Consider the following 72,089-nt stretch of genomic DNA (forward strand, 5'->3'; position numbering starts at 1 on the left):
CGATTTAATGTATTATTCATAGGAAAAATTCTTAAAAATATAATATTTTCTAATATTAAAAAGATATTATAAAGTATTAAAATATTAAAATAATTACTAGAAATTATAAAAGTATTATAAAAAAGTTTAGAAAATTATTAAAAAAAATTACCACTCTTATTTGTTTTCCCTTACAAACCACCCTCAATCCATCTTTATTAATTTCTCTCTCATCGCCTCTCCTCAACCCAAACTATTATGCACTCATCACTTACCTTCAACTACTAAGCACTAAATTCAACATCATTAAAACCATTCACTTGGCCCCACACAAGTTTGATCACCATCGCACTTCAAGTTAGGGATGACAAAATCCAAATCGTCAAATGAATTCTGAACCGATTCATTTTAAATAGAGTAAAATTTTCTTTTGAAAAATGGATGCGGGGTGGAAGTTTTCTTTTCGATAGTGGGTATGGAGTAGTTATGGTAATTGCTTGCCCCAACTCAATCGCTTCACTATACGAAATTACCATTTTATCCTTGTACATATAAACTATGTCACATCCCCAAAACCAGGTTAAAAGAAATTGGGAGAGTGGTTACGTCATTATTTTGAGTTAAAATTGTGAATATGTTGTCAAGTAAATTGATCTATTTCAGTGGATAAGTGATTTGGATGTATGTTTGAGGTCTTGTGTTCAAATTTATTTCTTTGAAGTTTTCACTATTTTTGTCCCTATTTCTATCTCTGCATATTTGGCTTAAATTTAATTTTTGCGCAAGTATAGATAAGAATGAGCTTATTGGTTTAATGGCAATATATCTTATCCTTTGGTTTTTGAAAATTTCCCTAAAAATATTCCTAGAATTTCTCCAGTTTTCAACCATCTCGTTCTCTCCATTTGCTTCTTTTCTTCTTTTTGTTCTTTGTTGGCTGTTAGAAAAACTCATCTTTGTTATTGTTTCTTTTATTTTCTTTTTTTTCCAGATATTTTCATTCTTGAACTTTCAAACCGACGTTAGCCTGTTATTGTTTTCTTGTGCTTTTGTTTGCTCTATTACGGTCGTTCTTCCTTGAGTTTTGTGAGGACTGTGTGTAATAGATTATGGAGTTGAAGTGTTTCGACTGTCGGTAAGTATGATATGTATGTACCTTTTCTCTATAGTAGTTTTGTGTATCTCTTCGTGTGCAAATAAGGTGATCTTAGTGGTTCAACAATTTGCATTTTAACTGGTTCTGTGAAATTGCTAGGAGAAGTGTGAAGTATTATTGTATTGGAATTGAGTTATTTTGGATTAATTGGTTGTGCGCTATTATCCTGTTTAGGTGAAGATTTGGAATCGATTAATCCGTTGGTGAATTAAGGAATCGCTTGGTTGTTGTTCTAGGTAAGGAATTGAATTTCTTAAGTTGATTTTTGTTTTGTTGAGGATTATCGTTAGTGGTTGTGGTCGAATTAGTGATTAATCTCGATGTTTTGTTGCTAAAATTGTTGGTTTTAATTGTCATTTTAGGTTCTGAAATCCTCGTTGTTGTGTGGTCAATCAGAAATAGCATCAGGTGTGTGATTCTAACCCAAAACGTTGTTTAGAACTCGAAAAATTTGCTAAAACAGAGGTTGTTTTTTAGATTGTTATTCATCACATAGCCGTATAGTTGGCATGTGAAGCACACAGTTGTGTGCAATTACACGAGCAAACCATGTAGGTTGTGTGAGCCTATTTTTCAAAAATTTTCACCTAGGCCCGTTTGACTTTGAAATTCATAATTAGACCTTTCGTAAGGTCCGTTTGGCTTAAATAAGACTTGAAATGTGACATCTATTGATATACGTCTGTATGTGGTATAGGTAAGTTGTGTGAAAAATATATGTACGATTTTGTGTTATGATAACTCTGAAAGCATGATTACGTATGAAAAGTACGCATGACATCTATTCATAAAATATATATGTATTAGTTTATTTATGCATGTGTATTGGGATGAGTTTGATTTGTATTGGATGAAGTATATTTTGGCAGTATTACTGCAATTTTGGTGGTCAAATCGCAATATCTGTCTGGCAGCTCAACTGCACCTTTATGAGTGACATACCACCATGATCCGGTCTGATTGGATGGATGGACTATTGTTGTCCTAATTGGTGTGATTGGTTGGACGGAGTTGGTGTGTAGTGGATAGGGGTAGGATCTATGACTGTATCTATATTTGAATCTATGTTTGCATTTGTATCTGAATTTGAATATGCATCTGTATTTGAACCTGAAAAATACATCTGATTCTATATATGATAATATGTCCAAATCTAGATCTAAAAACATATCTGTTATTAATGTGTATCTGATTTGTTGCTTGGGTTGTGTTGCACACTGAGCTTGTAAAGCTCACTCTTTGTTTGTTATCTTCTCAGGTAACCAATAAGTTTAGAACCGGACGGCGTGCGGGAGCTCGGATTAGTTTTCTATATAAGATGGTTCGAATTATTTTAATTAAGATTTCTGGACTTTTGAATTTTTGTACCGAGTTTTCGAATTTGGTTTTGTTTTTGGGTTTTTGATCTGTTTGTCAGTTTTTGGGTGATCTTAAACGTAAAACTGTAAAATCGTATGAATTTGATAAATTGGAATTTGGTTTTCAAAAATAAAAAAAACTCTAAAAATATCCGCTGCAAAATTAAGTATCAAACTAAATGCTTTTCCGAAAAATGAGTAAGTTCTGCACATGAGTTTTTCTAAATAGCAATGTACGAGTTTTGCCAAAAATTAATATTTTCAAATCACGTGATTACTAAAGTTAGAATGCAGTTTCTAAAAATTTCCGTTGTTTTTATAAGTAAATGTTTATGAGATCATGCTGTGAAATAGGTGTTTTCAAGTTTGAGAATTTCTTGAAACTCGTATGAGCTTAGTTAAATTAAGTTTTCAGATCACATAATTTCTAAGCTAGATTTTAGTTTTTCAAATGAGTTGATGTAACTTTTCCAGATCCGGCCATAATGGCTAGGCCAGGTTTGGAGTGTTACAAATTATTAAAAGTGTAAAAATGTAATAACATAATATAGAAAAAATCGATATATTTTATATTTAAATATTTAAATATTTTTTTGAAGAGTTATGTTTAAATATTTATTTGACTTTAAATATTTAAGATACATAGTAAAAATTAAATTGGAGCAAAGCAGGGTGGGGCGAAGCAGATGGTAGAGTAGAACGAGACAACTGTGAAGTGGTGGTAAATTTAGCAAGATTTGCCGACACTCCATTCCTTTACCATCCCTACTTCAAGCTCCCATTTACTTACTACCAAAACCAAATATTCTAGACTTGCATAATAGTAATTTTTTTAATGGATTTTTAATAATTTTGTGAAAAGTTAGCAATGTAAAAGTATCTTCAAAATTGATAAAATAAGTAAATATTAAGAACTAAAATTATTATTATACTAATCAAATCATGTATATTTGGAGGAAAATATTAATACTATGATTAATTGTCTTTAACTACTTATTTTTGAAATTAAAAAGATTAAATTATTTCAATTTTTTTGAGAGACCAAATTATTCAATATTTAAAATTAAAAGAGACTGAAGAGATAATTTTATCAAAAAAATAATTAAGTAATTGTCACATAATCATTTTTCATACAAATCTTCACATCAATTTCATATTATCTTTGTTGAAAATTTATAATTTAGATAATTGAGTATATTTCATAACTCAAAGGTTGAGTTGATGTTAGATTTTGTTTAGCAACTTAATTCATTTTTTAATTATTTTAAAAGGGATTTTTGACATTTAAGTGCTTTTTATAGAAATAAAATATATCTAGAAGTATATATGAGATAGAGAGAATTAACATATATATATTTTTGATAAAGAGGAGAGTGTGTTAGAGATTAAATTAAAAATTAATAAAAATTGATTTTTATTATATTAATTGTAATTAGTGTTTTTTAATAATATCATTATTAAGTTATGATCATATTTGTTTTTTTTACATAAGAAATAAAATTATTTATAAATAGGATGATAATGTTCTTCAACATATTTGAACTTATATTTTTTTACATTGGCAACAATACTCATACTAATCGAGTTAAGACTCAATATTATTAAAAAAAAAATAAAGAAAAAGAGTAAAAAAAAATGCTAGAAAAGAAAAACAGGGAAAAAGAGCATAAGATAAAAACCTGAATTAGAATCCACCCAGTCAGCAGGGTGTGAAAGTGAAGGGTAAAAGAGTGAAAGGGGTAGTTTAGGGAAGATGTAAAATAAACATTAAAAACAATAAATAAAAATAATAAGTAAATATGGATCTTTCTTTCTCCCAGATGAGTTTCCGTATCCTAACAATAAAACATCTTAAAATCTATCTTTGACCACCAAAAAAAGAAGTACCCTCTCTCTCTCTCTCTCTCTTATTTAATACATATTTCCTTACAGAAAAACCTGGAATAAAATAAATAAATAAATAAAAACTCTTAATTAATAATATCTATATGGTAAAATAGTAATAGTATATATAACATCATATTGTGTTTGTATCACATTTCAATGAATAACAAACACATACTGTTCCATTTCTTTCTTTCTTTTATCAATTCCATATATATAGATTGAGTGGTTGGATCCTCGCTTCATTTTTCACTCTTTTCCATCTTCCTCTTTGCCTTTGCCTTGTCACACGCAAACTCCAAGGGATCGGACCGCTGCCGATCTTCCATCCTACGGTTAGACCCTTTTCCTTCTTACGTCACTCTCTCTTTCTAACCCAACCGCCTTCTCTGCGCATTTCATTCTATTTCTTAATCTCAATCAATGCCGCTCTTTCTCTATTCGCTTTTTCCTGTTTTTTCCATTTCCTTATTATCTCTCTTTCTCCCATTTCTCTAATTTTCTCTGAATAATTGTTTCCATTAAGTGCTTTCTATCGTTTCCTTTTTTTTTTTATTCCCTTTTGAAGATAATATTTTATCTTTTTAATGCTGTTTTGATTACATGCAATAGAACTTTTTGAGATTTTTTTTTAACCAATTCAGTTACGGGTTAATTTTATTTATGTACAGTTTATTTGCTTGCTTAGCTTAATAATAAAGGATCCGTTACTTTTTATTCTTCAACTCTACTAATTTTGTTTTTTTCCCTTTTAGAATTTCCAGTCTTACACATCATGATTTTGAACCTGTTATTTATTTGTGTTAAACCCTACAGTAGCTCTATTTAATTTATTAGAAAAATTAAAAAAGGTCAAGCAACTATTGTTGATCAATGGCTTATTTATTTTTGAATTGGTTTATAAGTTTAATTATGAGTTGCATGTGACTCAAGTTATACTCTTGTTCCCAAGCATTTCTGTTTTCTATGTTTCCCGACTTAAGAGTTTGCTGATTCTGTATATTGAAAGTGATTAATTATTATTCTTTTCTCATTATCAGAATGGAATTGGCTTTTCTTCTTTTTTTTTCTGCAGTGCATATCGAATCCTTACTGGGTGCTATTCCATTTGGTCTTTTATTTATAGTCTGCTTAGATTTCTATATATTAATGCTTTAGTAGAGTTCTTATGAATGGTACTTACTTTTGCTTTCTAAAGTGTAAGAATTTGTGATGTGAAGCTGTTTGCTTAGTTATGGGTTCATCATTGTTTGCTTTCTAAGTTTTCTGAGACATAAATGCCTAGTTACAAACTGTTCTTTTTTAAAGAGATTTTGTTAAGGTTGAAATCTCTCTTGTGGGTTATGAACGTATGGTTTAATGATACAGAAATGTTTCAATTTTAGTTCCATGTGAGGAGTATTTAATGCTCCTTGGTAAATTCTCTTATCAAACCAAGTATTTTAGAGGCACCTTAAAGTTTGGATCCTTCTTTATCTTGTCCTGCTATTGATTTTTTTTTTTTTTTGCTTTTTGATGATTAAAATGACAATCAGCTTTGAATTCTGTAAGGCTAATAAAGCAACTATTTTGATAATTATTATGTGGTAGATAGATTGCAATGTAGAATAGCACATTTTTTTTTTTTGGAAAGTGGATTGTCACATCATATGAACTGGTGTTGCATATGAGTTTCAATCCTTGGCCAAGCTGTAGGGACCATAGCTTTGGAGATGGTTTACTGGTTTGCTTTCATCCTTAATAAGATTGTTTTTGACATCTTTCCTTTCACCAGTGTACAATTTGTTTTGCTTAATTGGTTTTGCATTTTACGCATTCCTGCCCAAACATGTGGGTTGTCTTTGGTCATTCTGGAAATTCAATGTCTCCATTAGAATGCTTGTAGCTTTTGTAGTTACCAAATCTTCCCCTGCAGTTATGACAAAAAAGCTGGTTGCGCTACCTCAAAAATGTTACCAAAATTTTCATTTGTATGAAGAGAGATCTATATGTGTCTTCACCTATGAAATTAATGTAAATGTTTTAGTTAACATGGAACTTACGTTGTAGCTGTATAGTCTCCCCTTGAAACTGCATGAGTTAATGGGAGGCAACAACCTTTTTGTATTTTTGAGAAACATTGCTCATTAAGAAATAGCTTGATATCTACTTTTGGGAAACACCCACTACAAGTTTCTAAAGAGAGAGAGAGACATATGTCCTTGATGATACTTGCTGAATGTTGAATTATATCTTGGTATCAGACCTAATGAAAATCCTTCCCAAAGTTTTTTTTTTCTTTTTCTTTTTTCTCTTAACCATACGAAAATAGAAATAAAAGTGTCTTTTGGTGGTATATATTCTATGATGATAAGAGTTCACCATCTCTTTTTTTAAAGGTTATTTTTTTGAAGATATTTTAAGGCATATTCTAGTTTGCACTCTTGTTTCTCATAAAGTTGGTTAATGATAGATATGGCAAATGAATTTATTATATTCATATTCATATTCATATATGCTGTCAACACTCTTTCTTTAGTATTGTCTGCGGTACTGCTCTTTTTGCATGTGTAACTTCTTTGGATTAGATTTTCTCTTACTGTTATTTGTAATGTTGTCATTTATTAAATTTCTCAAGCTCAATTCCCTGACTTCTATTGTTGCACTGCAGTGTCTTTTTGAAGCACTGAGAGCGTATGGAATCTAATGGTCATAGGAGGGTGAGGCGAAGGGAACATCTTGTCCGAGAAAATGGGGATACTGGTTTATCATATTCTATCGATGAACTGGATCCATGGACTGCATGGGCTTATAAACCTCGCACTATTTCATTATTATTCGTTGGTGCATGCTTTCTTATGTGAGTACACTGTTTAATATTTACTTCCTCTTAGCTTCAATTCAACCATAAAATTGTGCATTTCCCCCCTTGTTAGGTTAGCATACATATTTATGTTGTTAGCCATTTATCTTTCCTTGCATGCTCTTTCTGTCCGAGAACTTCTATATTTCTCTTTGCAATTATGCTCTTGTTTTTATTGCAAATGACTGTCAATCTTTTTTGGTTATCTTCAACTGTATGGTTGTCTGTGGGTCCTAATTGTGGAACTTGTTTCTGTTGCATGTACGTATAATCTGTAAAAGGTTTGCTAAGTAGAGCTTATTTCTTAGTTCCAATTAGTTTTTCTCCTAGTCTCCATCCCTACATATTCCTGAAGCTTTTATAGTGTCACCAACATGTCCACTGAATCAAGGTTTTGAGTGAGGGATGGGGTCTGTTTTCTCAAAAGGACACTGTTGGTCACAATGATGCTATAGTGTTGCAAGTTATTTTAATAATTTAAATCCCATGGCAACCTACATATTTGTTTTGCATCTATATTATTGAACAAATATTATGCAAATATAGTGGTTTCTGTTTTCTATTTCCATTTTGTCTAGTAAAGTATCTGAACTGTGAGGCAAACATTCTTTGTATTATCTATTTGGCTAAATGTAGCACCCTGAAATTATACATTTTACTTTCATTTAATATAAATGTAATTTCTTATGATAGTATTCTATAAATGTTTTTTCTAGGTGGAACTTGTACCATGTCCTTAAGTTGCACCCTATTTTTTAGTTCTTTTACTTATGATACATGGCAGAAAACCATAAAGAATATGAAAATTTTTCTTTGTTTTATTTAAAAGAATGAACCTCATTTTTTTTTTCTTTACTTCCAAATTCTCTCAATTCTTATATTACTATTTATTTATTGTCTGCATATATCTTCCAGTTGGGCAAGTGGAGCCCTTGATCCTGAGAGCAGTGAGTCTGGCGATCTTGTAACATCTGTAAAAAGGTTCCACCTTATTTCTGATGGCATTTTACTGTCATCTTTTTACTTGCTAACACATTTTGAGTTTTTGTTCACGTGATTGTTTCTGTAGGGGTGTATGGGCAATGATTGCAGTTTTTCTAGCTTATTGCTTGTTGCAGGCTCCTTCTACGTAAGTTAATAGTTTCATTTCTTCTGTAAAACTTGTTATGTTTAACTGTTTTTCGATGGATTCTCTATTTTTTTTTTGTCTCTCTAAAGATTTGCTTGCGCATTCTTGTTATCTAGTGGTATGAATAGATTATTTTTCTCCAGTAAGTCACCTTGGTCTCTGTAGAAATCACTTTTAAAAATTTGGGAGTCCAAATGCCTGTGAAATTGGATAGGCTCATCGCTTTATATGAAATAACATGGAGATGGAGTTAAGTATCAAAGGAGTCATCTCATTATCTTGGCTTTCAGTCCAATATTATATTTTCCTGTCTAGTTGGACCGTAAAAGCCTCAGTTATGTTTATCAGTATTTTATGATTATGCTGGCTGGAGAAGATGGTGAAAGACATCTATGAATTTCGTTTATGGATACTTATAAAGTTTAATCTGTGTTCCTTCTATTTTAGTTTTATTTATTTATTTTGGTTTTGTGTGTGAATCTCTGTTTTAATCTCTTGAGTTTGTTTTTAGTATCGTTAGAGGACTGCGGGTTTTATTTCTCTAGAAGACTAAAGATCATGATTTTAACCTCTTTGTAGGGTCCTTATTCGGCCACATCCTGCAATTTGGCGTTTAGTTCATGGGATGGCTGTTGTTTACCTTGTTGCACTCACATTTTTGCTTTTTCAGGTTAGTTTCCTTACGTTCAGATTTCCAACTTTATCTATACTGTTTGTCCATTGCAATGCTTATTCATTTATATTGTATGTGCATCTTTTTTGAGGAAATAGGTGCATATTTATATTCATCTATAGTAGCTTTTTTATGTGTTCTTGGCTGTACTGCACCTGGACTCTTTTAAATCTTATGACTCGTGATTGTTAGAGTAACTGCCACCCTAACACTCACGTCACAGTTTAAAGCTTTTGTCTTTTGATATTGTTAAGTGCTAACATGTCATCAGTTAAATAAACCACCACATACAACACACAAACTGTCATCCATAGTTGAATATATAATTGGTGATAGTTACTCTCGACTCTGTTTTCCAGAAGCGTGATGATGCTAGGCAGTTTATGAAGTTTCTCCATCCTGACCTTGGTGTTGGTACTGCTTTTGACTCGAAGTCTTCTAGTTTCATGCTTGTTCTGCTATTATTACTATATATTGAAGTTTCTTGATTATTGTTTGCATCTTCATGCAGAGCTTCCAGAAAGATCCTATGGTGCTGATTGTCGCATATATATTCCTGAAAACCCCACAAGCAGGTTTAAGAATGTTTATGTACGTATCTTCTTGCTCCACTTGGCTTTTGTATTTTATTCTACTTCTTTTACCTCTTTTTCTTTAGTTTTTTATTTTAGTTTTATGATTGAGCCTACTATATGTTTCTTGATGTAAATTATGTGAATATATATTATTTCGTACATCTAACTTTTGTTATGCATAAAAAAATATTTCTAGGAAACACTATTTGATGAATTTGTAGTAGCCCACATCTTTGGTTGGTGGGGCAAGGCCATTTTAATCCGCAATCAGCCACTTCTCTGGGTCCTCTCAATTGGATTTGAGTTGATGGAGGTTAGTTTTTTGAATGGACACACATTGTTTTTCCTTTTGTTCTCTCATTTCTCCTTGCACGTCCTTGCTGTCTGTTTTGCATCGATAAACTAACTACTATGATGGCATATACAGTTTACCTTCCGACACATGCTACCCAACTTTAATGAGTGCTGGTGGGACAGCATTATTCTTGATATTTTGACATGTAATTGGTTTGGTAAGATCCTGCATTGCTATATCTGTTCCCCTTTGTATTTTTTTGTTCTTTTGTTAATCTTTGTGCTGTAGGCTGTAGCTTACAGGACTGTCTGCTTTTAAATCATAGAAGTGCGCTCAAGCAACTGAATAATATATATAAGCTGATTGACCTGGTTTGGGAATTCTCTATTTTTAGTTCCATTTTATATCTATTCGAATGTTTGTTAGAAAGTTTGTACGTGATTTGATAAAATAAAATAATTTCTAGTTAGGAATCATATTTCTGCTTTGATATTTTAAAGTAGGAAATTTCCTCCATTTCAGACCAGTTCTGGGGTTCCCAGCCCCCATTATTTTGGTCATTATTTGGTTTTGGTTGTATGATGAAAATTTTGCTGCCATACTATTTGGTTTTTCTGGTTCTGCTGATTTTTCATGGATTTCTTGATGCTTCTATGACAAATTCATAAACTGGTTCACAAGGTTGCGATGTATTAACACTTTATCCATTACTGGAATAGTAGAACTGATGCACACCGACCACTTCGGTGAAAGAGGAAAGGCAGTATGTTTTTTCATGGTAAAAAGGTAGTTTTAACTGAACAGGAGGACACGTGATTAAAAAAGAACTTAAATCGGATCCTATTCATAGTACCTTAGGAAGGCAAAATGATTGAATAACTAGTATTATTATTTTTGGTGAGCCGTATAACTCTTATTTTAATTATGTTACTTTTTTCTTAGTTAGATTTTTATGTAATTTTAATATCCAAGTTTGTGTTACATAACTCTGTGACACAAAACTGTTACTCCTTGAATATAATAGTAGTATAAATGTGGGGTTGGTAACTCTTTTGTAGACCTTACTATGATAGTAGTTGTCTACTTCACTATATTATTGTGATCTCACGGGCTAAGTCTGCTCTGCTTTTTGTTTTATTAGTTGTTGCTGTGGAATTAATGAGTTAATGATTTTTCAGCCTATCTTGTCAACATATTTGATTTGATTTGCTTGTAGGTATATGGGCTGGAATGCATACTGTTAGGTACTTTGATGGGAAAACTTATGAGTGGGTTGGTATAAGTCGCCAGCCTAACATTATTGGCAAAGTATGTTCCTTGCTGTGTAATTACTTTTTTATAAATGTTAAAATTGCAACAATAACTGTGGAAATTATTTTATATGTATTTTCAACCTCCTGTTTCTCATATTTTTCACTTGACTTGGGTTAACCTTTTAAATGCCGCCTTGTTAGAATTTTTGAATCTTTCGTAGGGCAAATATAGTTCAAAATTTTCCAAGTAATGCAATGGTCATTGCTGTTTGCTGTTGTCAGGTTAAACGAACTTTAGGACAATTTACACCAGCACAGTGGGACAAAGATGAATGGCATCCGTTGCTTGGTCCAATGCGTTTCGTTCAAGTTCTGAGCCTTTGCATTGTATTTTTGACAGTAGAACTTAATACATTCTTTCTGAAGTTCTGTCTGTGGATTCCTCCTAGAAACCCTGTGATTGTGTATAGGTTGATCTTGTGGTGGCTAATAGCAATACCAACAATTCGTGAGTACAACTCGTACCTCCAAGACCGGTACTCTCCCTTTCTCTCCATTTGTTTTGGATGCAAATATATATTATGCCAGAAAAATGTTTGATAACCACAATGCAGAAATTTCTTGTCTCACTTGAACACTTGGTCCTTTTTTTCTTTTTCCTTCCTTCCAGGAAACCTGTGAAAAAAGTTGGAGCATTTTGTTGGCTTTCCCTTGCAATTTGCATTGTTGAGCTTCTCATTGGCATCAAGTTTGGACATGGTATGTCCGAAATCCCATACATAGTCTTTGGATTATGCTAATTGTTCCTAAGTTTTTATGGTATGTCCGAAATCTCATCAGGTTTATATCCAAAGGCGATGCCACAATGGTTGGTAATATTCTGGTTGTCCATTGGAGTGACACTGGTTTCATTCATTCTGATTTGGTCATGGAAACTGCAACGCAATTTTGGCAAAAAGAGAAGATAGTTTTGGGAAATGCAGTAATACTATTACACTATTCTTTGGTTGTTATTTACTACTATCGGTATTGTATTGAGGTTTGTAAATACCGTGTATCAATCACTTGATAAATTGTATTGTAAATGCTTATTCTTAGTCTTAGTCAATAGGCAGTAAATCACAGATTCAAGTGCTAGTTCCATGCTATTTTATTCTTTCATGTAACCCTGAATGGTCAACAGTTTCACCGATGTCAAAGTGCCAAAATTTTCCCAACTTCTCCCACTTCATAAAATGTTTCAGACTAAATAATACCCTCTTCATTATTTTTCCAAATTTTTAAAACCATTTTACTATGTAGCTTCCTGCCACTTTTAAAAATAATTTATAATTTTTATACAATTAATAAAATAAAAGTAAAAATAAGAAAACAGAGTGGGCAGACTTGGAAGGACGGTGTGGCTTTGAGTTCTAATTAAGGAGCTCTTTCTACATAATCCCACAACTTCGTTCACTCTTGTTTCCACCTAATTTTCCCTGAACTGAATACCATTGCTTGGCTCCTCAAGATGGTCTCACATCTGGGATATTGACCAAATTAAGCCTGGTGCCCTTTGCTTGATTAATTATTTCCCTCCTGGTATCTTTAATTAATAAATACTATTATTATTGTTATTATAATTGTAAGAGGATCCACAAGTGTTAAAGATCCGTACAAATCTTTCTATTCCACCTGGTCCGTCCTCTTACGATCTCTTCATTTTGAGTCTCCCCTGTGGTTTGGAGGAGATGTGTATATCCGCCGTACGTCAATGTGTTGATGTCCAGGGAGCCCAGGCGTCCATTTCCTCCCACCAACACCTTATTTGTAAGTAGATTCTGTTGCACTCCATTTGCGAAGCTTTCATCTTCATCTGGTTGGCAGAGTGATTGAACTACATCTGAACTCCCACATTCCCTTCTATATTCTAGTATAATACTAGATAGCTGATGACACTCCAAAAACTTGTCAGGGATTGTCTGCACCAATATATACAGTGATGAATATCAACTAGTTGATTTAAGGTAACTACAGTTAATATAAGATAGACTGTCTTTTACCTCCAGCATCCATCTTACATACTTCACATTATTTACATGCTGGTTCATGTCCAAATCACTCCTCTTTGGCTACAACATGATGAATATAGAGTTAGTCTCTCTCTGCTCACCTGTTGAAGCATAATTGTAAATTGTACCTTCAAGTCAGAGTTCACATGTTTTGCTTTATCATCCAACTTGACAATTTTGTCGGGAACAGCTTCGTTGATTGCTTGTTTCTGTATAAACCAAGGAGAAATTTCATCTCTCACTTCATCCGGCATCTTTGAGAGTCGCCGTGTTTGCTCGTTCATCATTACCCAAGTGCTGTTTCATCATGCATGCTTGCATGTTTTATTTATAAACACACAAATTAAGGAAGGGATGGTAACTTTGGCTGCAAACATACAAGTATAATACCTAGTGGCACGTGCGTAAGTGCTGCCGGTGGCTTGGCTCCTGATTACCCAGTCTCGCCTCATCCCATTCTTCCCTGATGCTCCAACCCACGTGTCGATTTCGATTACCTCTCCCCTGAGCCAAGTACAATTGTAGTGCTTATGTAAGTACTCTAGTCTGTAAAATGTTGGCCAGGGCAGGAAGAGCTAGATGGGGTATAATTTAATTGAGATTAATTATTATTTTATTATCATCAGAAACGCTTTAGTACGAGTGCATTATTTTATGATGAAAAGGCTGACCATATGGGATAGTGATCGACTTGGACGTGCATTCTTGAGACCACCCAAATGAGATTGTTCCTCATCATTCCATGTGTGGCCCCAAATCCGTTGCTTAGAAGTCCAGACATCCACACATGATTTAATGCTGTTTCCTACATAACAGTAGTATTTATTTCTGAATATTAAAAATTAATTAATTCCCAAGCCTTATAATGTGATTGAAAAGGAGTTTGGTTGAAAGAGCAAAGAAGCATATATATTTATATATATATGCATACAATTAGATTAATTAATCACCTGGAAAAGGTTGAGGAGGCTTTCCAATGTAGCAGTTTTATCAGGGCCAACTTCGTAAGAGCGGACGACTACCGTCTGTCTATACCCAACTCCCCTTTCAGTGATGAGGCCTTGACGGTATGGATCAACCAGCTGCTTCTGCCTCGGAATTCTCTGCCGAATCTTCTCTTCGCTTATGTGCCCGTTTTCAAGGAATTGGATAGCACTGAGTGAAGTGGAACCTTCTTTTACACCAACTTCATTCAATAATGTATGATGCTTAATGGGCCTCCTTGTACAACTACTCCCATTAACGTTGATATTCACTCTGTAATCTCCATGGTTTTGAATATTACCATTCGAACTGGAACAACTGATGGAAAAGGAGACTGGGCAAGAGAAAGTAAACATTGCTTATTTTTGTCTGCCCTAGGTGTAAAAAAAGTTTGGAACAGAGTAGGTGCCATTGAAATATTTTATAGCAATTTCTTGGCGGACCTTTTCAAGACAGATTCCCGGCATATAGAGAACAAAGCGTAAGGAGCTTTGTTATAGTAATTCTCAGTACAAAGAGAAGACACCCATTTGTCTTATTTTGTGTATGTCTGATGAGATGAGTTCCAACAAATTTAACACCCGCTGCATCATCCTAGGATCCATCACGAATGCTTGGAATGACATTCTTCTATTATATTTATGGTCTTTTCGAATAGGCCATATTTGTTGTTCTAAAATTTGTCAGGTTCCAATGAAGAATCTCATGTATATGCCATATTGCAAATTAGACGAAGAAACAAACAAGAAGTTGCACAAGCCTCTACTCTGATAGAGGTACACAAATTAAGGGGGTGTTCTTCACCATCCTATTGATACAATGTTAAGAGTCTTTCTTGGGAAGCATTAGATCCTGATTCTCAACAATTACCATTGTCTTCCCTAAGTTTGACACAGAAGAAAAACGTTGCCAATTGTATGTATGGAACTTGTGAGAATATTCGGTGTTGTACTCTTAATGATTTGTAAACCTCATTTAATGTGTAAATAAGATTTTCGGATTAAAATTTTTTTATGAACCGAAGAGAAATAAAGAGAGTAGAGAATAAATAACAAAGAAAAATGCGGAGCAAAAGAAAAAAAAAATATTTTATTGATTAATAGGGGAGTTTTATAATGCTTTTTCAAAGTCTATATTTATAGAAATAAGAAGTATAAATGAAATAAAATTACTTCTAATGACTATTAGAGTCCCAAGAATATCAAATTTATTTTGATTTTGATGGAGATCCTTTTACTAATAAAATATTCATTACATTCCCTCTTGGATCTCCATTGGTAGATAATGTTCCTCATTAATACTTTACTAAGATAAAACCTGTGGGGAAAAAATTCCTAATGGAGGAAAAGAGTACACATATCTATCTATGATATGTATAACATGTTACTTTATTAAAAACCTTACCAAGAAAATCCAATGACACAAGGTCAATTAAGGGAAAAATAGTACAACACCTATTTTCTCCCTCTATTGACAACATCATATGATATCTGTAACACCTCTAACTTGTATCCGTCACCGGAATAGGGTTACGGAGTATTAGCGGAAAAATAGAATATTAAACCATTCAAATCATATATTAATACAAACATAATCAAATTTCACTCAAATAGATTCATAATGTCCCTTAATCGAACCTTCAAGGCCCTAAAAATACTTTGAAAATAGTTTAGGACTAAATTAGAAACATTTGAAAATTTTTGAAAAAATTTGAAAAATTTAAACTGTAGGGGTCACATGGCTGAGACACACACTCGTGTCTCAGGCCGTGTGTACATTCGAAATAGGGACACACGGCCATGTCCCAGCCCGTGTAACTCACTGACTTGGGTCACACGGCCAAGCCACACGCCCGTGTGCCAAGTTGTGTACCCTTCGAAATGACCTCACATGCTTGTGTGCCAGGCTATGTGCTAGGTCCTGTAATAGCTTGACTTGTATGCATTGAACCTACAGGGGACACACGACCGTGTCGTATGGCCATGTGTCACATGTGGCTGAGACACACGTCCGTGTCTCAGGCCGTGGGGCCTCAAAATGAACCTTAAAATACAAGTTCACCATTTCAAGATTTCTTAGACCTCAAGAAACTCAAATACCAATTAAAATACCAATCCAAAATGACAATAATCAAGCCATAAACATGTCAAACCAACCTAAATAGTGTCTAACCAATGTACCCTCAATGGTACCACAAGTATATAACATTTTCACAACAAAATAAACATCAATTCAATTAATCAACTCTTTCAAACAATACCCAATCAATATACCTAACAAAGTTACCACAATCACTACAATTCAAATACATATATATATCACACATACTAGCATCACAGTTATACCTCATTCTCATACCAATATGCAAGTTGGTTATATATACAAAATATCATTCATAATATTTACATAAGCCAAACATTGACCAAAACCGCACAAAAGCCTATACATGCTATATAATCTGAATTAAATGTTTCAAAAACTATCGAGATAAACTGGATAGTGTGACTTGAGTGCCGATCCGATCGTCTAACCTTCCAAAAATCTACAATGACATTAAATAACACAAGTAAGCTTAATGAAGCTTAGTAAGTTCGACGAGTTAAACAAAAAACTTACAGAACTAACTATAATAAATCAAACAATAAAAATCATCCAAGAGAACTCATTGTCATTCATAATTTCAATCGATAAATGCATCCGTATTCAAATAAATACAAAAATAAATAACATGTCTTTCAAATTCATTAAATAAATTACCTTACTGAGATTTTCCATTGGAAGAATGACTTACGGGTAAGAGTACATCGTCAAAAGAAGCTTATAAGAGCTGGTCCTCCCGAATACGCCAACAGAAGCTCGAAAGCTGAATAGAAGCTCGTAAGAGTTGAACAGAAGCTTGTAAGAGCTAATCCACCTGAATTACACCAAATAGAAAGTATAACGCGAGAGTTCGCAACAAATGTTGAACCTCGGTTTACTTGGGTAAAATGCCGATATCTTCCTCCAATACCATCTCCACTCCAAACCTCCGTCATACACCAAATCACGACTGTACTCAAATCCCGCGTTCAATTCAAACTGAATATCCAATTTGATATTATAATTCAAACAATAATTCATTTCCAACAATAGAATATATCATAATATCAATCACCAATTATTAAAAATGTTAAATTTTAACCGTACGAACTTACCTGGACTGAATTGTAGTAATTGCAGAAGTTCAAGGACTATTCTGCTATTTTTCCTTTTCCACGAGTATTTACGGGATCTTGATCTAAAATATAAAATTACTCATTTATTAGCATATATTTCATTTCCAATCTATTTTACAATTAATACCCTTTTTTTTCAAATTTGCACAATTACTCCAAACTTTTACAATTTTTGCGATTTAATCTTTTAATTAGTTAATTCATCAAATTAACTAATTTTCTCAAATCAATAATTTATCCAAAAATTCTAGGCCCTCAAACAGCCCCTAAAAAACATCAAATTCACTATCCAACCCTAATATTTTGACATTTCTAGAATTTAATCCTAAAAATCAAAATTTAACAAAAATCACTTTACAAAATTATCACACAACACAAACAAAGCTCCAAATACATGACATTCACGGGCTAGCTGGACCTAGTTGCAATGATCTCAAAAACATATAAATTACAAGAAACGGTTAAAAAATTGAACTCACATGCAAGCTTCTATGCTCAATCGATTCTCCAAGCTACTTCTATGGTGTTTCGGTAATGGCATAAGAAGAAATGAAGAAGAAAAACTTATTTCTCCTAATTTGTTTTATTTAATTTCTATTTATTTACAATTATTCCATTAAAATCTCATTAATTTATCATTTTAATTTCTCTTGCCGTCCAACACTATCCATTAGGGACTAATTATTATATTGGTCCCTCCTTATGTAATTACTAAGCTATTTAATGATTTAATTGAACTAATTATTAACTTTTGCACATTTTTCAATTTAGTTCTTTTTCTTTAATTAGCTATCTAAACGTTAATATTTCTAAATCAAAATTTAATATGGATTTAATAACTCTATAAATATTATAAAAATAATAATTACGAGTTGACACGAAGAAAATTTGTGGTCCCGAAACTACTGTTCCGTCACTACTAAAAATCGGGCTGTTACAATATCTCAAATTTTACATATTTAATCTTAAATGCTAGCTTTTCAAATGGTCATTTGAATGTAATTTCTAAGCATTTATAGCATCGTTCTTTTGAAAGTGATGAGTGAGGAAATTTTTTGGAGAAATACATTTGATCTCTTGAGGAGTTTCAACAATAATCATAGTAAACTTTGATCACGATCCTTCTATAAAAATACAAATAGGTATTTTGAATTACTTTATAATCTTCCTTTAACTACTATTCACTGAGTCAAATTTACCACATATTGAACAAATTTCCAGGAATTTCTATATGCTTGTATCATTCTAAATCCTTCAAGGATTTTAATATAAATTTCCACTATATAGTGATTCATATAAAATGTTGTAACAACCATTAGAGGTATGTGAAATCTTTCATGAGCTGCTAGACTAAAATATCTAAAGGTTATTGCATTCACCACAAAAGAATATTATACCTTTGATAATCAATGCTAGAACTTAGTGAAAAACTTTATTTTCTTATTTCGTTTTCACAAAACTACGCCTTCATACCTTTAGACATTTGGACTACTGGTCTAAAATCTTTACGAATTTAATTATACTTGAATTGCATCTTTCCATTTTGGCCAATTTTGTAACACCCCTTACCCGTATTCAACGTCGGAATAGGGTACGAGGCATTATCAGACGTAAACACAAGCAAACATACAAAAACCAAATGTAAATTTCCATCCAAATTTAAAACTTTTCACATACATTTGTATCGTCCTTAAAACGAGCTTACGAGGCCCAAAATATACATTGGGAGTGGTTCGAGACCAAACCGAGAACTTTTGAAATTTTTACAATACCTAGAAAATTTTCATGCTTTGGAGGGTTACAAGCCCGTGTGGCTTGGGACACGCCAGTGTCCTCAGCTGTGCAACTCTCTGTTTATGACGCCATCAACAAAATAGGGTCATACGGCCAAGACACACGCCCGTGTGCTAGGCCGTGTGGGCGATTTAATTTTCATAAATTTTCCTAAAATAGGTGCAAACTTCACATGCCCCGGGCACAGGCCCATGTCCTTGGGCCATGTCTTTCACACGGCCGCTCATGTGGCCAATTCGAAGCTAAAATTTACAAAACAGGGGACACACGGCTAGATCACATGCCCATAGGGCAAGCCGTGTGTCACAAACAGCCTATACAAACGCCCATGTGTCTACCCGTATGGACAAAAATAAGGTTATTTACTAAGCCTTTTTGCCACCCTTACTTGCACCAACCTACACCATAACAAACCTCACCAATCCAAGTATATACACATAACCATTTCAGCCACTACCAAAACATCCACACATCAATTGCATGCTATTTTCTATCATCTACAACATCCCATACTTATCATCATATGTATATATACTTAACCAATATTAGCTAATACCAAATGACCATTTACAAAATGAATCAATTACCATTACAAGCCAACACATTTGGCCAAATCATTAATATGACACGTAATCAAAAAGACCAAGTCCCCTATACATCCCATACTTAAAATGTGAAATCATAAATACCCAAAGGATTAATTTGATAGTGTGATCGATGCTCCGACGACTTCCGATCCCCGAGCTAGTTTGGAGACACTATAAGAAAATGGAAAGGAAGGGGAGTAAGCATAAAACTTAACAAGTTCACATGCAATAATAAACAATATTAAGCAACATTTAGCGTGAATATCATACAATTTAACTTAACTAAAATCACATATTTATGATAATGGTTTCATAAGCATAACTTTATCATTCTTAATCTTGCCAAAAGCTCATCAATTAACAAGCACATTCTTATGAGTTTTTCATACATATCTGTACCAACTCGTGACTTAACATAATCTTTCTCGTTCTTGACATACTCGTTGAACACTTGGAATACTAAACGGATACATGGAAGGTCTTTGCACACATGTGCCACATATGTAGCCATAGCTACCTCATATTTCGTATCACATAAAGGCTTGCTCTCGAGATAATCACAGGCCTGCTCACACAAGCTGACGGTCAAGACATAACTACGAAGTGCTGCTCACACAAGCTGTCATGTATCCGTAACACATGCTGGACTACCCAGCCATTGGTACACGTACAAAACCAGCACCCGAACCACATAAATCACATATATCACAAGGGTTACTAGTGACATGTCACTCGTATCCTATTCTATTCCTGATGTTCATACGAGATTTTCTCTTTCTTATCAGAAGTTGTCGAATGTATTCATCGACTCAATTATACAATTTATACAACATTAATGCATTAAAAATATGATTATAATATTGCATTATTTACACATGAACTTACCTCGGTACAGAATACGACTAACTAATTCGATTTAGTCCACAACATTGTTCTTCCCCCTGTTTAGGTCCGGACTCCGTTTTTCTTGATCTATAATAGAAAATTTAGCTTATTTAATTATCAAATTATTCAAATCAGTCTAAAAACCATACTTTATAAAAATTACAATTTTGCCCTTAAACTTTCACATATTTACAAATTAGTCCTTAGGCCCTTAAAATGAAATGTACTCATTTTTTTTATTACTCAAGCCTAGCCAACCTACACACATGCTCATATCAGCCCACATTTCATCAAAATCATATTTTTACTACACATTTTACAACTTTTACAAATAGGTCATTTTTAGGTGTTTTCATGAAAAATCACTTAGTAAAAGTTGTTTTTCACACATCAAACTTCTATAATCTACCATGAAACATCAAAATACATGCATGTCACACATGGGTACATTTTTGAACATGAACCCTAGCTCAAAATAATGGTAGAAATAGCTAGATCGGTTGATGACAACTTCAAAAATGCAAAGAACATTAAAAAATGGGCTAGGATGCATTTACTATCAAGCTTTGAAAGTGAAGAAACCCTAACTATGGCTCCTTAGAAATTTTGACATCTACATGAGAAAGACGAGAAAATTTGCTCGATTTTTTCCTTTTTAATCTTTTATTAACCAAATGACCAAACTGCCATTTTTACTAAACTTTCAAATTTTATCCATGCATGCCCATTTTTGTCCATAAAATTATAAATTTGGAAAATTGCTATTTAAGGACCTCTAATTAATAATACAAAGCTATTTCATACTTAAAACTTCTAGAATCTCATATTTTGCAACTTTTGCAATTTAGTCCTAAAAGTTAAATTAGACACTTATTCTCAAAATTTCTTTATGAAACTTTCACACAATCCTGAAAACATGTCATGGACCTCAAAACAATCATAAAACAAATATTTTTACTTCAGATTTGTGGTTTCGAAACTACTATTCTGACTAGGCCCAAAATCGAGATGTTACAAATTTATTTCATGTCTATATTCTTGGCAAATTTACCCAAGATCCTTATTTTCTTTCATTAGTTCACCAATAATATTGCATGCAAAATCATTGTCGACAAGTTTTCATTTTGGATCCATTTTTTCTCTTACTGATATAACTTATCAAGATCTCTTTATTTTTATTATTTCCATCGTCAATTTCTAGTACCTAAATCACTTTTGGAGTTTTAATAATTGGTTATGTCTTGGATCTCTTCTGGAGTACATGCCTTTATTATATGACCATCTTGATTTATTATTTTCTTTTATAAGAATTTTCATCTTTAGAACTAATCGATCTACTATGTTTTAGGTATGCATTACTTTCAATTTCTAATAGATTGTCCTACTGAGACTTTGATTCAAATAAAAACATTAGCTAACATATAACATTTGGTTGTTCTCATTAGGTCAAAAACTACATCTGACAGTTAACTTGCAACAAAGTGAATTATCTTTTTTAGCTTCTGATTCAAATTACTTTCTATGGGGATATAAACAACGATAATTCATATTCAAAGTAATTATTTCATCTAGCTGTTATTTCTTTTCCCTAATGCTGAGAAAGCTATCAAATCAAAATAGTAGTTAACTTATGCTATAATTGAATCTCCAATTCGTTCAAACCATCTAACAATAGAAGGAGATTCATAATTAATATATATTCAAAACTTTCTTTGAATACTCATTTTGTGCATTATGGTGGAGCAATTTGTTGGAAGACTGAGTTTGGAAAATGCAAAACAAAATAAGTTTAAAAGAAAACCAGAGTTTTAAATAAATTTCCAAAAAGAAGAACTTGGTTTTATTATCCAAAGAAATAAACACTTAATCAAAATTGTACCTTTATGATTTGTCTAGGATAAACGTTTCGATCGAGTAGTCTTCTCCACTATCCTTAAGCTCACGTCTACCGGGCGTGGACTCTTTTCGAATTAGAATTTTTTTTCACAAAATTACATGTGGGGTAATTTTGTAATTTCTCTAAACTTCTAGGGTCAAGTTGTAAATGACAAAAAATATCTCTAGAAATTTTCTGAAATAATTTCTTCAAAGAATTTTTTCTCTATAACTTTTCTTGAATTCCAGTGTATAAGAATAATGACACATGCTCTCTTTATTTATAGAGTCTCGAAACCACTATTTTGACTAGGCCCAAAATCGAGATGTTACAAATTTATTTCATGTCTATATTCTTGGCAAATTTACCCAAGATCCTTATTTTCTTTCATTAGTTCACCAATAATATTGCATGCAAAATCATTGTCGACAAGTTTTCATTTTGGATCCATTTTTTCTCTTACTGATATAACTTATCAAGATCTCTTTATTTTCATTATTTCCATCGTCAATTTCTAGTACCTAAATCACTTTTGGAGTTTTAATAATTGGTTATATCTTGGATCTCTTCTGGAGCACATGCCTTTATTATATGACCATCTTGATTTATTATTTTCTTTTATAAGAATTTTCATCTTTGGAACTAATCGATCTACCATGTTTTAGGCATGCATTACTTTCAATTTCTAATAGATTGTCCTATTGAGACTTTGATTCAAATAAAAACATTAGCTAACATATAACATTTGGTTGTTCTCATTAGGTCAAAAACTACATCTGACAGTTAACTTGCAACAAAGTGAATTATCTTTTTTAGCTTTTGATTCAAATTACTTTCTATGGGGATATAAACAACGATAATTCATATCCAAAGTAATTATTTCATCTAGTTGTTATTTCTCTTCCCTAATGCTGAGAAAGGTATCAAATCAAAATAGTAATCAACTTATGCTATAATTGAATCTCCAGTTCGTTCAAACCATCTAACAATAGAAGGAGATTCATAATTAATATATATTCAAAACTTTCTTTGAATACTTATTTTGAGCATTATGGTGGAGCAACTTGTTGGAAGACTGGGTTTGGAAAATGCAAAACAAAATAAGTTTAAAAGAAAACCAGAGTTTTAAATAAATTTCCAAAAAGAAGAACTTGGTTTTATTATCCAAAGAAATAAACACTTAATCAAAATTGTACCTTTATGATTTGTCTAGGATAAACGTTTCGATCGAGTAGTCTTCTCCACTATCCTTAAGCTCACGTCTACCAGGCGTGGACTCTTTTCGAATTAGTATTTTTTTCACAAAATTACATGTGGGGTAATTTTGTAATTTCTCTAAACTTCTAGGGTCAAGTTGTAAATGACAAAAAATATCTCTAGAAATTTTCTGAAATAATTTCTTCAAAGAATTTTTTCTCTATAACTTTTCTTGAATTCCAGTGTATAAGAATAATGACCCATGCTCTCTTTATATATAAAGAGTTTAGAGAGAGTTCAACTAGGATTAGAATTAATCACATTAATATTAAATTAATAAAATATTATCTAAATAAATATTGAATTAAATTAAATATAATATATTAATATCTAGATAAATATTAAATTCAATTAAATATTAAATTCATTAAAAAAATATTATCTTTGGAAAAGTTAATTTGAATTCAAGTTACCTGATAGAGTCTCACCAAGAGTCTAATTTTTCCATTGCTCTACTACCGAAAAACCACCGCCTCTGACCATCCATCAGCTTCCAGGTCGCCTGTTTTGTAGTTGACGTTCCTGACAATGCCATTGTCGGTGTCATTCCTCCCTGACACCTCGAACCATCATTGTTTTACCTGAAAGAGCTTGGCTGGTTCGACTTCTGCCGGTTCAGTCTAGGCCAGTGACGACCTAACCAGTTTGGTCTAGCCACCTGTTGGACTGTCGGTCCAATTTCATACACAGGGCTCAGTTCAACCTGTAACACCTGAAACCCGACCTAGACATTATGGCCAAATCTAGATATGTTACGAAGAAAAATTTATAAAACCACTTCCTTAATATTTGCAAATCATCATAAATCATTGTTAATTAGTGAGTCCGATTTTTTAGAAAACTTATTGATATACTTATTTGATTTAAAATCATTGCTCATTATGTTTTTCTATTAAATCAAGGTTTTGCAGTTGAGTTTCTTCAAAACGTTATATTTTGGCAAATCATTCTACTTCTTGAAAATCATTGGTTCAGTAAAGTTTTTGTTTTCAGAAAAACCATTTTATCAGTTGTTGTGCTAGAAAAACCAAAATGAAATCCAAATCCAAAAACAGTCCCAAAAAGTCCAGAGATAGTCCCAAAATTAAAAACTCTAAAAAGCTAGAAAAGTTTAAACAAATTTTAAAAGAATGAAACTTTTACGGAAAGTGGTCGCCACTGAGCCTTTGTCGCACCGACTCGCCTAAATATGATGGTTACTTAAATAGAACAGAAAAACAGAGAGTCAGTTTTGAAAACTCAGTTTGTAACGCGTATGTAAATAGAAATTCAGACTCAATTTTATGACAGAACATACACAGGTATAAATCTTCTACAGAATCAGATTTATACAAAATCATACAAATACAAATATGAAAAATCCTACCCCTATCCTCTACACACCAACTCCGACCATCCCATCACATCATGTGGGGTATAAAACACCTACCCAACCGTACACACCTCATAGTGTCTATACGTCACTTTTTAGAATATTCGTAGCAATGCTGCCAGTATAATGGCGAGGTATCGCCTCACAGTAAACACTTCCTCCTCATAATACGAAACCCACCCCATAGCCAGATATAGATAGAATATCAGATAACACGAATTAACAGATATTATAATTAACATATCATGCATGCTCGTATAACAAATATTACACATGCTTATACATAATAGAATAGATCATACTTACTGTATTCCATAATACTCATATTATTGTTCTTTTCTTCAATTTCAATCTAATAGAGTAGCATATTTCGTGCTTTAATGCTTATACCATACATACTGATCCTTCGGAAGGCCCACAGTAGATCGGGAAGACATGTACGACCCTAGGAAAATGTAACACCCCTCACTCTATCCAACTCTGGGACAGGGTTCGAGGCATTACTGAACTTAAACATTCACAAACACACAAAACCGAGTTACCAAATCTTGCCCAAAATTAAAACTTTCCAAACACATGCATATTGTCCCTTATACAGGCCTTCGAAGCCTATAACATACATCGGGGTGGTTCAGGACTAAACCGAGAACTTTGAAAATCTTTGGGCAACTTATCCAATTTTCTAGCTTTAGAGAGTCACACTCCCGTGTGGGTTGGGCCGTGTGGTCGCACATGTCCGTGTGGCTTGGGACACGCTCGTGTCCTCAACCCGTGTAACTCTCTGTTTATGACATCAACAACCGTTTAAGGGCACACGGCTAAGGCACACACCCGTGGCCAGAGGCCGTGTCCTCCACACGACTGAGACACACGGCCGTGTCTCTACCTGTATGGTCAAGACTTAGGCTAATTTCCAAGCCTTTTTGTCATCTTTACATACACACTCATACATGGTTTCAATGGCATTCATCATGTACATATGCCATATACTTCTCATACATAGTGAACAAGCACAATCACATAACCATATCACAAGACATGAACACATATCATGGATAAATAGGCTTTCAAGCCAAAATCTTTATAAGCCACATCTCATGGCTATAAACAACAAATCAATATAAACCAATACCTTTGGCTAATTAAAACAATAGTCATCATAGAAAAACTAAGTCCCTATACATGCCACTCCTTAAAATCATTTCACGTACACATGCCAGTACTCCAAGGATAATGGCTCAATAGTGTGATGCTGCCTTCGACGATCTCTAACCCCGAGCTGACCTGACAAAACTACAAGAAATGGAAAGGAGGGAGTAAGCTTTACGCTTAGTAAGCTCGCATGAAAATAATAAGCAATGCGATAACATGCTATATTTCATATTCTTTCTATTTAGTCAAATGCTAGCTAAGTTGTTTTACCCGAGTCACAGTCATTAAATTATTTATATTCGGAGCTACGGAACTCCAAATTAAGATCCGCTAATTTTTCCAAAAACTATAATCATATCTATTCTTATCATAAAATTTTCAAATTTTTTGGTCTAGCCAATAAGTACAGTTTATTATTCAAAATTTCCCCTGTTTCGCTGTTTGACAGCTTCGACCTTTCTTCACTAAAATTTATTTATCTCCTAGTACGAGACTCAGATAATGTTCCGTCTCTTTCTCCTGAATTTCAGTCATATGAATTTTAACTCATAATTATTTTTGTACAATTTATAGTGAATTTCCAAATTTGAGACAAGGGAGTCTGGAATGACTCTGACTCTATCTCACAAGAATTCAAATATCTCATGATAAAAAATTCTTTTACTTTCACCGTTTCCTTTATGTGAAACTAGATTCATTAAGCTTTAATTTCATATTTTATTAAGCTTTTAAATCAATTTCCAATATTTTTAGTGGATTTTCAAATTCGGACCAATGCTGCTGTCCAAATCTAGTTTGGTACAATATAATGATCACTATCATAAGATCATTTCCAACTATCATGAACTTACCATTTCATGGATCCCTTACTGATTTTTCACAATGGAGGTCAATATAAAAGTTATTATTTCTCACGGGCACACTTAGTCATACATTCCAAGTATTGGATAATTGCCTATCATATGCACTCAATCATTAAATTAGTCTCATGACAATGCACCATGTAAATTTATCTTAGAAGAGCTAATCATTTATCATTTCATTGATATACATCATATTAATCCCGTTGAGTTTCTAGGAAATTTCGATGGATTATCCATTTACTGTCCATTCATAAGAATGCTCATTTCATGTATGCACTACGACGGGATTACCAGTACAGGCTAAATCCCCCGTATCGTAAACTCATAAGGTGATGTCGGGATTACCAGTCTTACCGAGTTCGGATCTGAATTGCCAGTCCAGGCTAAATTCAAACCCTAATAAGATTACTCATCCGGGCTAAATCCTCAATGTACATATATTCTTCGGGAGGCTTGATCACTCAAGGAGCACCCGTTCGGCCTAGATCCTTTCTATATTTAAGATCTACGGATTACCCGTCCGGGCTAAATCCTTTCTGCAACACATACAAGATATCAAGTCACTTGTAAATCATGTTTTATCCATCGAATTCCCTTTTTAACCTCAACCGAGACATTTTTCAACAAATCATTATCAAGGATGCATTTCATGTAATTTCATGCCATCAATAAATGCAATTATCATGCAGTCATAAATCATACAATTAAACATCTTATGAGTTTACTTTGAGTCACCCGAACTTACTTGTCGAAATCTCTTCAAGTAAAACTGTGTAGCAATTCATACAACCCAGGTAATAGTAATTTAACACTCAATTCATGTAACAATAATTTGCCATTTAATTTCACATGACACAACAAGCATTACATTTTCCCATATCATACACACCATCCATCAACTTTTCTTAAACATATTAAATCATACAATTTATGCCATATCAATAAAGAATTATAATTCATGCATGGTATTGCATTATTATTAACACACGAACTTACCTTGATCCAGAAATGACAATTTACCATTTTAGTCCACAACCTTGTATTTTCCCGATTTAAGCTCGACTCTTGATTTCCTTGATCTATAATATCACATTTAGCCTACTAATTAGTCACATTATTCATACAGGTCCAAAAATCATATTTTTACAAATTTCTATTTTGACCCCTAAACTTTTGCATATTTTCATTTTTGCCCCGAGGCTCATAAATTAAACTTCATCCTATTTTATTATGTATTATGACATTCTGATCATTTTTCCCTTCTATGGCAACATCAAATTCTCACTCTAACATGTACTTATGAACATTAGGTATTTTTACCGATTATGTTGTTTCACTCGTTTTCACGTAAAATCGCTTAGCAAAAGTTGTTTAACACAATTTCAAGCTTCATATTCTACCATTAAAAATCAAAATACATTCATATCATTCATGGGTAAATTTTTAAACACAAACCCTAGCTCAAAATAATGGTAGAAATGAGTAGATCATGTTACCGGGATTTTAAAAATGTAAAGAACATTAAAAACGGGCTCGAGATCACTTACAAATGAGCTTAGAAAGCTTGAAAACCCTAGCCATGGTGTTTTTCATGAGACATTCGGCCATGAGGAAGAAGAAGATCAAATTTGGCTTATTTTTGGCTTTTTAATTAATTTAATTACCAATTTACTAAAATGCCATTAATGAATAACTTTTAAAAACCTATCATACCATGCCCATTTTTGTCCAAAAACTTCCAAATGGTCTAATTACCATTTAAGGACCTTTAATTTAAAAACTCATAACAATTAGACACTTCTAACATGTAGAACTCAACTATTGGACTTTTTATAATTTACTCATTTTGACCAAATTGAGTGCCCAAACGTCAAAATTTTCAAACCAAATTTTCACGAAATCATTCCGTGAAATCGTAGACCATAAAAATATAATAAAAATGAATTTTTTCTCATCGGATTTGTGGTCCCGAAACCACTGTTCCGACTAGGCCCAAAATCAGGATGTTACATTTCTCCCCCCTTTAGTGATTTTCGTTCCCGAAAATCTTACCAGGAAAGTGGTTTTGGTTTTCATTTAGATTCTTCAATCCTATAAGTGATGTCAGAGAACTTTCACTCAAGCCGAGCTTTTACTGCCTATCTCTTTAAATTCCACATACAAAAATCATAAGTGGTATTCATTTTACATTGCTTTCATCGAAACTTAATCTGTACTAGAAAGCTCATGTACTCAAAAGTCTAATCCATACCATCATGTTACATATACATTCACACCTGAATCTTTTCGAATTCAAATAGTGAAACTAGTTAGTTTATCTCCGCTTCATACTCTTTATAATTCCACACAGTCTAATTCAACTCTTAGTTACCTTTCATTTCAAACCCTCCTCTGGCTTTCCCAAGAAATCATGCTATGAATCCTGGATCTCAATCCGATTAGTGGATATTAAAATTCCATGATATCTAACATTCATAAAGACACGAAATCCTATGAATCTGGTGAGTAGACATTTGGGTATACTAGCATAATTTGCACATCTCATAACATTTAACAACACTACATATTACTTTCCTCTTTCAAGGACAGGAACGATCCAGACAAAAAAATCCATATTAACCTTTTCTATTTCCATTCTAATTCCCAAATGGCAAAAATAATTCTGATGATTCTTGCTATACATCTTTAAACTTTCAACATTTCAAGAATTTGTACTCAAAGATAAACAATGATCGTTTCAGCATTTTTAAATACCCAGATTATCTTTACATTATCAATATCAGATCTTCTTATTGCATTCGATTCTTCTAGGAAACATACACTTCTTAATTAGACTATTCGTATTTTTACCCGTGAAGAAATAAGATATTATTCTCAAGCATGAACATTTCATTAGATTCTAAACATATATTCCATACAGATTGAACAATCAAGTCGACCTTATTCATCCGTAATTGATATTTCAAGAAATTCTTTCTTCTAGTCAACAAAACGATTTAACATGCATCATTCCAAATTCACTCATCATGCCAATTGAAGACGATAACAAATGCATTAACATAAGTAATACCGATATCTCAACTGAATACATTAACTCTGATTAACTTACTTGAGAAAGGAAATCCACCATACACATTGGGGCTTGAAATTTCACCACATTATCAGGATCAATTCAGAGGTATAGTCATATTTGTTCTTTATATACATCAATCACAAGCTGGAGGTCATGCTTTAAATGCAAGCCATGATCAACAAGTTACAAGATAAAATATCCAGAAACCCAAGATAAAGAAACCTGAAACGGAGAAGCCCAGGATAAAGAAATCCAAGATAAAGAAATCCATGATAAAGAAATCCAATTTACAGCACTGCATCAAAAGACCGAGAACCAGGCTCATAAAAATATGAAAGACCCAAATGGTTTTTCAAAGAAAAGAAATCCAGCATAACATCATTCCAAACCACTGACAACAAATACGACCGAAACTATATGCTTCTCATATATATATAAAATCAATCAGAGCAACGATCGGTAGAAATAGAATCCTGGCACCATACACAATTTCTCATCGATTCCCAATAGGCAGAATATAACAAAATACCAGAGAAAAACAGAACCATGCAGATTATAGTCCAATCAGACTGACAACACATTCATCTAATGTTAAGATCAGAGAACATTTTCATAATATAAGAATTCATCAGGGATTAGATGGCCCCAATAATATTTCTTGTGTCAGAGAATCTCATACCATATTTCAATAGAGGCAATCACAAATTGTTCACTGTAATTACCATGCTTGGACATTTCATATTTCGAACATTATTCCTTTAACTATTTCTGCCGTCCCAAATTCCATAATATTCCCCTCACTAAGAAAACCAGTTCATGAGGAAATTTCAATCAATACATTTCTCGACATCATACCAGGATAGATCGTTTTACCAAAATTAACCTTTTTCGCTAACTACAATGTTGCGAAAGTTCTACAATCTTTCGGTCAATCCGATATCTTTCTAGCTCCAGTCTGTAGTTATCAACCCATTTTTAATCTCTAATCATGCTTATAACCATTCCATCATTGAACTCTTTGGTTTCTCACCTGGAAACTCATTCAACATAAATCTCAGGAATTTCTATTATAAAACACCATTTTGGTAAGGGGGAGGGGGTCGTAAGGCCTCTGACTCAACTCTCATATACATATACATGTAACACAATTTTCATCATAACAATCATATCTCAATCATATCATTCATTTTGAGTAACTAACATTCATATTGATTTAATACCCACTTTCCAGTTATCTCATTTAGTCAAGTATAATTATGCATACATTACATGTTTTCTGGATAACTTTACTTATCTATTCATTTAATCATATAAGTCATGCACATGATATCATACATGGACCAGCAAACACAGATAAGTTTATCACAATCTATACTTTTACCTCGTACACTATCATTTAGACATATCGTTACAATCATATGAATCAGTCCAAGCAATTTAACACATTTACTTAATCTATACGAGCTTATCAACCATGATTTTTCATATAAGCGTACATGAATATTCATTCCATCTATATCTTTGGTAAGTTATCTAAACACATGCATTCACTCAAGCAAATCAACCATTTACATCATAGAATTATCTATTAATCATAGATAAGCTCATTTCACCATGTACACAATTCATGAATCCTCATTCGTACCTTTCCAAGTTTTAGTTCGTCATGACCAAACTTTACTCGAATATTTTAGCATCACATTCAACATGGTCGGTGTAGCTCGGTTGGAGAGTACCTTTGTCTAAACAAAGTGGCTCTCATACACGTTGGGAGACATCATACAATTACAGATCGGTGGCATGTATAGCTGGACTCTCATACATATGCTAGGTTAGTCCGAGAATCGACTAAACCATAACTTTGATACCACTAAATGTAACACCCCTCACTTGTATCCAACTTCGGGATAGGGTTCGAGGCATTACCGAACTTAAACATTCACAAACATATAAAATCGGGTTACCAAATTTTGCCCAAAATTAAAACTTTCCAAACACATGCATATTGTCCATTATATAGGCCTTCGAAGCCTATAACATACATCAGGGTGGTTCAGGACTAAACCGAGAACTTTGAAAATCTTTGGGCAACTTAACCAATTTTCTAGCTTTAGAGAGTCACACGCCCGTGTGGGTTGGGCCGTGTGGTCGCACACGTCCTTGTGGCTTGGGACATGCTCGGGTCCTCAGCCCGTGTAATTCTCTGTTTATGACGTCAATAACCGTTTAAGGGCACACGACCAAGGCACACACCCGTGGCCAGAGGCCGTGTCCTCCACACGGCTGAGACACACGGCCGTGTCTCTACCCGTATGGTTAAGACTTAGGTTAATTTCCAAGCCTTTTTGTCATCTTTACATATGCACTCATACACGGTTTCAATGGCATTCATCATGTACATATGCCATATACTTCTCATACATCGTGAACAAGCACAATTACATAACCACATCACAAGACATTAACACATATCATGGATAAATAGGCTTACAAGCCAAAATCTTTATAAGCCACATCTCATGGCTATAAACAACAAATCAATATAAACCAATACCTTTGGCTAATCACAATAATAGTCATCATAGAAAAACTAAGTCCCTATACATGCCACTTGCATAAAAACATTCCACGTACACATGCCAGTACTCCAAGGATAATGGCTCAATAGTGTGATGCTGCCTCCGACAATCTCCAACCCCGAGCTGACCTGACAAAACTAAAAGAAATGGAAAGGAGGGAGTAAGCTTTACGCTTAGTAAGCTCGTATGAAAATAATAAGCAATGCGATAACATGCTATATTTCATATTCTTTCTATTTAGTCAAATTCTAGCTAAGTTGTTTTTCCCGAGTCACAGTCATTAAATTATTTATATCTAGAGCTACGAAACTCCAAATTAAGATACGTTAATTTTCCCAGAAACTATAATCATATCTCTTCTTATCATAAAATTTTCAGAATTTTTGGTCTAGCCAATAACTACAATTTATTATTTAAAATTCCTCTGTTTCGCTATTTGATAGCTTCGACCTTTCTTCAGTAAAATTTATTTATCTCCTAGTACGAGACTCAGATAATGTTCTCGTCTCTTTCTCCTGAAATTAGACTCATTAAAGATTTCATTCATATGAATTTTAACTTATAATTATTTTTTTACAATTTATAATGAATTTCCAAATTTGAGACAGGGGAGTCTGGAATCACTCTAATTCTGTCTCACAAGAATTCAAATATATCATGATAAAAAATTCTTTTACTTTCACCATTTCCTCTATGTGAAACTAGACTCATTAAGATTTAATTAATATTTTATTAAGCTTCTAACTCAATTTCCAATATTTTTAGTGTATTTTCAAATTCGGACCAATGCTGCTGTCCAAATCTGTTTTGGTACGATATAATGATTACTATCATAAGATCATTTCCAACTATCATGAACTTACCATTTCATTGATCCGTACTCATTTTTCACAATAAAGCTCAATACAAAATTTATTATTTCTCATGGGCACACTTAGTCAAACATTCCAAGTATAGGATAATTCCCTATCACATGCACTCAATCATCAAATTTGTCTCATGGCAATGCACCATGGAAATTTGTCTTAGAAGAGCTAATCACTTATCATTTCATTCATATACATCATATTAATCCCGTTGAGTTTCTAGGAAATTTCGATGGATTATCCGTTTACCGTCCATTCATAAGAATGCTCATTTCATGGATGCACTACGGCGGGATTACCAGTCTAGGCTAAATCCCCCGTATCGTAAACTCATAAGGTGATGTCGGGATTACTAGTCCAGGCTAAATCCCTTATTGCGAAAAAACCCTTACTGAGTTCGGATCTAAATTGCCAGTCCAGGCTAAATTCAGACCCTAATCAGATTACTCGTCCGGACTAAATCCTCAATGCACATATATTCTTCGGGAGGCTTGATCACTCAAGGAACACCCGTCTAGCCTAGATCCTTTCTATATTTGAGATCTATGAATTACCCGTCATGGTTTATCCATCAAATTCCCTTTTTAACCTTAACCGAGACATTTTTCAACAAATCATTATCAAGGATGCATTTCATGTAATTTTATGCCATCAATAAATGCAATTTTCATGCATTCATAAATCATACAATTAAACATATTATGAGTTTACTTTGAGTCACCCGAACTTACTTGTCGAAATCTCGTCAAGTACAAACGTGTAGCAATTCATACAACCTGGGTAATAGTAATTTAACACTCAATTCATGTAACGATAATTTGCCATTCAATTTCACATGACACAACAAGCATTACATTTTTCCATATCATACACACTATCCATCAACTTCTCTTAAACATATTAAATCATAAAATTTATGCCATACCAATAGAGAATTAAAATTCATGCATGGTATTGCATTATTCATACAGGTCCAAAAATAATATTTTTACAAATGTTCATTTTGACCCCTAAACTTTTGTATATTTACACTTTTGCCCTGAGGCTCGTAAATTAAACTTCATCCTATTTTCTTATGTTTTATGACATGCTGATCATTTTTCCCTTCTATGACAACATCAAATTCTCACTCTATCATGTACTTATGAACATTAGGTAGTTTTACCGATTATGCTGTTTTACTCGTTTTCACGTAAAATTGCTTAGCAAAAGTTGTTGAACACAATTTCAAGCTTCATATCCTACCATTAAACATCAAAATACATGCATATCAGTCATGATTAAATTTTTAAACACAAACCCTAGCTCAAAATAATGGTAGAGATGAGTAGATCACGTTACCAGGCTTTCAAAAATGTAAAGAACATTAAAAACGGGGCTCGGGATCACTTACAAATGAGATTGGAAAGCTTGAAAACCCTAGCCATGGTGTGTTTCATGAGACATTCGGCCATGAGGAAGAAGATGATCAAATTTGGCTTATTTTTGGCTTTTTAATTCATTTAATTACCAATTTACTAAATTGCCCTTAATGAAAAACTTTTAAAAACCTATTATACCATGTCCATTTTTGTCTACAAACTTAAAAAATGGTCTAATTACCATTTAAGAACCTTTAATTTAAAAAATCATAACAATTAAACACTTTTAACATGTAGAACTCAACTTTTGGACATTTTACAATTTAGTCCTTTTGACCAAATTGAGTGCCCAAACGTCAAAATTTTCGAACGGAATTTTCACAAAATCATTCTATGAAATCGTAGACCATAAAAATATAATAAAAATGAAATTTTCCTAATCGGATTTATGGTCCCAAAACCACTGTTCCGACTAAGCCCAAAATTAGGATGTTGTAGAAAAAATTTTAAAATTTGGGCCCACATGCCCGTTTGGGCCTACAAGCCTTTGTGACCCACACGCCCAAAATGACCTTTGCCCGCATGGCCCACACGTCCTAACATATGACCCACACAGCCCAAAATGGCCTACACACAGTCTCTCACACACCCATTACATGGTCATGTGTCGCACACAGCCTATCACATGGCCATGTGGCGTCGGCATGCCTAATTTTTGGCTTTCGCCAGTTGTCATTTTTCAAGTTTCTCGTTACACACATGGCTCGGATTTGATGCAAATTTGTCAATAAAATGCCTAAAATTAGTCTGAATTCCTCACATTCAATTGAGTCACCACTCGGATTCTCTATTAAGTAGTAATTTGGGACCATTAACATGGACTACAACACAACCATAAACAATTTCCACTAAAGATTGCACTCATAATCGTTTCAAATGCTTACCCACGTCTATGGTAGCTCATAAACTTTACTACTTAATCAGAGAGCCTCAGATTTCTTAAATATCACCTGGAAAAATGATACACAGACTCAACTTATACATCAAACTGAATGCTAAGACATCAACAAAGATTTCTTCCAAAACCACAGCGAGCCCTTACCTACGAAGCTACATAAAGAAACTGAATATTTGAAACGTAATGAAGTCCAAAATCGATAAAAGAAGAAAAAAGAAAAGTTAGAGAAATGAAGAGAGAAGAACGTTAAAAGGGAAGATAATTTTGGGGAAACAAAAATAAAAATATTATAATATAATATCCCAACTCCCACTCCCAATTAACTAATAAATCCTCCAAAATCGACCCACTAATATTCATCCATTACCATAGAGTATCAGTTCCATCCAACTTCTACTACACAACTGGCACACTCATAGAAGTAAAAATTAACATCCTTTGCTTACACAAGGGTTTGAATACAAGACCCTAAGGCAAGCTAACATCATAACAATTGAACCAGCAAGCTCATTTTAGTATGAGTTGACCGAAAATATAACATAAGCCAAGGAACAAAAATAAAAAAGTTTCCAACAGTGGGACTTGAACCTAATACCTCTAACACACAAAAAGATCATTTTACTACCGAAGCAAATACTTAATTATGAAAGAATTCATAAAAACAAGATTAAATAAATTAGGGTGTTACACAACCAATTTTTGGGTTTTAGTTATCGAGTTCAATTTTCGATATTGAGTCCAATTTTCAAATCCAATTATCCATCGGGCTAATTGTTTGACTTGAAAATTAATTTTCACAAACATCATATTTATTTTAATTAATTTGATTAATTTAATTTTGCTTGATCAAAATTAGTTTTCCCAAAAATCACTCAGATTTTCAAATTAATTTTTAAAGAAAATTCTTTAATCAAATTCTCTAGTTGAACAATTCTCACGATTGCCTAATTTAATTCCACATCGAATAAATTAACTCAATTAAATTATTTCCAAAGTCATAGAATTTTCTTTTAATTCAAATGCAGTTCGATCGAGCTTTTCTTGAGCTAGCAGAGGGACCAATCGGACATATACAATTAGGATCGAGTAATTACAATTATGTCCAGAAGCATCGTTCTATAATTCACAATTTACTTAAACATGGAGTCAATCCACAAGAAGAACCATGATTGAAAACTCCTTATTGTATACTCTTTACGAAAGCAATTCATCCAACTGCGTTGTCTAATGATCTCATAATGTGTGTGTTACCCTCATATGATATCCTTGATTCCTTTGAGTTAAATCCATGTCACAGGGATAGGAGTGAATTGCATCCTCTCCGAATTCTATCTTGTACCCGATTCCTGTCTTTGAGTACTTTGTTGCTCACCCGTAGCTGCTTTAGGTTGTCCAACTGTGATTGCCCTGGAGTTGAAACTGTTCATGATATTCACCTCATTGTCTTTTCTCCTTGGGGCCGATCTTTTAGCCACTTCCCCCTCAATTTTACTGTCCCTCACGGCATTTTCAATCATCTCACCCGCCATAACTATATCTGCGAAACTTTTCTTGGTACTTCCAATCATGTGTGTGATGAATGACGCCTTCAAAGTTTTAATAAATAACATGGGGGTCTCCTTTCCCAACAATGGTGGTTGTACTTGCATTGCCACCTCCCTCCATCGTTGTGCATATTGCCTAAAATTTTCATTAGGCTTTTTCTCCATGTTTTGAAGTGTGATCCTATCTGGCGTCATATCAGTCACATGGTTATACTGTTGCTTGAAAGCCTGTGCAAGATCTCTCCATGAACCGATTCTTGCATGGCTCAACTGATTGTACCACCTAGCCACTGCTCCCACTAGGCTGTCCTGAAAACAATGGATCAATAGTTGATCATTGTTCACATATCCAGTCATCCTCCTACAAAACATTGTTATGTGTGCCTCTGGACAAGTAGTCGTGCTGTACTTTTCAAATTCTGGCATCTTAAATTTATGAGGAAGCACCAAATCTGGAACCAAACTTAAGTCTTTGGCATCAATCCCATGATGATTGCTTGCGCCTTCCAAAACCCTAAACTTCTCCTCTAACTATCTGTAACGATCTTCTAATTGTTTCGCGGATTCAGTTGCCATTCTTTCCTTCTCCATCAAGTCCAGATCAGGAGTGATAGGGTTGACCGAGCTATCACTCCAATTATTTCCCAACCCAGATGGGAAATTTACGGGGATTCCAGCATCAACTGGCCCATGTTGAGGCCTTACGGTGACAGATGGCCTTCTAGGAGGTACCTCGGTTTGCAGTGGCATATGAGGTGGAGTAAAACCTAGAGGAGGACCTTCATTCTCCTCTTCAGTGATTGCAATGGGAGCTTTTCCTTTATCAGTGGCTCTCAGCAGCTGAGCCATTTCAGACATCATGTTTCTCTAAGCCTCTAGCATCTGTTCCCTCATTTCATTCTGCATTTTGGCCAACTGCTCCTGCATTTGATCTTGCATATCTTTTTGTAATTGCTCGAACCTTTGATCCATACTCTTAGTCTTAGTACGAGTGCCGTAAGGATGCGTGATGTCCAGATTTTCTTTTCTACCTTCGGAAGTAAACTTTAACTAATCAGGGTCTTTCTATAACTTTGAATGCAAATGATGTGATGAAATGCTATGAGATACAAATGCATGAATGCAAAAAAGAATATCGATTCTGGTTCAACTTTAGTTAGAAAATTTTATTTAGAAAAAGAATATCTTTACATATAAGAGGATTACAAATACGCTTTTACCCTAAGGCCCAAAGCTTTAACTCTATCTAATAAAAGGGCTAACTCTCGTCCTATATCCGACGATGATGAATACATCAGACTCAATACATCAGCTCGAATTGCCAAGTCTTGCACATATTCAGCAACCTCTCAAATCTGGGCTATGGCTTCACCAATGACATGATCTCTTTCTCTGACCTGTCCTCTAGCCTGATGAAGCTCTCCCTTCAAATAATCTTCTTACGCCTCGAGCTGCTCAACTCGGAGTTCACCATCATGCAATGCCACTTCTAAATCCTCAACCTTGCTTTTTAGCTCCTTTAACTCGACCGCAGAATTATGGTTTTGGTGCCGACATTGGGATCTTCCAAGCTCAGTTACCTTAGTCTTCAATCCTCTATTCTCTTCCTCTAATGCCAAATTTTACACCTGCATCTCTTGGAACTTCCTCTCCTAATACTCGACTCTAGCCTTTTCCTCTTGGACCTCTTTCTGCAACTGATCTAAAGATCCTCCTACTCTCGCTCTCCTCAAGGATACTTGTGCCCTTTTGTAATGCTCCTTTAGATCATCTCGATCTTCCTCAATCTTTCTCTTTTCTTTTCTCTCTTTCTCGAGCTCCATCTTTTGAACATCGACGTCCAAACTCAAGTACATCTTTTCTTCTTCAAGCTTTGCTATCCTTTTCTCAAGCTCTAAGTTCTTTCTCTCAAACTCCTGCTTCATAATTTCTGACTCTGAAGGCCTTACTTGCAAATATTCTTCCATCGGTCGAGCCCTTTCCTTACTTGGCTTAGGGATATTATCGTTAACCTTCTACTTCTCCATTCAATGTATTCTGGTGTGGTTGCAGGACTAATAGCTACTCCTTTCAACCGACAAGTCTTTTTCCAAGCATTAGAAACTTCAATAACCTTCCTCTTGTAATCGGCTCCTCTATATACGAACTCACTTTGAGCCAACCCCTGAGTCGCTGGTACAAACTGTCTCAATCCATGCTGCCTCAGCACGAGCAAAGGGGCATAACCAATGGCACCCCAAATTCCCAACAGGGGGACCCAATCAAAACTGCCGCATCGGTAAAGAACCTCACCAGGAATCATCCACAGAGCCCTCCACTCGACATCTTTCGACTGAAGGTTCTGAAGTAGCGCAATCCAATTCTCTTCTAGAACATCAACTCTTTTAGTTGAAGCTACTATGTCTTTCAACGGTGAATAATCCTCGAAAAAGACTCGACAAACCACCCTATCTATCAACCGAAAATGAAGAACCAAGCCAGAAGTAACTGAGCACACCCTATAAACTTACCAGCACCAGCCCTCCTACATGCACCTAAAGACCTGAATGTTTCCGCCAAAATTGCAGGAACAGAAGTGACCTTTTTACTGAGTCGATGAAAAAGATCTGTGGCTGTCTCATCCACGTATCCCAAAGCCCTAGGGAAAACCATCAATCCATACAAACTTAAGGCAAAAACATCCACCTTCTTCGTCTCATCAGGGTGTGTCAAAATCAAATCTTTCAAAGCGTCCCATGAAATGCACTTGCACTCACCCTTTTCCTTAATTCAGGCCGTGGCCTACTGCTCGCTCATCCCCGTAATAATCATCAATTTCTTCCAAAAAGTAAGGACACAAGCAGCTCGAAAATAGATCCTATCATTCTGAAACCTAGGACAACGAAGCAAGGCAGTGTACTCCTCCACAGTAGGTACCATATCTACTTCCCCAAAAGTGAAGCAACTGTACGCTAGGTTCCACAATTGAGCAAGGGCTCGAAATAAGTGCTCGTCTATCTGAACATCAAGCAAGTACGATAAGTCTTCGTAATTACCGTAGACTAACTGCTTGGTCTCTTTGCCCCACTAATCACAAATTTCCTTAAGCTCCTGGAGATTATTCTGTGTGACACTAATACGAGTGTAATCTGACAACTCCGACACGTATCCCTCAGCTATACTATCTCCCTTTTCTAGTTGAGTTTGCTCAGACCATCTATGGACGTTGGCGCTGCCTTCCACTCTATCAAGAAGTCTGTTCTCCATAATAAAACTTCCTAACTTAGAAATTGATCGTGAACCGATATCTTTGTAAATGTAAAATGACATGCAAAAAAAAGAAAAGAAATAGTCAGTAACATATGATATCAATAAATTTCAACGATAACTTATAAGGGTAATATCTAAAGTTTAAACCTAACTAAGTTGGGCTCATACGGTCTTTCGATATGAGGTTGGTTCCAAAGTTTGAGGTACCCGAACCAGCAGATTCCTCGATTCTCACCCATTATAGGCTCATTTGAATCGAGTTCGGTCCAGGGGAATACATTTCCCTATGGCTACACGGAGATGAAAATCTCACGAAACCATAGGTACGGATGTATCCCAAAAGTGATCCACTATTCTGCACGGAGGCGAAAACCTCACGAAGGCGTAGCTTCTCACTCCCACTTAAGGGTGTGACCACAAATTAGGATATAGCAACACATGCAATAATACAAACACATGTAATGCAAAGAGAATTAAATTTTAAAATTTTTAATTTTCGACATTAAGACAAGAGATAATCAATTACACGGCTTGACTCTCTTATTAGTCCCCAGTGGAGTCGCCAAGCTGTCGAAACCATTTTTTTATCAGGTTTTGGAAAATGGGAATCGACCTTAAAAATGAAAACATGAGTCGCCACCAATCTTTTTAGGTGCGATTGGATCACCTTTAAAACATTTTATTTTAAAATCATTAGTTTTGGTCTACGAAATCAGAAAACGGGTTCGGGAGCCAGTTACGTACGAGGAAGGGTTAGCACCCTCGTAATGCCCAAAAATTGGTACCTAATTGATTATCAAGTGTCTTTAATGTCAGCGATTCAAAAATTTTAAGATGCCATCCCTTTTAGAATATTTTGATTTTTTTGTAAATTAGAGTTCACTCGTATCAAAGTATTGACACTAAGTTAGCTTTTTAGAAATCCTTATCTCGGAACAACAAAACGCTACATCCAATAAGTTAGGACATATTGCTTTGCAATTCCAAGACAGTTGCTCACGTTTTGCAAACATTTAAAAACTAAGAAGGGTACTTGATTATTCGAACTTAACGAGAAAAGTTGCAACCCAATAAGTTAGGGTACTACTTTCTCGAAATTTCCAAACACCAAGCATTGCCTTTATATTTTTTGAAAACTTTGGGGCCTTAAAATGATGCGTGGGGAACTGTATTGTATTATAAATCATGCATAGTAACATATTATTGTAGTAGGTAAATAATACATGCATTTAAACAAAATGATGGCAGTAATATAAAGGTCTTGCATTAGATACATACATATAAAAATCATATATGCATGGAAAATATTAACAATATACATACAAAGATATATAAAGCATGTATTGAGAAATGAATAAACAAAACGTACAAACATACAAAGTAATAATTAGATAATGCATGATATACAACAAAGTAATACAACATCAATGTACATGATCATAAAATGTAATATCAAATAATAAATATAAAATGACATTTAACACATGATATATGCAATATAAAATAAAATGAAATGAGAATTGTTAACAAAATATACATGAAACACAAATAAAACATGATATTTAATAATAATTTTAAAATAGTATTTAATATACAATATACATATTAACAAAATATTTATAAAAGGATAAAAATTATATATAAAATATATTGGTTTAAAAGTATGTGAGAGAACTTATAAAGTAACACATAATATATAAAAAGTATAAAATAATACATAATAAATAATTAATAATTTAATATGAATACAATATGAGTTTTAAAAAAATAAATTAATTTACAAATTTTGAAATTATAAATAATATAATGAATAATATAAACATAAATAACATAATTGATAATATATGATATACATAACAAAAACAGTAAGTAATATAGAATAAAAATAAAAATATAATAAACGTTATATAATAAAATATAGTTTAAATATATAGGAAATAAGAAATATAATAGATATAATATAAAATAATAAAAGTATATATGTAAAAACAATATATATAAATAGTTAATAAATATATAATACAAGTAAAAATAGAATAATTATAAAAAAATAATGATGTAAAATAATAATTTGCGAAAAAAACAATAGATAATAAATAATATTAATATATATAATAAAATAATTTTTCAATATATAATATAAAAGTGGGGTAAAAAAACAAAAGCAAATTACAATATATGAAATATTTAAATATAAAATAAAATGAAAATAAATCTATTGGGCTAAATTTAAAATTCAGCAAAATTACTGGGCGAATTCAAAAGAAATAGAACTAAATTTAGGTCTTAATTAAAATGAGCGCAAAACAAAAGGGACTCATTGGGAAAATTTCCCTATTCCCAAAACGACTGCGTTTTAAACTGGGACTTAAAGCAACTACTTTAGGGATTAAATCACAATTGAGACAAAATATTAGGGTTAAATCATAAATAAAATAAAACTTAATTGTAAACACAAAAAGGGTGGAAGGATCAATTGGGTAATTAACCCAATCCTAAAAAACGCGGGGATCCTCCCCGGGTAATCGGGTCAACGCGCGAATCGTGGGGTTATGAAACGATGTCGCTTCGTTAAGGCTATATAAGCCAACTTCTTAGCCTTAAACTCATTTGAAACCCGATTTTTTAAAAAAAAACCTAAAATTTTCTCTGAAAGAGAGAGAGAAAGGAGAGAAGCTCCGGGCTCTGGCTTCTGTAGGCCTCGCCCCGGTGTAGGCTTCACGCGCCCATGCCCCGCCCTAAGGACCACCGCGCACGGTGTCTAGGGTTCGAAAAACCATTCCCTTCCTTCGCCAATCGTCAGGTAGCCTCCTTTTTCTTTTATTTTCTTTTATTATTTCTCAAATCATTGTATACAAGTCAGAAAACAAATAGAAGAAAAAGAAAAGAATAAAAAAAATGATTTGATTACCAAAAGAAACGAAAAAAGAACTGCTTTTTTATTTCTTCTGCTCTAAATGGATACAACTGCTAGTAAAATCTTTTTTCTGTATTTTTGTTTTCTCCTCTTATTTACAGATTTTGCAAAAGGCTTTATAGCCTTAGACTACTGCCTATTTTGGAAAGAAATCAGAAGATTTCTTTCCATTTCCTGCTCTAGTATAGCTGCTGCATTTTGCTTTGATTTCTTTCCTTTTCTTGCAGATACCCCAAAGATCTCGGTGATGGAAGATTGCTAGAATTGATGGAGGCTGAAGTCTAGTGGTGACAGAGACGAGAAATTGCGGCGTGCTTGGTGGCGACGATCGGGCCGTTGAATCTGTGAGATGAAAGGTCATGTCATTTGGAGTGCCCGAAACTTCTAGAAACTCCTTGCGGCGCTGTGTTCTCAAGAAACCCTAGGGTTTCCTTGTCTGTTTTTACCGTTTTGGGCCTTTTGGGCCACTTTAGTCTAGGGTCTGTTATTTAGGCTTGGGTGTAACCTGGTTTGGTTTAAATTGGGCTACGGGTGTATTTTGGGCTGCTGGGGTTTAATTCTTTTGGACTCTGTATATGGACTTTTAATGGACTTTTAAAATAGATAAATACTTATTTATTTAACCCTTTTTATTCTATCTTCAGCCCGATCAAATTTGGGCTAATACAACAGTCAATGAGCTAATATTTGTTTGTCATAATTTCACTATGTATGCAAAACATGAAAGACAAAAAAAAAGATATAATAGTGAAATGTGAAATTAGATTTTTTTTTTATTTATCCATCGTTTGAATACATAGAAAATAGTTACATGGTTGATACAAAATGAGCACATTTCCTAACATAACTTAAACATATACCGTACATTTAAAAATTCTAAAACGGCTTGTATTTTACTCTAACCAAAAACCAATTGTAATGAGGAACATTTATCATAACTTATTAACATGATGCATGTCGATTCATGTAAAATATCATATCCTTATACATGTATATAAAAACCTTTCTTTTCAAAAGATACGATTTAGCTACTAACTGGAGGGATTGAGTCATTAATTTTGCTAAACTATTTTATTCTCAAAAATCAAGCTTTGTGATATTTACTTGCACCAACAATCTAACACATAATGATCATTGAAAGTTTGAAAAATAAACTCACCAACATTAGCAAGAATTGTCTCGATTGCATGATCTAAAAGTTTTATTCTTAGACAAATATTAAACAAGTAATCTTGCAAACTACAAGTTGTGTGTTGATAACTCACTTATGATTATCTTGTAGATGCATTTACCAAAATATAAAAATATCCACTTGTTGGATAAATGAACCCATATTTCTTTTAGAAATGCAAGATATTCAATATCAACTTTTGCTAGTGAGGTTTAATAAATCTTTTTTGAGAACAAGCAACACTTGATAAATTAAGAAGCTTCAAATTCTTCAATAAATATCCATGTAAATTCTTATTTTGTTGCATCATTATTGATCGGGATGGTCTAACCGATTATGCCAACTAATTAGTATATTTGGACTAATAAGCTTTTGGTTTACCATGCATATGATTCGACGATACTAATGTAAATTTCTATTTTTGCCATATCATATGATTTAACCCTTTTAATATATACATATTACCAATTGTTAGAGTATGCCCAAAGACCAATCATGAGATGATTGTAATAACATACTTATTTTACCTCGTTATTAATATAAGGTATAACCATTATTATTTCAATTTATTTTCTGTGTATATAAATAAACTATTTTATAATAATGTCCTAAGAATAATATGATTATTCTTAAAAGGTCTTTAGTCGAGTATTATTGTGGGCTTGGACAACAATAATGCATTAAGATTAACGTGTACTTAATTGATGGCAAAGTGTTGTCATTGACATAAGATGTCAAAATCAACACATAAGTATGTGTGTTAGAGAACAACATATTGGACTGACCCGCTATGAGTATGTTTCTTGGATTATTATTTAATAGTTATAACATTACTTGTAACAACCCGATTTAGACCCTAATCGGAACGGTGGTTTCGGGACCACAAATTCGAGTCATAAAAATATTTAAAAATTATTTTCTATGTTTATTTTGTGTGACTTTATATATATGAAATTTTCATGGTTTAATTTTGTCGTTTAGGTGTCCGATTAAATAAAAGGACTTAATCGCGTAAATTGAAAAGTAGGTAGTTTATTTTGTAAAGGGCTTATTTGTTAATGGCTTTCTAAGTGGGGGTATTTATGGTGAAATTATCGCATTATATATATAATGTTGGATGGTAGTAGATGATTTTATAATATATTAACTAAAGTTAAAAAGAAAAAAAAAGGTAAAATAATAATAAGTTAATATATGTTATTATATTATAAAATAAAAAGCCATATCCATGTTATTTCTTCATCCTTGCACCGAAACTAAAACAAAGAAAAAGAAATAAAACAAAGTAGGGTTCGGCCTTGTTCAAGCTAGATTAAGGTAAGTGTTCAACTCGATTTTTGATAATTTTTACGTTTTTGAGATCGTTGTTTCGAGTACTACAAAACCCATGCTTAAATTTTTTATTTTGATGAATATTTTGAGTTGTGCCAATGTTGATAGCTTGTGATTTTTGTGGTTTGATGATGAAAAATGAAAGATATGTTTTAGCTTAACATATTTTGTATTGGAATTTTTGATAATTTTGAGTAATTAGGACTTAATTGCAAAAATAATAATTTGAGGGACTAAAATGTGAAATTAATGAAATATATGGACTCGTATGGTAATGGGTAAGATTCGGCTAAACATGGGTAATTGGAAATTTTGTGTATTTTTGTGTTTTGTGCAATAGGGACTAAATTGTAAAAATTATAAATGTTAGGGGTAAAATGGTAATTTTCCTATTTATGTGTTTTTGGATTAAATTGAATGAAAATATGTTTGAATGAGCTTAATTTGAATATTTTTAGATCAAGAACTAAAGAAATCGGATTTGGACCGGGAAAAACGAAAGTTGTCAACTAGTCGCCCGATTCTGTTTTATACCATCCGAGGTAAGTTTATAAGCAAATAGATGTATTTATTAGTAAATTAATGTTATAATTATATGCTGTTATGGAATGTTAGAATTTAATTGTGTTATGGCGAATATGTATAAATGTGGCTACCACACTTTCGAGTTCAATTCGACCGAGATACGAAGTCCAAAAGCCCCGTATGAACTTTAGGAATATTTAGGATACATATGTCATGAAATAGGATTCCGATACATGTGTGCGAGTAAGACCATGACATCGATATATGGTTCTGATATGTGTTTACAAGTAAGACCCTGTTTGGGACAGTGGCATCGGTATGTGGCTACATGTAAGACCACGTCTGGGACGTTGGCAGTGTACGACTTGTGCAATTATCTGAGTGTCCTATCCAATTCCGAATGGTTCATCGGGCAGAGGCATAATGAGAACGAATGTGTAAAACAAACTATAGATCAGGTAAGAATTTATTTGTCATTTATTTGAACAAAGGTAAGTAAACACCTTGGTTATTTGTTACAAATTTTGTAAGTATAAGTTTAAAAAAATATATGTATGATATGTGTATTTATTTTGTGATTGACTAGTAAGCATGTTGTAATAGTTCTTATGTGTATGTGATTAAGTGATGAGGTACATATTCGCTTATATGGTTAATACATGCAAGTGGAAGCATAATAAATCACATGAGTTCTGTGTTTGTGCGTGTAAACTAAGTACGTATTATATATTCAGCTATGAAGATTAAAAGCAATTTATATGAATTTTGGTGATATAAATATTCGGTCAAGGTGATAATATAAAAAATAATAAAAATAATAAATAAAAGAGAAATATTTATTATATGTTTAAATACATACTTAGTATGAATATATGTATTTATAAACGATTGGATCTACATGTGGTATGATAAAATAATTTGGTTCTGTTTAGTTATATTAATTAATTTTATTTGATTGTTTGTTTGCTTAAAACTTACTAAGCTGTGATAGCTTATTCTGTGTGTTGTGTTTACTTTATTTTATAGATTTTGGAATCAAGCTACAAGCTCGGGGATTGTCAGCCAAGCTCGTCACACTATCCACAGCTTTGGTACTTTTAAACTGAACTTGAATTATGGTATGTATAGGCTGGTTTTGAGGTTAAGTACTTTGGAAATGAATGCATCTATAAAAGCCATGCGAAGATGGCTAAATTTTATTATATAAATTCGGTCATGTTAGGCATGGGTTATGTTTATCTTAGTTTGTGGCATGTGTTATGTATATATATAAAGTTTGTGATAAGTACTATGTGCTGGAGAGTGGCTTGCTTATACCGCTTAGATTTAGTCTTATATGTTTTATTAATTATAATTTTTGGATGTGTTTGGCTTGATTAGTTCGGTGATGAAAATTTTGGGTGTGTATGTGGTTTTAAATAATATATTTCGGCTATGATAGATAATAAATGTGATTTTTTTTTGTTATAATAGTTAGGTTATGAAGGAATTATTAAATATGTTAGTTAAAGTGATGATATTTGTATATTAGCTTGATATGTGCTATTATTAAAAGGGTAAGTGATGGATGTGGTTAAAGACTTATACTGCTGAGGTAAAATTGTTACATAATTAGGCTAGAAGACTTTTGCAATGATGTTTTGGTATATTCGGTTATAGGATATGTTTGGATGAAATGGTCTAGCTAAATTGAGATTTGGCACATATTTGTATATATATTTATGCTCATAATAAAACGACTTGTTTGTGACTTGATAGTTGCCAGGATAATGTTTTGATTTATAATGTGACATTGTAATATGCATTTATACGCTTTCAAGTAAATATATATATATATATTCATGTGTTAGGTTTATTTTTACTTGTGTTTCGGCAAAGGTAAACTTTGTTAGTTAATTTGATGGAAGGCCAACAAAATTTCGTACCGATCTCTCACGATATATATATAACTATAATATTTATAGATTACTTGAGTGGTTTAATTATTTGTAAGGAACTAATTTGTGGTTGCTCATTCATGGTGTGCGAATGATGCTTACATCACTATAGAACATTTTACGCATATAATGCTCAAGGTTATAAAAGTTTAAAAAAAAAATGTTGCATGTTTCCTTATTGGCATTATTTGATTAGTTTAATTCTTATTTCTTATGTAATATTAAATTGAAGCATGATAGTTGATTTAAAATTTTTATTAGTTAAATTACGATAGAAGTTGATTTAAAATTTATGTTAACCGATAATGCCTCATAACCCTAATCCGGCGACGGGTATAGGATAAGGGTGTTACATTACACATAGTGATTACTATGTATATGATCCTCAGACTTGAGATCATCATTATCCCAACATCATTAGTCGTATATTTTGATACAGTCAAACGTCCACCGTAACTGGTTGTTCTATAAAGGCTGATGTTGGATATACCACAATCTATGTAGTGGGATATGGTTGATCAATATAGAATTTGTCCCTCCGAAATAATGGGAGCAATATCCTAGGCCACTTAATTGAGTGAGACCAGAAATGCATGGCCATGCTTGAATAAGTTGATATAAAATATCATACTTATTTGTTTTTCATAGTCTACTCAGGATATCAAGAAACATTAGATGGACTATGCAATTGTGACTATTCCACGACTTGTGTCCATTCTAGATATAAAGGACAAAATGATTTAATACATGAAGGGTTAATCACATAAAGGTTATGTCAAATCATGACTTCTTGTAACTTAGGTAGCAATGATGCATTGCTTGTAATGAACCAAAAGTTACGGTATTAGAAATCGAGTCTTGAGTACTGTTTCCGTGAAATTAATTCATGAATATTTATTAGAAATATTTATGAATTATAGTTGAGTGGTTGATTAATGTTTGATTAAGTTAAGTAACTTGAATTTAGAATAAGGACTAAATTGCATAAGGTATAAAAGTTTAATTATAGATTAAAGATTAGTAAAGGGACTACTCTAGCAATTAGACCCTAAGTGACATGTGTGTGTTAATATTGTATAACATGTGTAATAGTTGGTAAAAATATTAAATGTGTTAAAGTAGTTTTTCTTATAGATTAAGTTATTTTATTAGAATAATATTATATTATTAATATTATTATATAATATTATTATATTGAATATAGATTTATGAATAAAGGAAATGAAATAAAAAAAAGAAAGATAGAAAGAGTTACAGAGAGTAAACGTGAGAAAGAAAGAAAGAAAAAGAAAAGGGAAAATTTGAGGATTAAGGCCCTAAAGCTTGATTGGTAAGTTGTTTTAGCTCATTTTCTTGTGATTTTTATGTTGATGGATGCCTAATTCAAAGTTCTACATGTATAAGGTTAAAATGAAGAAAAGAATAGAGAATTTTTAGATATTGATTTAGTTGAATAAATTGAGGTTTTATGGGGTTAAATTGATAGAAATTGAAGTTAGAAGTGATTTGTTAAATGAGTTTTTAAGTTAGGTTTAACTAGGGACTAAGTTGTATAGAGCTCAAAATTTATGTTTTATGATGATTTTTTTTATGAGCTTGAAATTGTTAATGAGTTGATTAAATGAAAATATGACGATTTAGTTAAAAAAAAGATTAGTAATGGGAAAAGGATGAAATTGGAATTTTTGTAAAATTTTGATAGAAAGTGAAAATGTGTTTTATGAATTAGTATATTGATGATTTTTAATTGTATGATTGTCCGTAGCTAACGTAGCACCGGATACGTCATCCAAGAAGGGAAAAGAGAAAGTGAACGAAGATATCGATTAAATTCGATAAATAGTGGTTTGTATTTCTATAAACCGAGCTTAATCGTTATTGCTATATTTGATATTTATATTGTATGAAAATGTGAATGAGGTAAGTATTCTCACCATATTGAAATGAATGTGATTTTGAATACCCTGTTAATAGTGTCAGGCTAGTTGGATATAGTTGACATGTCATAGGAATTGGAAGTATTGGGATATTCCGACATTGAGTCGATGTGACACTATGTGTCGACTACTGTTAAAGTTCTAGATTTGTTCCGATGAAGTACTTTGTGTACTATAATGTTAAAGTTTCAGATTTGTTCCGATGAAACACTATGTGCTTATCCCGGAGTGTGGGTTGGATCCGTGTATCTGTCAATGTCCGAGTTATGTTAATAAGGGTAAATAAAGTAAAGATTATTAAAGTACTGATTGATTGACTGTTATTGAAATGATGATTGATATTGAATAATAGAAATAATGTGTTTGAATTACCATGTTTTAAAGTTGATTAAGCGATTGTTTATAGAAATACCACCGAGAGTATTCTCAGCGTATGGTTTGTTTCCGTGCGCAGGCTAGGTATGAAAGTATAAGGACTTAGCATACAAGCCGATCCCCAAACTCAAATTGGTGGAGTTTCTATCTTTTTGGAAAATGGCATTGTACCTAGGATGTCTTTTGGTCATTTTGAAAGTACCTAAGTTGTTAAGTGATATTTTGGTATGTTTTGTAAATGTTACCAAAACCTTAAGTATAGTATGTTTTTGATATGTTAGTGAAGAGAAATTAGAGGAAGTGATGGTAAATATTGTAGAGAGAAGAAATGAAGATGTTATAAACTTAGTTATCAACATTTTATACTAAAACAGATTTGGACAGTAGCAGCAGTCCAACTTTGAAAATACACCAAAAATAGTATAAAGTGAATTAGATGATGAATAAAATATTTAATTGAAGCTTAATAAATCTATTTTTATATGGAAGAAACAAAATAGATAAAAGAGTTGTATTTTATGCGATATTTACGTTTTGGTGAAACAGGGTTAGAGTAATTTTTGGATTCCCTGTTCTGACTTTAGAAATTCACCATAAATTGTGTATAAATAAGTAGGACTCACACTTTATATGTATGGATATTCTATTTTTAATTGAAACAAATGGCATAGTCATTGGATTTCTGTACAGGAATAAATTTGATTCGTAGTAGACAGGGGTCAGAGTAGCCGAACCCTGAAACAGGGGAGACTTTTACTAATAAACTGTACTAATTGGCCTGACCAAAAATTCTAGAAAAAAATTAGTAAGTAGATATATGAGTCTAGTTTCAGAGAAAATTCATGGAATTGGATTTTGAGTTTTGTAACTCGAGATATGATTTTTTTAACAACTGTAATGTAGATGGATAGTTTACTACGAGAATTGTTTGAACTTGTTTAAATGCTAAAATAAGTTTAGTAATGTCTCATGCTCGACTCCAGCGATGGTCTCGGGTAAGGGGCGTTACATTGCTAGATGCCACTCATTGTTTGTAATATTAGAATCGTTCTAGTATTACTGCTAACATTACAAGAACCTACAAGGTCACACCCTATGGTTGAAACGAACGAAATCCAAACATAGTTGATATTGTATTTAGCTATCAACATAAATTAAATTGATTATAGAATTAATTTAATTGGACAGTTATATATCGAACGAATTATTTGTACAAGTATGTTGTACACATAATGAAAAATATTGTTAAATTAATATATGAATTTGATTCGTATAAAATTTAACTAAAAAAATAATTTATCAAAATCCTTGTTATAATTATTGTAATTATAATTTAGGATCGAATATTATTATAATTACTGTAATTGTAATTTTTTTGGTCAAACATTATTATACTTATGGTAATTATAATATTTGGTTAATTATTATGATTTTATTCATATAAAATATTAATGATTCCCAAATTAGGAAATATAGGGTTTTTGAGAAAAACCTAATATACCTGAAATAAGGATGTGTGAGGTCTAGCAGATGTCAAGTAATTTTTCTCTCTGAAAATGTTTTAGAGAGTGCTTATCGTTTGTTGTCACAGCGGTGAATTACGTAGAGGTCGAAACATTTTTGTATCAGTTTGGAATCGACATACAATTGTGTAATCTGCTCATTCGATTGTTTAGACGACTAAAGGTAATTGTTCATACCCTTTTCACCTTGATTTGTTCCTTGCACATGGATCCCTGGATGTGATCACCAGATTTAATTTTCCGCTGCGCCATGGGGTGTACTGGTGATCCAACACTAATGAACACCTCCTGACGTACTAACGTCTAGGGTGTAAATACTGGAACGAAAGATATAGATTTGAGGCGGTGTCCGCAAGTATACAGGTCAGGTTGTAATATAGTTTTACAAAGAAGTAGGTAAGTACTCAGAGGATCGTACCCAAGGGAGGTGAGTACTAAATTAAAGTTAACTTAAACGCAAATAGAATTAATTAGTAGTTTAAATTAATTATATTAAGATAAAACAAAACGAAAGATTTTTTGGGTATTTATAAATAAATAATTAAAAGGGACTTTGGAAAACTAATTTCTAAATTCAGTCAAACGAAAACATGGGTGATTAGATTGTTTTTGTGATTATAACTAATTCCTATTTCGGGATTCTATTCAATCTACTAGTCTTTACCCTAGTAGGATCTCTCGATCTTCTACTAAAGTAATGAGTTGGCAAGAACTACTTATCTCTCGAACTCGTAGTCCAGATCGATTCAGGGCTAAGGTGTTCACGGATAAGCTATACCAAATTTGGGTTAATTCCTACCTAAATGACTTCCTAGGGTCGTCAACCCTAGGGTGTAAGCTTTTCCTCTCCTGAACAGCTGATCCGGTAGAAACCTTTAAATAGCAACTAATGAATCACATTTCCACTCGCTACTCCTCCATAAGAGGATTAGTTACTCATGGAATCCATAAGCATAGTAAACATGATAATAAATATATGCATGAAAAAATAAATCAAGAATAAAGTTTAGAGAATCCTGATTGTATTCGATTGATGAAGCGTAGAAATCCTCAAATGTTTGATTGTGTCTACAAATTAGGTTCTCTAAAGAACACAAATGAAAAGAACTGAAAAGAAACCAAACCCTAAGAAAAAAATGAAAACTAAATTACAAAGAAAAACTTAGAATATCAAAAGTTGTCCTTTAACAAGTGTTTAGGAGCTTATTTATAGAGTTAGGGTTGCCTTCAGCCTCAACTCTAGTTTACCTAATGCTCTTGTGGCTAACTTTTGATTGTGCATATCAAAACACCCCTAGCTTGTAATTATCTCCCATACAGGGCCAGTGTCGCGACACCCTAGTGCCTGTGTCGTGACATTAAGGGTAGTATGTGTAGTTTAAGGATGGATTCAGGGGTATGTCGCGACATCCTATGGCTGTGTCACGACACCAAAAGCAGTATGACAATTCTTGCATTTTGCTCCCTATGTTGTGACTATAACACCCCTTAACCCCAAACCGTCACCGAAATAGGGTTACGAGGCATTACCAGACATATCAGACAACTTACAAAATAATTCACAAATAAAATAACATTCATAGTATAATTTAATAGTTAAGTCCCAATAGTAGACGCTCGAAGCCAAAACGTAAATTAAAAGTGAAACGGAACTTGTTCGAATTCTCCGGAAATTTTTCGTAAATTTTTTTTATAAAAATTTCGAGAGCATTTCTGCTTATTTTTACATAAAACCGCTCAAACTTAAAACCCAAAACAATCTAATATCAATACTCCAACCAATGATTAGGTATACTCAAATACATCCAATTTTTATCAAAATAATAATTTAATACCTTAGTTTAAGCAGATAACATGTTAGTATATATGTATAATTAATAACTTTTATTTCATTTCAATTATTTAATACCAAATTTACCATTTCATGACTTTATATCATATTCATAATCCAAAACATTATAATCATTTATATACAACCAAAATCATTTAACTTAAATGTATATACATAATTCATATTCAACTACCTAGTACATGCCACTTAACAAAAGGAAGAAATACATCACCAAAATTTTCTTGTTGGAGTCGGGTTTGTTTTGGATGCTGGACCAGATCCGAGACTCTAATGACCTGCGCACGGAAACAACCGTACGCTGAGTATTTCATACTCAATGGTATTACTATAAATCAAAACTATTTAACATTCATAAATTACAAACATCAACCATAAACTTTATAATCATTTAAACTAATTATATATAATTATATTACTTCATAACTCTTAAATTCATATTTCATTTTTCACATACTAACTCAATTCATAATTTAACTCATACATTTTTTCTCATACTTTTCAATAGTGCCAAAACAATTAATCTCATTTTCAAAATTTTATTTCAATTATTTACCCTATTAACAAGGCTCGGACTCTGACAGATACGCGGATTCCACCCAAATACACCAGAATATCCAACCCAAACACATCCAGAATATTATAAATCCTCCATAACACACCAATAAGGCATTAAATGCCTCTTCAGATAAACCAAAGTATATAATAACAAAAACATCTTCTCGGCCAAACTACAAATCTCCTCATCACATCACAAATCCAATGGCATGCCATTTGTATCAAATCTAGTCCGACAAGTTAATAGGGTATTATTTTACTTTTCCAATTTCAATTTCATTTCCACAAAAATTTTCAATACTCAATGAATTCAAACATCTATTATCTTAATTCATATACAAATTAATTTTCACACATACTCATATTTAATTTCAAATATAATACTTACCTTATCTTAATTATTCCATAACTATAAATTCAATATACATTTAATAAATAGTTTGAGTTATAATAATACAAACCCGGAATACGAGTTTACTCCTCAACAATCTTTTCTTTTCCTTTGGATGCCGATGCCTTGTTTTCCTTGTTAGCAAACAAACTTGAAGCTTTAAAATCCCAATTTTCCCCTTTTCTTCCCCTGTTTTTCAAATGCTCTCTGTTTCTTATTCTGTTTGTTGGCTGTTGTTTCTTTTTCCTTTACTTTCGTTTTATTCTATTTACTTTACTTTACCTTATTTGTTTTATATTAATAATTTAATTCTAATTATCTATTACTTTAATATTAAGTAAACAAATTATTTTATAACAAATGTACTAATATTCTTATTACAATTGTCATTATTCAATTTGTTTATTATACAAAAATCATATAATTTAATTATTTAATTTAATAAATATCTTTAATTTAAATAATAAGTAATTTAATTATTTATTTTACAATTGTACTAATATAATTTTTACACATGTATAAATTGTATTAATTTTATACCATACATTTGTCTTAATCTAATTAATTTATTAAATAAAAATCTTATAATATAATAATTTAATTAATAATTAATAAATATCTTTTACTTATTATTTAAGAGAATATACATATATTTTACAATTGTATAAATACAAGCATTACACATGTATTTTATAATATCCACACAATTGGCATAAATTTATTTAAAATATAATATCATTATAATTTAATTACCATAAATTCATATTATATAAAGTATATTTATATATCATTAATTATATAATTTAAAACAAATAAAAGCTTAGATTTTATTCTCTTATGCCGCCTCAACTATAGCAAATTGGCTTAATTTCCATTTTAGCCCTTTTTACTTTCTATTGTTCTACAATTCAATTTTTATCCTTAATTCAATTTTATCTTTTTTTCTATTTTCTCCAAATTAAACTAAATTTGCCTAATTAAAACGTAATTAGACACGCTACTGGACTTATAAATATTTCTAATAATTATTTATGAATCTAATTCACTAAAACGGAGGCCCAATAATGTACTTTTTTCAATGCCCGTGAATTTTGGGTCATTACAGTGACCTCGAACTCCCCATGTTGCAATATAGCGACCAGTATTGAGTTCCTATGCCTTTGTATGGTCTCTTGCACACTAAGTACGTTAGCTCGCCTTTAGGCTTCATTCGGCCCCTAAGGTCAATAAAAGACTCAAAATAAACTTTTAATTGAATGTAAACTAAACAATAAAAACTCAACTAGAACATAATAGAAGTGCTTGTATTCAAGCTCCTCAACTGCAAAAACTAGTTTAATCTGCTACACCGTATTACAACAGATCAAAATCCTCCACACTTAAGTCATTGCTTGTCATCAAGTAAAGCCAACAAAAAAAATAAGAGACGGCGCTTGAGAAAGTAAAGTACAACATTGGCTTTGGAGTATATAACTAGGTAATTCATATTTACGCATAATCTTAACATGACATGTAGACGACTTACCACTTTTAATATCAAACACCTAAGTTTAGTATATTATAAAGTATACAAACATTATGGTTTTCAAATGTATAGATCCATCAATAAATTATACAGGTAACTTGATTATCCTAACAGAATACAAATAGTCATGAATGTAATTATTTGATATTATGTAAATTTATGAATAAGTCTACCTAGATCACATAGGGCTTTTTGGCTTGTAATGTTCTAATGTTTAGGATAGATATTGAATTCAAAAACAGTAAAAATCAAAATAGTTACGAAAATAGTTTGGCACATCGTATTGTTCCCTATTCTCTCCCATTAGCAACCCTTACCCGCTCACCGCCTTATTTTTCCTCTCACATTTCTTATTTCTTCATATATGAAATCACAGCATAATATAGCAACTACGACTAGCTCACGAGTTTTTCTGCACTAATGAACAAGTTTTTTTTGTGACTTTTTCACATTTTTTTCTTTTTAGTACATCTCACTCACAAATGCTTTTATTTTTCTTTTTCAAGTACTTTTTCTACTCATTTTTCTTTTCTTTTTTGTATTTTTCTTTTATTTGGCACATGATGGCTAACCTATAATCATTATATCACACTGTTTCTTCCTATTTCACTCTTATTTTTACAAAATCTACCTTGATACATCTACTTAACTCTCAATGCGTATGGCCAGACGTATATAGTCATGCAGTTCAAGAACAAGGAAAAAGGGTAAATACAAATTAGCGTTTTTGGCTCGGGTTTTGTATAAAGGTTCATCAAGAAATGTATTCTGGCTCAAATATAGGTACTAAAGATGAATAAATAGGGTTAACTTTTTGGCTTTGGGTGTATACCAAACAATACCTTAGGTCATCCCTAGGTATCGCAATATTCACAAATTTAATCAATCAAACAACCACAAATTCAACTGTTTATCATACATACTAGCATGTTTGTTTCTTTGTATTCTCTATATAATTTGGTATATTTAATTACTCAATCCCTATTTATAGTGTAATATATAGAACTTAGTAGTCTAATAATAAAAAATTTAAAATCATTCACTATTATGCCAAGTTTACAGTAAATATAATCAACTTATTTACATGCTTCTAAGCAATTACTTGTATTTCTACAAGCTCAAGCACACTTTGACAATAAAATTTAAAAGAAAAGCATAAAAATCAAAAGAAAAAGTAACAAAAATTTCCTATGTTACCCCCCACACTTTAGATAACACATTGTCCTTAATGTGCAGCCTTGAATAGATAAGAAAAGAAATTACCCGATTGATCGTGACATTGTTGTAGTCTAATTATGGGTGCTTCCTTCCTTTTTCCTTAAAAGCTCGAATTTATTGCGTTTCTTTCATGTGGGGTTCCTACATAGAAAATTCAAAAATAGAAAAAAATATATAATTCTAATATTAATCCTACTCTTAAAACAATAAAATAAAAATTATCCAAAATTAATTACAATCCTTAAAAACAAAAAGTTGAAGTTCAATTGTCCTCCTTCTCATCAAAATCCATCTCTTCCCCTTCTTCTTTCTGCTTCTTCATCCTCATTCTCTTCCTCTTCATCACTTTCCTACTCCTCTTCTTTATATTCTGGATGTGTTGCGTCGAACATATCTGGCGGATAATTTGGTACCCTCATATTATTCTTTTGCGCATATTCTTGTAAAACTAGACTCGTCTTTTGCATCCATTTTATTATCCAATTGAATTTTATACAGCTTCTTTTTCTAATTTCTGTTGAGATGTCAGTTATTCTTTTCATTTACACAAGGCTAGGACATTCATATTCTCTTTTTGGCATTTTTCCCAATCCCTGATTTGTTTTCTTTGAAGGTCTATGCGTTACGTATATAGTGTATCCCTATGATACTTTTGAAAGGCTTCATAAACTACTCAGTGGTCATCATTGGAACACTAACTCTCTTGTACAAAGCTATCACTAAATGAGGGAAGAAAACCTTGACTTTCTGGCTAGTGATGCATCATTTCATGTAATGATAGATCAACATCTCGATGCACACTTGTTTCTTCTGTAAAACAACATATTCAATCAAAGTTTTCATCCATGTTCTCCCAGAATCTATGTTTAAGACTTGTTCTTTATTTATGTTCCAATAAAATTTTGCTTCTCTCTCGAATTCCTATTACAGATGTCGTTTAGGACAGGGAATCAGTCTTCATATTTGCAGATCGGGGGACTTTATCAACTTGGACTTCTAGGAAACTTTGCAGTAGTTTTTAGATTTGGTGCTTTAAATGTAGTATTTTTGTTTATTTAAAATTGTATTTTTCGAACAAATTGGTTTAATAGAAACTCCATAAATTACATTAATACCTTTTGTATATTATGCTCAATGTTTTTGCATGCAAAGCAAAATGGAAGCAAATATTGGCTCACTGGTTATCTAATGTTTAACTAATACTAAACGGTATTATGTGGTCGAATCATAATACGGAAAGACAACTTGTATTGATAGAAGAACCTAAACATGTCCTTAGTCTAATCGAAAAGGAGCAAACTAATTGGAAGACTAATAAACCATCTATCAAGTCCAATTGGGAGATGCTTTGTCTTGAGCATCGAAGCAGATAACTCCTAGAAAATAGAGACATAGATATGACTATCTGGACTGATAGTACATCGGACAAGACTCAAGTAGAATAGTTCTTAGACTCGTTTATGTATTTATTCATTTATGAGCTTTACAGAGACCATAATCTTGAGTGGATCATTGAGCTAAAACAGGGAGAAAATTTTGTGGCGAAATACGAGGTCTCAGCCAATATGCTTAGGGCATGGTGGTTACGAAACAAGACAAATGCGTACGATTCGAAAACAGACTAAGATTCGACCTTAAGATATAGGTTGCTCCATATCAAGAATGTAACACCCCAAACTCGACCGAGTAGGTTTGACCCGAATCTGGCGAGCTACATTAGCCACCGAAGTGACTCTCTGTTAATTCCCAACCAAACCTCCAACACGCCACATAATAATAGTAGATAATGTGTTAAGTTAAAACACAACAGTAGAATAATTCACACACAGTGGAAAACATGCAAGCTTACAAAATCACAAAGGAAAAGTTCGTATGTCAAACAATAGAAAGACATAGGAGTTCACATACATCGAATGACATAAGCTCACCTAACAACATCCAACATGAGCTCGCATACACAAAGTATGAGTTCGCACAATAACATTGGTTTTGATGCAGTAGTATAGGTTTGCTAGATACCAATAGTTCACATGATACCTAAGTTCACAACAGGCAGTATGGTTTCACAATAAACAGTATTTGCAATAAGAGGTATCGTTAAATGCATAATGAATAATCATGAGAACTTATTATAGGATTCTTTCAGTATGAGGTTAGGGTAACGTTCTCCTATGAACACAGGTTGTTGGGATTGACTCGATTAAGCAACAAGTAAAAAAATAACGGAATAAATTGAGAAATTGAACACACAAATTTAACGTGAAAAAAACCCTCCGAAGAGGATAAAAAATCACGGGCAAAGATAATTTTACTATAATGGCAAAAGAACGAAGAGTACAAAAGATGGAGATAAAAACTAAACCCTGAAAACCCAAAAACAAACCCTCAAAACGTAAATATAAAATTCTCTTAAATGTGTTATGAGTTCTAATCTCTAATGGCTGTATTTTCTAAGGTTGTAAAAGAGCCTATTTATAGGCTAAATTCATAGGTCAAATAATAATAAAATAATCTAGACTAATTAGAGTTTTATTGAAAGATTATTTCTCAAATTTGACTGAAATAAGAGTCATACTGAACAAATTTCCACCTTGACTCATATTTCCACAATGCCATCTTTTCCAAAGCCCCGCCATGGGCCTATATTGAAATATACAGGAAATTAATTGAGTAGAATCTGTGCTTAGAAACTGGAAGACTTCTAGCCTTCGACTTGTACACTGCCAAATTAAAACTAACTCGAGTCTGATTTTCACGAAAATAGTGCCCTAACTTTTCAAAACCTGTATCTAAAAGAGAACATATGTTTAACGAAATGGTCATACCTTTTTCCCTCCTATGATTAAGTTGCCTCCACTCCAAACGAGTTGACTTCAACTCTGTAACGGACGAGGGACGTTCGATTTCATTGGTCACTGTAGAACCTTCCAGAATATAAAGACTGTCGGTTCTTTTACCTTTTAACAAAATGAGAGTTCCACTAGATACTTTAATGTCGCTCAACTCGATTTTGATTCTGCATCCTTTCAAGTCTAAAATACTCAAGGAGATGAGATTCTTTCGTAAATTAGGTACATACCTGACATCTGAGAGTGTTCTAATCGTCCCATCGTGTATCCTAATTTTAACAGTACCAATACCTATTACTTTACTAGATGAATCTTTTCCCATACGCACAACTCCACCTTCAACCGAACTGTATGTGGAGAACCATTCTCTATTGGGACACATGTGGAAAGAACATCCAGAATCTAGGATCCACTCAGACGTGAGCTTGGAGTTATCGCTTGTTAACACTAATAAGAAATCATCATCGCTTTCGTCAGCCAAATTAGCACCAGCTGCATCTTCCTTGTTACTCTCAGCAGCTCTTTTATTTTACAGTTTATAACAATCTGCTTTGACGTGACCTAACTTTTTACAATAGCGACACCTTTTGTCTCGTTTCTTTAATGCTACCAAAATGAAAGTTTGCATATTTTCCTTGCTATCCAAACCAAACTCATTTTCGAGTTTGTCTCTACTCAACAAATGACCATTCACATATTCAAACGAGAGTTTATCTCTGTCATAAATTAGGGCCTCGCTAAAAGACTTGTATGAAGGGATAAAGAGCACAATAATAGCATAGCCTGATCTTCATAGTTAATATGATCCTCAACATTCTTTAAATCATTTAAAAGAGTAATGAATTGACTGATATGATCTCTAAGAAGCTTAGCTTTGTTCATGCGAAACGTAATAGATGTTGTTTCAACACTAAACGGTTAGCCAAAGACTTAGTTGCATAAAGAGTTTCTAACCATTTCTACAAGCCGGATAAGGTCTTCTCCATCAATACCTCCTGTAATACCATATTCGTGAGGGACAACTAGATTGCAGACAAGGCCTTTTCATCAAGCTCTTCCCATTCTGTTTGATTTAGATTCTCAGGCTTTTTCTCGGTAACAACCTTTTTCAAGCCAGTTTGAACTAGAATTGCCGTCATCCGAACTTGCCATAGATTGAAATTTTGTCTCACCATCAAAATTCTCAATTACAAACCTTGTTGCTACTATCTCTGAATAGGCTGAACTATGAAAATTGAGCTAGCTCTGATACTACTTGTTGGGATTGACCCGATTAAGCAATAAGTAAAAAAATAGCGAAATAAATTGAGAAATTGAACAAACAAATTTAACGTAAAAAAACCCTTCCAAAGAGGATAAAAAATCACGGGAAAAGATAATTTTACTATAATAGAAAAAAGAACGAAGAGTACAAAAGATGGAGATAAAAACTAAACCTCGAAAACAAAGAATCCTCAAAACATAAACACAAAATTCTCTTAAATGTGTTATGAGTTCTAATCTCTAATGGGTGTATTTTTTAATGTAGTAAAAGAGCTTATTTATAGGCTAAATTCATAGGTCAAATAATAATAAAATAATCTAGACTAATCAGAGTTTGATTGAAACAAATAAACAGAGTTTAACTAAAAGATTATTTCTCAAATTTGACTAAAATAGGAGTCATACTCAACACGGATGGTAGGTTCCATTCGAAGTTACTCGGGTGGTTGTGCTCAGATGATCAATGCAGAGTCAACAATGACTTTTGGGCTTGACACGTGTTTTTCTGGTGGAAAGGTATAAATAGAGTCCTAAAGTACATCAAACTTTTATTAATCTTGATGGACATCCACTTAATAATAAACTATTCATAACATTTTAATATATTTAATTAATTTTAATCATCAACAAGGGCAAATATTTTATATTCTAAGGGAAGAATTTAAGTTCAAATCTCTGAAAGGGACAACACGAATCTTAAAAAATTTAATTTTCATGGGTTATAAAACAAACATAAAAAAATGCCTAATTCCAAAGAAATAAATTAATCTTAATGAAATAGAACATTTCAAAAGTAAGAAAGTAGCTTCAATGCGCAAAAAGTTAATACTCTTTTATGAATTTATAGCAAGATAAATAGGTTTCAAGTATAAAAAACATTCAACCTTTAGAAAAAGTAGTGAAATGAAAAGAAAATAAAAGAGAAAACAATTGAGAAATAATTGAAACGAAGATGAATTTTTTTTTCTAGTAGCCAAAGTGTTTACAAGAAAACTTCATTTAGGGGTGAGCGTTCGATTAAATAGAGTTGAATTGAGTGAAAAAATTTTGAGCTAATCGAGTTGACGAGTCCTATCATCCTAACTCAATTGATTTTTTTTTGAATCGAGTCAAATAAAATGAAATTCGGGTTGAATTGGATCGAGTGAAATTATTCGAGTTAAATTAAAAATTAAACATTTCAAATTAAAATCTTGTTACAATATAACTAATTACATGTTGGAGCACATAAATTTGAAACTATATATATTTGAAAACTTTTCAAAGTAAAATAAAAAAAAATAAGATGCTTTATTATGATAAACTTGAATCATTAATTAATTTATTTATGTTCCCAAAATTATTATTTTAGAAAATCTTTAAAATATTAAATTTTTTATATATTCTTTAGAATTTTTTTAAAAAATTATTATACATTTTTTAAAATATAAAATTTGGAATTTTTATAAATATATTTTATTTTAAAAATTATTTTGAATTCTTTTTGTAAACTTTTTTGAGAGAAAAATAAATTTGTTCATTTTCAAAATTGATAAAGACCAAAAAGATATTTATACCAATATGTTATTCGAATTATTCAAGTTATTTAAATTGTAAAATTCAACTCAATTCGAAGTCAAAACTCGAATTACTTATTCGAGTTGACTTGAATAACTCAAACTTCGAAATATTTTTAATTTTTTCAAATCGAATCGAATTTTACTCACTCCTAATTTCACATGTTAAAAAACATATAACTCAATTAAAGATTATGTACTAAAGCGAATTGGATATGTCAAGGGACATGATTAATGGCGATAAATCTATGTCTGTATTTGAAAATTTACATTTTATGCTAGTCGAATGAACTCTAAAAGTTACTAAAATAATAAATTGATGAAACTCATGAACATAAATATTTTATAAAGGAGTTATAAAAGTAACATCTTCATACATTAAGGTTAGGTTCTTAAAAACAATCAGAATTAAGATATTGTCAAGACAAGGTGCATAGAGACAAGTATATGGTAATCTTATTATTATTATTATTTAAGAAAGTAAGCAACCAATCTCATAGGTTGTAGATCAAGATGCTTCACACTACAACAAAATTAAAAATAAAACGTTGCTAGATTTTAACATTTCCATTACGTATTAAACTATTTTAAATTAAAAATAATTAAAAAATAAAAATTTATTTGATATACTATTAGTGAAGTTTTTAGACTCTACAAGCAAGATTGCAAGATTGATAAATGTCCTATAAATGTATAGTAAAAGAATGAGTATTTGATATACGGACAATATACTTTTTTTATTCATCAAGTACTCTTAAAAATTGGCATGTGTCTCTCTTTTTATATATATATATATATTAATAATTTATTACACTCTTATAGGACACTTGCTAATCCAGCGTGCCAAATATTTTTTCATAATAAGATATTAAAAAATAAATATGTCGAAACTACTTGTTTTCAAGAGGAAGGGTATTTTGAAAATGGGAGTCGCCACCAACCTTTTAAAGTGTGATTGGGTCACCTTATAAAACATTTTCGTCTACGAAACTATGAGAAAACGGGCTCGGGAGTCGGTTACGTACGAGAAAGGGTTAGCACCCTCGCAACGCCCAAAATTGGTACCAAATTGAATAGTTTTGTCTTAATGTCAAAAGTTTGAAAGAATCTAGAAATAAGAGCTCTTTTTTAAAAAAACCATAATAATTTGAGTTAAAAAAATCAAGATTCCTTCGCTTCGAAAGAATATAGACATCACATCCAGCATGTTTGAACACGATATTCTTTAACTTTCGTAACTAAAATCATCTTGTGATTTCCAAACTTATTTAGAAGGATATTTTAGGCATTTAGACAAATGGGAAATCGCAACCCAGCATATTAGAGCACTACTTCCCGAATTTCTAAGTACCAAAAAATATTGCCTTATTTTCTTTAAATTCTTTTGGATCGAATGAAATATAAAAGTTCTTTAAAGCGATGATGCATTCAATTTATTACAAAGGATCAATATTAAATAAATTAACCTACATGGTACCTACTTTATCATTCTATGCAAATATAATATAAAAAATGATAAATAATGTCATAAATTACACAATATACATTATCATTTTATGCAAGTATAATCATAGCAAACTATGAACTTAACAATATAGATTTTCCTATAAAATATAACTTGAAATAACATAAATAATCAATTTTTATGCAAACGTGATAAACGACAAATAACATATAAACAACAAATAGTTGGTGAGATAGCATTAGCATGTTAAAACAATAAATACAAAAAATATAAAATAAATAAACAAATCATGAACAAAAAAAACGAATACAAGATAAGAAATAAAGTATTTTTAAGAAAAAAAAAATTTTAAAGCAATGTATAAATGATAAAGGAGAGTTTTTAGAAATAATTAATATATGTAATAAAATACATTACATAATATAATAATTCAAGGTCAAATTATCATATTGAATAGGAACAAAATTTTATATTTAAAAAGAATATTATATACTAACTTCTAAATAATGATATATAAAAATGTAATTTTTAGTAATAATTTACAAAATTTTTAATTATGCATAATAAATAGTTAATAATAAAATGATATAATAAAATAATAAGTAATAAAAATGATATAATATAATAATTTACATATATAAATATAGTAAAATAAATAATATATAAAGTAAAATGTATATAAAAAATTTATAAGAAACGTATATAATTGTAGCACCCCAAACCCGGCCCAGAAGTTATGGCCGGATCCGGCATGCCACATCAAAAACTAAAAAAAAAATTCATTCTAAGTCCAGAAAATCGTACTTGATGTTCAAAAGATTAATTTCATTATAGGTTAAAGTGAATGGAAGCTGTGCACCAGGTAGGAAACCGGAAAAGAGGTGGTGAGTCCATCGAACTGCTTAAGTACCAAGCTCCCTTCGGATCCAATCCTAGACATGCATACTGCCATTGCCACACCTTAACGTCATGGATATTTCTAGGAAACCGATTTGATTAAGTCATTTTTAGGAAAAGTGATTAATTTTGGAAAATACTTTCATTGCGGAAGCTTTGCTTGTTGTCGTGTTATTTTGAAATCAACTGTTGTTTTTGAAAACGCGCCCTAAAGCTATCCAATTTCAACAGTTAAAATAAGTAATACCTATCTTAGTAATACATATTAAAACCATTAAAAATAATTAAGCGGCCTTATTACATTTAAAAACCCAAAACTTCAAACGTAAATAAAAGGATGTCCAGTTCACCAAAAGAAAATCAAACTTTTAGAACGGGTGGCCACTCCGAATTCCCTCACAGCTCCAAGCCCATTATGGTTGGGGATTTCCTGCGTGGATGAAAATAAAAGGGGTGAGTTTGGGGAAACTCAGTGTGCAAGGAAAACCCATTCAAAGCCCAAGTCAGCTCAAGCCTATTGGGCCTAAGCCCATTCAGGTAACAGTGGTACTGGGCCAGAGCCCTTTTCAGATTACAATAAACTGGGTCTTAGCCCCTTATTCAGATAACAGTATGGCCCATAGGCCCATTTCAAAATACATGCAACATCAATAACATATGCAAGCCCATTTGGGGAGACTACTCAACCCACCAACCACCACACTCCACCCGTACCAGCCATACACTCCATGTGGGGATAGCTCAACCCACCCAGCCCAACACTCCACAGTTGTAGCCTTGCTGCTCAGTTAACAGTAAATTGAGGCAAAGCCTCTAGTACGTGGACAAGCCACTTTCAGTACTTCCTCCGTCAATATCCCAATCCCATGCATCAGATAATAACAACATGGCATGCAGTAAATAACAACAGTCAAACATGCATTTAGGTCAATTTAACCCTAGGGGTATTTCGGTAATTTATCTACTAGGGGTAAAACTGTAAATTTTCCACTTTTAAAGGTATTTTAGTAATTTATCTATTTTAGGGTTTTTCATGCATATTCCTACTTTTCACGTACTAACAGAATCACTACCGAGGGTTCTTACCGAATTAGGCCCGTTGGCCCATCATTCCAATTTTGGCCCATTAAGCCCAAAAATATCGAAGGCACAAAAATCATGCACTTTGCAATCCAAACATTGCAACTTACCAAAAACATTAATCGATTTACCTCACGAGCATTCGCACACTCGCAAATCTACAAAATACCGGTTTTCGGCATTTCAGCTTTTCGACTTTTGCCGATCCAGACTAAGAAAGAGGGTGTTAGTTACACACCTGTTTGCGACGATATGCTGACGAGATCCACACACGAACCGTCTACAATTGGATTACTAACACGTTAATCTAACTATTCAAATACAAACTACGTATTAACCCCTTACAATATTCGGCCAACCACACCTACAGATCATAGTAAGCTTATAAGAAATCAATAAGCAACTCATTAACAAATTTTTGTCAATGTTTACCACATAATCATAATTTCACTGCAAGCTGTCTTCCTGAGCAACAGTCACTAAATTATTTATAACTGGAGCTACGAAACTCAAAATCAAGTTCCATTAATTTTCTCTGAAAATAGACTCATATATCTTCTATCCATAAAATTTTCAGAATTTTTGGTTGAGCCAATCAATACCAAATTTTTCTCAAAGTTTCCCATGTTTCACTGTTTGACTAATCTGACCACTCTTCATTACGAATCAAATTTCTCAATGTACAGAATTCAAAATATGTTCTTGTTTATTTCATTAGAAACTAGACTCAATAAGCTTTAATTACATAATTTATTCAGCTTCTAATTCTTCTCCCACAATTTATGGTGATTTTCCAAATCACTCTTTCATACATACCTTGCATGCATGTTATTTAAACATGTATATCACTAATCAATCATCACATATCTATGATTTTACTTAAGTATAATCTCCATTTCATCATTTTAAAGCACAACATGTTAGCTGATTTTGCCCTTTAACATCTAAGGCATGCTCATTTGTTTGGCTCAACTTCACCTATCTTCCATTTTTCATCAAAAGAACATGAAACAACAACCATTTCCTTCATTTTAATTCATGACTAAATGCTCACAACACAACTAAAAACCAAAATATGCTTCAAGAGTTAAGGTAGAATCAAGAAGAACTCATGAACATCAAGATAGAAGCAAGGTACCAAGAACTTACCTTCAATTTTCCTCCTCCTAATGACCGAATACTCAAGAGCTTTCTCCTCTCCTTTCTCTTCTCTAACTTTCAGCTATGATGAACAAAGATGGACAAAACTTTGTTCTTTTCACCCCTTTTTCTTTTAATAAAACTTCATATTTCATCCATTTAATTCTTTAATACAAAAGACATGAAATTCTTATCATGAAACATTTACCTAACCCATTATCATGGAACATTTACCTAACCTATTATCAATTTGTATCAATTTGTACCATAAATTATGGATATCAAGTGCACATTTTGTCTACAACAACATTATGGCTGGCCACTTCATGTAAAATGGGAGGTTTGTCATGCAAATCCTCCTATTTTGCACTCCTATTTATTTGGCCACTTCAATTTAGCCTATAGCATTTTCAAACATTTTCACGTAGGTCCTATTTCATAATTTCACTCCCTTTTTCTTATGGAACAAAAATTAACTAAAATTATCGGGTTCTATCTTAAGCTTGGGCCTTCTAGAGGCCCACTAACATAATTAAACCTATGCCAACATTCACAGGATTCCCGAAAATTGGGGCGTTACAATAATAATATAACATATAAATAAAAATAATATACATTATTTTTATATATAACTAATGTTTATAAAAATAAATAATACATATAGTATTTTAAAATAAATTAAATATATATAAAAAGGACTAAAATCGAATTTTATTAAAAACTAGGGCTAATTACAAATAAATGAAAATTTGGGTTTAATTGAAATGCGCATTAAAAATGAGGGACTCACTAGGCAATTAGCCCTAATCTCAAAAACGACACCGTTTCAAAAAAATAAGTCCTGCTATAGCAACTAGGACTAAATTGAAATTAATATAAAAAGTCTGGGTCAAATCGTAATAAAAATAAAATGAATTCATAAATATTAAAAATGCGGTAGGACCAATTGGGCAATTAGCCCTTTAAATGGAAACACGCGGATCCTTCTCGAGTCACGGGTCAACACGCGGATCTCCAGCTTTGAAACGACACCGTTTTGGTTATTAAACGGCCATTCCAAAACGACGTCGTATGGGTTATCTATAAATAAAAAAAATGTTTGAAAATTCATTTGGTTCCGTGTTTTAAAAAAAAATGAAGAAAATTCTCTAAAAAGGAGAATAGGAGAGCCTTTTCGAGTTTCTCCGACCTCCGTCAGATCAAACTACGGTCACCGAGCTCATGCGTCCACGCGCGACAGTTCGGAGGGTTCAAAACCGCAGGTAATCCCTTTTCTCTTTTTAAAATACCAATTTTTACCGAGACGCTTCGCATACACGTTGAACAATAGATAACAGAGTATGAAACTTAAATCACCTTTAAAAAACTGCTTGAATCTCTCTGAATATCCGTATATCTGTTTTTTTATTTTTTTCTAAAAAAAATGGTCCTTTTTACAGTAAAATCATTCGGCTTTTATAGCCTCTGTTTACAAGTTCAGTGTATTCCCCATTCGATTTCTTGCCATGTTTGCCGTGCTCTTCTTTCTCTTTTTGCAGGTAATGACGAGAAAATAGGCGACGATCGTGTGCTAACGACGCGGATCCGCCGGTGGCGAGACTGGCGTACTGATTACGGCGTGAATTTGGGACTTTCCTTTTGCGGCGCCTAGGGTTTCAGAAACCTTAGATCTTCCATCCTTTGTTTGTAGTTTGGGCCTTCTTGGGCCGTATCCATTTGTGAGTTGGGTGTCATGGGCTAAGGGTTTAGGTGTAACTGGGTGTAGGCTTATTGGGTATTCTAATTTAGATCAGTTGGGCTACAAGTGTAACCGGGTTTGGGCTATCGGGCCTTTAGGCCTGTTTATTGTAATTTGGACATTACAGACCTTAAAATTATTTTACTATTTATTGTTTTATTCTATCTCACGGGCCCGGGCAAATTTGGTCTATTACAAAATATTTTTTAAAAAGACATGACAATTTTTTTTTAAATTATTCTCAAAGGATGTGATATTTGCATGCAGGGATTAGACATCCAAATTGGTTCGGGACAAAATGTTTTCGTTTGTGACAATGGCATGGCACTCTGCCAACATACAACAAAATCCCTTCTTGGTATACCTATCCTAGAGCTAATGAACAACAACTTTGGACAATGGAATGACCATCATACGGGAGCAACTTGGGGATGTTTGGTATGAAGAACTCAAAACTTGAAAATTTTCAATTACGGGAGGCCAAGACAGGTACATTTGGAAGCATGATTTCTCAAGTCAAATGTTTGTGAAAAATGTTTATGCCACATTACTAAGCCAACCATTTACTAGACCAGACAACTCCCTATTTAATGTCAATTGGAAAGTCTTGTGGAAAATTAAAGTTCCTCTGAAACTTCTCAATTTTTTTGGAAGTTATGTCACAAGTATTTACTAGTACATACGAAACTTTGTTGACGACAAATTTTTGTTGATCCATCGAGTGACTTTTTTTCAAAATACAACGAAGATATTGACCATCTATTTCGAACTTGTCCACTCACAAAAGTTGTCTAGTTTAGTATTCCTTCCGTGATCTGCTTACAGGATACTAGATTGCATGACATTCGATATTGGATAGCTGATTGGATAGTTGACAGGATACTAGATGGATCATGATGCTCCAGAGCATATGGAAACACCGTAACGTCGTTCTATTTGTAGGCAAACCTCCTCATCCTCATATGGTTTTGTATAAGACCATACATATCTACCATGATTATACATTGGTGGGATCTTGATCACACCGCATCTCTTGTAACAGCCCGTATTTAGTTAAATTGGAACAGTAGTTTTTGACCACAAATCCGAGACCAAAATAATTATTTTATTATTATTTTAATGTTTACAGCATTATTGAATGATGTGTGAAAGTTTCGTTTAAAAATTTTATCGTTTGATTAGTTAATTTGACAAAAAGAACTAAATCGCGTAAAGTGTAAAATTTGAGTTCTATATGCTAAAAGGGTTTAATAGCTATGAAATTAAATGTTTAAGGGTTTATGTTGTAATTAGACCACTAAAACCATGAGTGGAGAATTATGGACATGCATTAAGTGATTTTTACGTTTTATAACTAAGGTTAAATAAGTAAAATGTAAATAAACATAAAATAAATAAAACAAAATCATAAAATAGTGTCCATCTTTCACTTAGTCGAAAATTTGAAGAATAAAAATCCATGGAAATAGCTTGAAACTTTTGGCCATTGTTCTTGCTTGAATGTAAGTCATTTTTTACTCGATTTTTAATGATTTCTATGTTTTTGTGATCGTTGCAACTAGGTCTAGCTAGCCCAGGGACTATTTTGCAAAATTGTTAAAGATTTTAGATGTTTTTATTGATGAATACATGAGTATTTTGATGTTTAATGATAGATTATGAATGTTTGATGATAGTTATACAAGTTTCGTTAAGTGATTTTTAGTGAAAATGTAAATTAGGGATTAAATTGTGAAATATGAAAAATTTATGGTTAAAATGTAAAATAAATTATAAAAATGGACTGCTAGGGACTTATTTGTAATTCGGATAGCATGGGTTAGTATTGAATTTCATAAATTTGTGATTTAATGAAATAAGGACTAAATTGTAAAAGATGTGAAACATTAGGGGCAAATGTGTAAAAGTGCCTTAATGTAAATTTTGGATTAAATTGAATAGAGAGATAATTAAGTAAGCTAATTTTGATTACATATAGATCAAGAAAAGCGAAATCCGAATCTAGAACTGGGGAAAAACAAAGTTCTCGACTA

At 32.6% G+C, this 72,089-nt stretch overlaps 2 protein-coding genes and 2 long non-coding RNA genes across 6 annotated transcripts; 3 read left to right on the top strand and 1 right to left on the bottom strand.

Moving 5' to 3' along the window:
- The first annotated feature begins 4,433 nt into the window (after nucleotides 1-4,433).
- LOC107946209 (CDP-diacylglycerol--serine O-phosphatidyltransferase 1) lies at nucleotides 4,434-12,281 on the top strand. Of its 3 annotated transcripts, none has more exons than XM_016880439.2 (13): nucleotides 4,434-4,712; nucleotides 7,028-7,216; nucleotides 8,135-8,200; nucleotides 8,289-8,348; nucleotides 8,928-9,018; nucleotides 9,381-9,435; nucleotides 9,533-9,612; nucleotides 9,793-9,909; nucleotides 10,024-10,108; nucleotides 11,108-11,199; nucleotides 11,427-11,680; nucleotides 11,815-11,903; nucleotides 11,985-12,281. In XM_016880439.2, exons 2-13 carry the CDS (start codon nucleotides 7,053-7,055, stop codon nucleotides 12,110-12,112), a joined length of 1,281 nt encoding a protein of 426 aa, XP_016735928.2. In that variant the 5' UTR covers nucleotides 4,434-4,712; nucleotides 7,028-7,052; the 3' UTR covers nucleotides 12,113-12,281. The 3 variants fall into 3 exon arrangements, with proteins under 3 accessions (XP_016735928.2, XP_040938945.1, XP_040938944.1); XM_041083011.1 differs by lacking the exon at nucleotides 4,434-4,712 and adding an exon at nucleotides 5,221-5,385; XM_041083010.1 differs by lacking the exon at nucleotides 4,434-4,712 and adding an exon at nucleotides 5,466-6,390.
- Nucleotides 12,282-12,526: 245 nt separating this feature from the next.
- On the bottom strand, nucleotides 12,527-15,135 carry LOC107946210 (palmitoyl-acyl carrier protein thioesterase, chloroplastic-like). The gene is made up of 6 exons (XM_016880441.2): nucleotides 14,146-15,135; nucleotides 13,867-14,000; nucleotides 13,586-13,699; nucleotides 13,324-13,492; nucleotides 13,187-13,255; nucleotides 12,527-13,105 (listed from the first exon to the last, which is right to left on the bottom strand). The coding sequence occupies exons 1-6, from the start codon at nucleotides 14,533-14,535 to the stop codon at nucleotides 12,788-12,790; spliced, it is 1,194 nt and encodes a 397-aa protein (XP_016735930.2). The 5' UTR covers nucleotides 14,536-15,135; the 3' UTR covers nucleotides 12,527-12,787.
- A 28,280-nt stretch (nucleotides 15,136-43,415) lies between these two features.
- Nucleotides 43,416-44,350, top strand: LOC121210953 (uncharacterized). The gene is made up of 2 exons (XR_005906266.1): nucleotides 43,416-43,613; nucleotides 43,955-44,350. It is a non-coding gene; the product is annotated as an uncharacterized lncRNA (long non-coding RNA).
- Nucleotides 44,351-46,131: 1,781 nt separating this feature from the next.
- On the top strand, nucleotides 46,132-48,920 carry LOC121210954 (uncharacterized). Its single transcript, XR_005906267.1, has 3 exons — nucleotides 46,132-46,215; nucleotides 46,689-46,772; nucleotides 47,782-48,920. It is a non-coding gene; the product is annotated as an uncharacterized lncRNA (long non-coding RNA).
- The last annotated feature ends 23,169 nt before the right edge of the window (nucleotides 48,921-72,089 follow it).

Source organism: Gossypium hirsutum, chromosome A12, assembly GCF_007990345.1.
Source record: "Gossypium hirsutum isolate 1008001.06 chromosome A12, Gossypium_hirsutum_v2.1, whole genome shotgun sequence".
Lineage (NCBI taxonomy): Eukaryota > Viridiplantae > Streptophyta > Magnoliopsida > Malvales > Malvaceae > Gossypium > Gossypium hirsutum.

Excerpts from the sequence above, each read along its gene's own strand:
- LOC107946210 (XM_016880441.2), bottom strand. The coding sequence starts at position 14,535 with ATGTTTACTTTCTCTTGCCCAGTCTCCTTTTCCATCAGTTGTTCCAGT. Across the intron at positions 14,001-14,145 it reads GCCTCCTCAACCTTTTCCAG|GAAACAGCATTAAATCATGT; the intron begins GTGATTAATTAA and ends ACTGTTATGTAG. Across the intron at positions 13,493-13,585 it reads ACTTACGCACGTGCCACTAG|CACTTGGGTAATGATGAACG; the intron begins GTATTATACTTG and ends ATGATGAAACAG.
- LOC107946209 (XM_016880439.2), top strand. The coding sequence starts at position 7,053 with ATGGAATCTAATGGTCATAGGAGGGTGAGGCGAAGGGAACATCTTGTC. Across the intron at positions 10,109-11,107 it reads TTTGACATGTAATTGGTTTG|GTATATGGGCTGGAATGCAT; the intron begins GTAAGATCCTGC and ends ATTTGCTTGTAG. Across the intron at positions 11,904-11,984 it reads TGGCATCAAGTTTGGACATG|GTTTATATCCAAAGGCGATG; the intron begins GTATGTCCGAAA and ends AAATCTCATCAG.